This window comes from Sodiomyces alkalinus, assembly GCF_003711515.1.
Source record: "Sodiomyces alkalinus F11 unplaced genomic scaffold SODALscaffold_9, whole genome shotgun sequence".
NCBI lineage: Eukaryota > Fungi > Ascomycota > Sordariomycetes > Glomerellales > Plectosphaerellaceae > Sodiomyces > Sodiomyces alkalinus.
This window is the reverse complement of record NW_021167087.1, coordinates 242,154-313,393: the sequence shown is the minus strand read 5'-3', so window position 1 is coordinate 313,393 and position 71,240 is coordinate 242,154. Positions and strand designations below refer to the sequence as shown.

Sequence of the window (71,240 nt, the reverse complement as noted above, 5' to 3'; positions counted from 1 at the left end):
CTTAGCGTAAATAGTAGGAGGCTTTAGTTTATTAATCGTCGGAGCGGGCGTAATAGATAGGGCACCGTTAGGCGTAGGGGTAACGGTCGCGGTATTTATAAACTATATAGGATATTTAGGTCCTAGGGGTAAGGAGTCTATAAAAAAGGCCTTTTTAGGGGTTAAGCGGATGACTTTATAAGGCTTTACCTGGCTACCGATCGACCTTAGCGTCTCCTTATAGTCCGTGAGGATAGCTTTATTAGTAGAGAGGAGGTAAACTATAAGAACCTTAACCTCTATCTTTAAAAGATGCTTTAGGCTCTTCTCGCGGACCTTTTATATAATAGCCTCCTAGTGTCGTATGGGCAGGACCACAATATGGTCTATAGGGGATCCAGGGGGGATCTACTCTATAACTAAGGGCTCCGGATATCGGGGACTTTGGGTATTAGGATATAATAAGGGTGGATACCGGAAAAGACTGGATAGGATCTAAATAATATGGTACCCATAATAGAGTCTTCACCACCTGAATTAAGGGTATAAGAGACTCTCCTAGATGTAACTTGATATAATATATATACACGAGATATCTGCTCTACTAAGTTAATTATTGAAGTGCCTTTTGACGTGCGATAGTTATGAGCCCGGTTTATAATGCCTAAACGATAGATATTAATAAGGCTACCCCTATTCCACTGCAAAGAAGTAATCACGTCTATATAAGCACTTTTAAATAACTACTATCGACCTAATCAGAGTAATTAAGAGATTAATTAACCTACCTATTAATTAACTAACCGATAAACGATAATCTAGTAAAGATATCTTCTAACGTATCTAACGCCGAAGAGAAGGCGGCCGCTATAACCCTCGTTAACTGGAGGGATTAGGTAGTTTAGGAGCGCGCCGTACGCGGTAAATCGGCCTCCTACTAGGATAACTACCTTAATCTAAAGCTAAGCGATAAGGAGGCTAACGCCTATTTCCTCCCTATACCTATACCCCCTAACGTTCGTAAATACGAAGCCCTCGCCGTGGACCCTAACGCGGAGGAGGCCACGGCCACTACCGTTATAGCTACTCCGTCTTCCACTATCACGCTAGAGGGCGATAAGGCCACGGATGCTATAGAATCCACGGCTACCACGGCCGCTACCACGGCTACCGGTAAGAGGAAGACGGCCGCTCGCCGGAAGGTTACGGCCGTAATAAAAGAACCACCGACTAGGACGCCTATATCTATCGATAACCTCTCTAAAAAGGAGCGTACGCGCTACCTATAAGATCGCCGTATATACCGCGAGGAAAAGGCAGACTACGACGCGTAGTAGAAGGAGTTTAACGAGGTACGCTCCTATATCGAAGGGACCGTGTATACCACGTTACGTAACCTCCTCGCCTAGTTATAGGACGATACCGTAAATAACCCGCGGGCCTGGATTACTCTCCTACACGCGCACGCAGGACTAATACCTATAGACCTCTGTAAGGAAGCCCTAGTCCTATACCGACGATACACCACGCCTATAAAGGCTATACCTAAGGATATAGACGCCTAGGTGGTAAGCTAGAAAATAGCGATAATATACTATAAATATATACGCGTTTTAGAACTATGAAGCGCGGACTATTAGGTAGAAGATACGTTAAAAGCTGTTAGACCTATTACCTAGGAATAGAGTAATAACTACCTAGTCAATAACTACAATAAGATTACGAAAAACGAGCTAACGATTAACGACTTTATAAAGGCTCTAAGGGCTGTTCTTAGTAATATAAAGAGCCTATAATCCTCTGCTATAAAGCCTAGAGTTAGGAGAGGCACCTTTAATACCCTTAGGAACCTCCCCGATACTAAGGATACTACTACTACTAATAATAAAGATAATAAAAAGCGTCCTTATAGCGACACGTTCTTAAAGGCTATCCTTCCCGTAATAAGGAGGCCCTACGAGATATACGAAAACACCTATACTACCGCCGCCTATTAGTACGTGAGGCTGGATATACGCCCTTATACCTAGCGTGGCCGTGAAGATATTATAAAGGTCGCGGAAAAGAAGATACGTATTTATAGTTTTAAAAGCCGCGTGGACACCGCGATACAGAAGAGGTTGGAAGTAGTAGCTACCACTGCTAATAAGATAGAGGAAGTCTAGGAAGATTAACTCTATAATACTACGCCTACTATAGTTTATAAAGACCTGTCCGTTACCGCGACGGGGAGACTAGGAGCCCCCTTAACCTAGGAGGTGGCGCGTCGTTATACGACGATACTATTAAGATTATAATAAGAATAGGGGATATCCCTTTCTATTAACTAAGCCAGAGCGCTATCATACTATGCGATCCTAGACTCAGGATCGTTAATCTATATCTTTAATAATTAAGGCCGTTTTACGGCCGTTAGACTATCCACGGTTAATTTATTAAAGCTTTAGGTGGGTACTTATAAGGCTTCTATCCTCGGATACGGAGACGTTAAGCTACGTGTGTAATCCTTATCGGGCACGAAGAGGCTATTATACCTCCGTGACGTCGTATACTATAAGGAATTCGTTACTAATATCGTCTTAGAACGCTAGCTACGCCTATAAGGTTACCGCTAGGATACCGTAAACGATATTATCGTTAGCTCCGCCGATAACCGGCCTATCTATAAGCTGCTAGATATCCACGGCTCGTATATAATCGAGCGCGCGGAAGCCACGGCCGCTACCACGTTCGCGGTCTTAGTAAGGCACCCCCGCGATAACCCGTATAGAAGATCACGATAACCGCGGTAACCGTAGAAGACTACGGTATAACGGTAGCACGAACGCCTCGGCTACTACGGCACCGATACTCTTATAAAGATCGTTAACGTCATTGAGAGGGTAAAGATAAAGGGACCTCGTATAACGGACTATAACGCATATAGGTAATCGTAAGTGCCTACGTAGATCTAGCAGATACTATCCCTTTACTCGTTAAAGCCCGGAGAGGCCCTGGCTATTAATTTTCACGATCTGGAAGAGGCGGAGTAATTAGCAGGCGGACTATATAAGTCTATTATATTCGTTATAGACGTGTATATAGGTTATACGTGGGATTACTACCTACAGAAGAGAGACTAAGGCTTTATCCTGCACACTCTAAAGGACGTTTTTACCCTGCTTAAGACCTAATTCGACGTTAGGCCACGCGTTCTACGGGCTGATTCTAAGATATTTTAGCACTCAGAAGTCGTTGCTTTCCTCGCTGCTAAGGGGGTAGAAGGCTAGCCGTCGGTATTATATTTATAGGATTAGAACAGTGTGGCAGAACGGATTAGAGGTATTAGTAAGAGAAGGGCGAGGGCTATAAGGATTGGAGCTAATCTGCCTATATCTATCTAGCGTAAGATCTTTAAGACTGCTGTGTATCTGTATAATAGAACGCCACGATATATTAATAACTGGAAGACACTATACGAAGGCCTGCGCGGCCGTTAACCTAACCTCACGCACCTACGAGCTTACGGCTATAAAGCCTTTGCAAAAACGCGCGATACCTAAGCTAAAAGAAACCGCCTGTAAAGGCTAGAACCGAAGATATAGATCGACTATTATATCGGATACTAATCCTCGGATAGCTTCCGTATTTAGCTGCTATACCTAACGGATATTATCACTATAAGAGACGTGGTCTTTAACGAAGACGAGATATTTAACGGCAGGATTAAAACGCTATAAGCTATAGCTTCCGCCGAGGAAATCGGGGAACGCCTGTAATCTATCCGTATCACCTATACCACGACCGCGAATAGGCTGCTATTAAGGGGTATAGCTATAGACGTATTAGATCTTAAGTCGGAAGACTCTTACGCTACCGCTATTACTGCGGACGAAGGCGAGGCCGTTATTATTACTACGAGAGAGGCCACTACTATTACTATAGACTATACTGCTATTACTACGGGCACCGCTATTACTACGGATACTACTATTACTATACCACCGTTATTACTACGGGTAAAGGCGACACTACCGCTATTACTGCGGACACTTCACGGTTTACCACTACGAGATTTAAACCGTTTCCCACGCCTCTAATATCCCCTAAAGATCCCGCGTGCGCGTTCCTTATAGCGTTAGCGGTAGTTAGGGGCGCTAAGGTGGAAGAACGCGATAACCACTAACGGATAGCTATAGGTGCCCCTAGGGGGCGCCCGTTAGCTATACTCTTGTCGGCCGCGCGCCTATTACCCGCGCGCCTATCTATCACGAGAACTATCGTAAGTCTATACACGACCGAGAAGGTTTAGAACGATAACGCCTAGAAGGCGTTCTTTAACGCTAGCAGGACTTATAACCCTATACGCACGAGGAAGTAAACTATTAACGACGACGATATCAGTGCTATAGATTCCCTTTATGCCTCCTAGCCGCTATCGCTATCGTACGTGACCCGTGAGGATCTCCCGCCTTTACTAAACCACCACCGCGATATACGCCTTTATCCGTTACGGGAGCGGTGGTTATAGGCCGAGGGGGAACACATTAAAGGGCACCGATAAATAGGCTGCTAGTAGGAGGTAGGTGGTGATTAAGCTAATAAGCAATAAGTCCTCGCCTGTAGATAGGTATACACCTATAAATTTAATAAGGAGGACACCCTTCTTAAGTATAGGCACGCTTTATAGTCCGAGGAGATTAATAAAAACGGTTAGAGACTAAAGATAAATACGCCGTAACGCTAGCCTCGCGGTCCTTCCGTATACTAATAGCGATCGCCGCCCGATTTAACCTAGAGATAAGGCAGTTCGATACCGTTAACGCATTCGTTAACGCTAGCCTTAAAGAAGAGGTGTTTATAAAGATACCGTAAGGCTACGAAGTACTAGGTAAGGTCCTACTACTACGGAAAGCCCTTTTCGGTTTAAGGGTATCGTTACTGCTATAGTAAGAGGAATTTAGCGGCACGCTATAAAGGATATGCTTTATAGCCGTCCCTAACGACCCCTATATTATAATCTGCGACGGTTTAATCCTATTCTTCTATATTAACGATATCGGACTTATATACTATAGAGACCGTAAGACGGACGCCGATAACCTCGAGGCTGCCCTTAAGCGAAGCTATAGGTTATTAGGAGGCGAAGAAATCCGTTGGTTCCTAGGAATTAAGGTCCTGAGGGATAGAGCCACCCGTAGGTTATAGCTGTTATAGTCCTCCTACGTGGAGAAGATCACGGTTAAATACTGCGTAGATATACTCTGCCGAAAACCACTAAAGGTCCTATTATCTACGGAGCCGGTGATACCCCGAGACGGTACCCGCGCGTTAATTCCTACGGTCCGTTAGTATTAGGGAATAATTAGTTCTATCCTATACGCCGCTATCGTGACGAGACCCGATATCGTGTTCGCCTGCTTAAAGCTTTTCTAATATAACGTTAACCCCTCCTCTAACCACCTTAAGAGGGCTTAATAAGTGCTGCTATTCCTATACCACACGAGACACTACTGCCTAGAATTCGGCGGGGATAGGCTCTTTCTAATAGTAAGCGACGCGTCCTTTAGGGATAATCTAGACCGTAAGAGTTCGTAAGGATATACGATAAAGCTCTTCGGCGGCACCGTTAACTAGAAAGCGGGTAAATAACCGACGGTCACGACGTCGTTAATAGAATCGGAACTGCTCGCTCTTATAGAGGCCGCTAAAGAGACGTTGTTTGTTAGCCGGATATTAAAGGATTTAGCGCTTCGGCTGGACTAATAATAGCTATAGCTATACTGCGATGATTAATAGACTATTGACCTCGTTAATAAGAAGGCATAATGCCTGCGGATAAGGCTACGGCACGTCGATATATATAACTAGTGGGCGTGCTAGTTAGTATAATAAGGTCTCTTTAAGGTTACGTACGTTAACACGAAGGAGATAATCGCGGACAGATTGACGAAGGCACTGCCGGAGGCGGGGATTAAAAGACTATAGTAGTAGCTTAATTTGACTGATTAAAAGGATCGTATCGAGTGGTCTAAACGACTACACGAAGAGATTGAACGCGCTAAAGCGGCTATAACGAAGGCCCCTGAGGGCGTGGTAGATCCGATGGATGTGGATCTAATTAATTAGATCCGGCTAATCAGGATCGAGGAACTAATTGAGATGGAATTGAATTGAACGGTTAAATAGGGCGGATTTGGATCCCTTTTGCGAGGGCGCTTTCCCTTAACTGTTGATTTTACGATGGAAAAGTTAAGAGCGTTTGGTTTAAACCGAAGCCTCTAATTAGTTAGTTAACCTGGGAAGACCCACCTTAACTAAGGGGGTGCGTCGTATAGGCAGGACCACAATATAGTCTATAGGGGATCCAGGGGGGATCCACTCTATGACTAAGGGCTCCGGATATCGGGGACTTTGGGTATTAGAATATAATAAGAGTAGATACCGGAAAAGACCGGATAGGATCTAAATGATATAGTATCTATAATAGAGTCTTCACCACCTAAATTAAGGGCATAAGAGACTCTCCTAGATGTAACTTGATATAATACACACACACGAGATTTCTGCTCTAATAAGTTGATTATTGAAGTGCCTTTTGACGTGCGACACCTAGTTAAATAAATTAAGGGTATCTTTCTAAGTTAAGGCTCGCGAGGTAGGCCGGGTAATAGTTAAGGTAATAGCGGGTCTAGATATAGGGGCTATTAAATTAGGGGTTAGACTATTATCTATATCGATATTATTAACTATCTGTATAACCCTTTAGGAGCTTTCCGGAGTCGATAGGGTCTATTAAACGGCCTGATTAGGGGAACTAGCTACTTTTAGCGTGGGTTTACTAACTCTACCGCTCCTAATAATACGAAGAGGGTCCTAGGGTTCGGTCAAGGTAGGTCGCGGTATAGATATAGTATATACTCTAGTAGTAATAAAATTAATAGATCCCGTGACCTTAGTAACTCTTAAGGCTTAAGTGGCCTGGTTAGCCTAATCACTTTAACCGGCCTACTACTTCTATACCTGCTTAACTATATACTTAATTAGAAGCCTATTAGTCTTATTAATCTTATAAGGGAGAGTAGCGGGCTAAAAGGTCTTAATATAGAGGTCTATAAGTTCGGTAAATCGGCTATTAAGCTTAGTGGCTAGCCAGTATAGTATAAGGTGTCTATATAGCTAGTACTCGTTAACCCGTAGCTTATTCTTTAGGCAGGTCGCCTAGGTACCGTTCTAATCTATAACTAAATACTCGGGGAACTACTACTTAATTAGGTTATAGGCGCTATTATAGATTAGGATAGGGTAGTTATCTCTCCGATACCCTTCTTAGCCGTAATAGTAGTAGTAAGCTAAAGGGGGCTATCTATTATTCTAAGCTCCTCGCTACTATCCCGGGCCGTTATTATATTACTAGGTTAGGCGGTTATCGTTATATCGGTTATTATTATATTTAGGGCGGGCTCCTCCGTAGTAGATCTCCTTAGTATACTAGGCGTTATTAGGCTAGGAAGCGGCACCGTTAGCCTGATTAGGGGCGGTAAAGTGTATTAAAGCAGTTATCGTAGACTAAGGGGCGTGCTTAAGGACGGTATAAAAAGCGGTTTCTAGGTTAGACTTTATAGTAAGGAGGGCTTAGACCTTTTCCGTGCCTATCTTCTTAGATGGCGAGTATTTAGGTAGCGGTGTCCCTAACGCCTTTAGCTTTATTATAAATAAGGGAAATAGTATACTTCTTAAGGAGGTCGGCGAGCTTATCTATACCCGATTAAGAGGCTATAGACTCCTGGACTATAGTAGGCCGCCTTAAGATCGTGGGCTAGAAAGCGGTACTATTAGGCTAATTAGCTTTAGCTATACTTAGTATAGCATCCTTATCCACGGGCTTACCCTCTACTTCCTAAATATCCGTAGACTACTCGCGTAGTATCTCTAAAAGTAGCCTATAGCTCTTAACTATCTTCCTTAGGTTAATACCTTAAATCTTAAGCTTATTAGCGATAAATATATAGATATCCTTATATACAATAGTAAGGACGATACTATAGAGCTCGGAGTCCTCGATAAAAGTATCTTAAACCCGCTTGGCCTTAGCCTTCTAGATAATAATTTACTATAGTAAGTCCCGGACCTAATAAACGCTATTAATCTTATACGTCTTATATTTTACCCGAAGCTAATAAACCTTATAAGAGAAGTTAAGTTAGTAGTTAGGATCAAGATAAGAGAACTCTTTAACGAGCTTCTTAATTAGATTAGACTACCTACCTTTAGCGGCTTAAACCTCTTTAACTAGGCGTTCGATAGCGGCATAAATAGCCGTATCCGTATATAGGTTAATATAGGTGATCTTATCGGCTTTACTAAGGCGGTTAAGCTTAGTATAGTTATTATACTACTAAAGGAACGTAGAGAGGGACTTACTATTAAAGCGGGGAGCTTTAGTAGCTAGGGGATTTAGGGGTACTCTCGATATAGTAATAGTAGGGGGTAAGGCTTTAACGACCTCGGCGATAGTGCTTTCTCGGTCACGGCTTATTAGGGCTTATAGTAGCTTAATTAGGTCTTTAGCGGTAGTAGGGGGAGCGTTTAAAGCGGGTTAGGCAGTAAAGGCAGGCTAGGTAGGGGTAATAGTCGATCTATAGGCAGGGGTAGATCTAGGGGTAATTATTAAAATAGTAGTCGGAGCCGTGGTAGACGTAGTAGTTGGCCTAAGAGCGGGCGGAGGTAAGGCTATAGCCCTGATATCGTGGTTCCCCTGATTAGGGGTAGTAGAAGTAGCGGGCGTGTAAATAGGAGGGATAACCGGCGAGAGAGCCTTATTATCGGAGTCGCTAATAACGATAACGGGGTTAGGCTCGTGATACTAAGTCTAAGTATCTATAGTGTTTAGGGTATAAGTGCGAGGGGGTAGGCGAATAATAATAATAGGGTTAGAGCGTTTAGGGAAAGGTTCTTCGAACTAATTATCTAGCGAGAAGATCCTATAAGTGTTCTAGATACTAGCTAGGTTATTATATATATTATCTCGTTTTAATAAGAGTAATAAAGTCTTTAATAAGAGGGTAGGGGCGGTCTTAGGTTTTACTCCGTGATACTTATCTTCGGGGTCTAGCTTTTTTAACTCTCTTTAAAGGAAGAGGCCCCCCACGATTAGGAGATTACCTATTAGTAAAGGGACTATACTCACGGATATTAATATTAGTAATATTATACGCTAAGTTTTACGAAGAAGTATTATAACCTACTTACGGGGTCCGTAAAGGTTTTATCTATTAGACTATCGGGTCCTTATATAAGGTATCGTTAATTCGCTTCCACGCTCGGGATTAGTATTTCCTTTAGGTTATTAGGGGTTTATTACCCTAATCCGGGTAAGCTGCTCTCGGCGGTCTTATCTTTTCCTCGTTATTATATAAGAGTCTATCTTAATTAGTGGTGGGGATTATAAGCCCCTTATCGAGTCTATTTTATATCCGGAATCTAACTCTATCGCGATCTAATCGGTTTCTTCCGTTCCTATACTTACTACCTCCGCGACGGCGGGTCTTATAATTAAAAGTGCTAAAGGTACTTTTTATCTTACTTATATAGTCGTTTCTTTTTCTAAATCTATTAGGGTAAATCTCTCCTTAGCCTTAAAGCGTTAAATCCTTCCTCGGTTATTATCTTTATATCCTTTAGGGCGTTATTAACTGATAGTCCGTTTAGAAGGGCCGGAACCTCCCTTAAGCGCCTTTATTACTCTAATTAGTATTAGAGTATTTTAGGGACGCCGAATAAATCCGCCTCCCAGCACTATATTATAACTGGATAAAGACGTAGTGGCATTAGATTCTTAAGATAAAGATCAGATAAAGAGGTTAGTCTAGTAAAACCACGATATATAACTAAAATATAACTAACACCACTATAACCTTTAGCGAAGAAGTAGATCGGTAGTCACTATTCTGATTAGGGTAACGTAAGTTAAACTGGAAAGTTACCTTAAACGTAGAATAAGTAATTATAAAAGACGATAATAATTTAATCGTGGTCCCCCGATAGGGATATCCGGCGCCTGTCCTTAATATATATATGGGAGGTAGACCCCATAGCCTCGAAAAAGGGGGTCACGTGACCACCTACTAAACCACTCTAAAGCCGTATCTGCGTGGTTATATTAGTATACTAATAGTCGCTATCTATATAAGGATATAAGTCGTATCGGTGTCGTAGTAGTGCTATATATACGTTAAGGTGGATATAGCCAATAGTTTAATCAGTCCTTTCCGCTACTAAGAAGTAGTAGTAACGCCTTATAGATATCTATTAGGCGTACGTGGCGGTAAAGGCCGCTAATAGCGCGGGTATCGCTATTATAGGTATTCCCTTTCGGTGCCGTGGTGGTTCTACGCTAATAAGTGATAGGCTAAGGAGCGTTTAGGGACGGTGTCCCGGTCTTTTAGCCGGGCCCTAAACCGGGCGTTACCTTCCGGTCACGGTCGCGGTAGCACCGTGTCGGTAAAGGTGTAGGAGTTATTTTATTACATAAGACGTTTAGAGGGTAAGATAGATCTAATCCTAGAAGAGCTTATAAGTGGCTCCCCCTTAGTCCCGCTACGGCTCTTTAGCGGTATTAGCTAGCTAACTAGCATAGTAGGGTCTTAAGTGTATTAAGAGCGGTATTAATACCTCCGAGGGAGGTAATAATAATAAGAGCTAATCGGTGCTATACTAATACTATATTAATACCGCCGGGGTCCCGGTTTATAAGGCCTCCCTCCTAATAATTAATTAGTTATTATACCGCTTTATCCCCGATATAGTCCCGCTTCGGTATCGCGGGTATCTTCGTAAGCCTCTATAACTTTAAGGGCGAGGCGGAAGTCCTTAAGCCTTTTCCGTTATAGGAACCACCTTATAACTACCCCGGCCTTAGTATTATAGTCTAGTATATTATATAAGTCTCCTCTGGTTATAAGTGGCCTCCTTACGGCACCGAAGAGGTCCCTACGGTCTTCCTCGGTTACCTCCTAGTATTAGAGTACTACGTGCTCCGCCGTTTCCGCCCCTTTATCCCTATAAGGGTACTATAGTAATAGGAAGCCTGGCACCCTCGCTTTAGCTAGGAATACCCGTAGGCCTAGTTTTTTTAATCTAATCTGGGTAAGTGCGGAGCTTTATAGCTTAAGGAGCCCTTTATATTTCCGGAGGGAGCGTTATATCGGGGGGCGGCTTAGTACCGCTATAGCGTAGGTATAAGGCCGCCGTGCTTCCGCCTAAGCTTAACCCTATTCCCTTATAAGGGCCTTCCGCGGGGGCGAGGTTCTAGCCTAGGTTATTAGGGCGGTAAGCTATACTATCCACGCGAGGGCGGTATAGGTCCTATAATACTAATTCGGTGCTATTAGGGCTTTTACCGCGGCGTATAATACGCCCTAGATTCTACCGGGAATACTAGGGCGTACGGTAGGCGTACTATAGCTTATACTATAGCACCCACGGGATATATTATAGGTACCTTTAGGGTATACTATAGCTTCCCTAGGGTATAATTAGTGAATACCGGGGAATCCTCCGGGTTCCTATACGTAGAAGCCGAGGATTCCACGGGGTTTCCCCGTGGATACTTAAGTCCCGGGGCGCGCGTCCCCTTAGCTTAGAGAAGATATTTTTATTCTACTCTTATATACTGGAGTAAAGGTCGCCCTTTTAAACCCTAGAAGCCTTAGATCTAATAGTACTGGCTGGCCAGGGGATATACCGGACAGGCGTATTAAATGGTAGTAACTGAGCTTTTGGGTAAGGTTCGCGTACCGCCGCCCGGTGCGGACTACGTGTGCTAAGACTAAATAGACACGTGGTTTACTAGCGAATACTAGCGTGCTAGGCGTAGCCGCCCTTGAAGGCGCGAACTTCGTGTGCTAAGACTAAATAGATATGAGGCGTGCTAGGCGAAGACGCCTCCCCTTTAATAGGTTTAGGCGTGGAGTAGTAAAGGGAACCACCGTTAAGCGTAGGAATAGCGACTATACTAACCTATACTAGCCGTGGAACCCGAACTTTAACACCGCGATAACCTTCCTAACGATTATTAGTCGGCGTAGGCGATCTTACTAATCTATACCGACGCTAACCATTCCTAATAATCACTAATCGGCGTAGGCAATCTTACTAACCTATACGGACGCTAACCGTTCTTAACGATCGCTAAAGGGCGCAGGATAGCGTTTATACTATCCTGTATACTAGTGTCCTCCGTGGAATTAGAGTCCCGATAGAAACACGGAGTATTAACCTAATCGCCTCCCCTTTACTGGTTTTAGGCGTGGAGTATACTAAGAAATCCACGGTCGCTAGTTAAGCGTAGGAATAGCGCCTATACTACCTATACTAGCACCTACCAGAGATCCCTAGCTCTAATATAATACTAATCTTCCTAATAATCGCTAGTCGACGTAGGCTATTATACTAACCTATACCGACGCTAACTATTCTAAATCGCCTAAAGGCGTAGGATAGCGATTACTATCCTATATACTAGTATCCTCCGGGGAACTCGAGCTCCAGTAAAGAACTATAGGGCGTACTAATCCCCCCCCCCCCTTTTACCGTAGTACCGAGCCACTCGATAATTTCCCCTTTCCCCCCCCTCCTTTACCGTGGCACCGAGCCACTTAATAATCCCCCCCCCCTTTTTTTTCCCCTTTTCCCACGGAGTATAAGGGGAGCTAGTCTCCCCCTACCGTAATCTTCCCTTTACCCGTACTTCGCGGAGAACGTTTTCCTCCTAGCGCGGCTCGCCTTTATCCGACTAGCTTAATATACTAAGAATATCTAAGGCTAGCGGCGTAGTAACCCTAAGAGGAAAAGCGTGGAACTAGTATCCGTGCCTAAGGCAATATATCCTAAGGCTTAGGGGGTATACCCTAGCCTCCGCCGTATCGCCCGAGAAATAACTAATTACGAGCTATAGATTTATCGTGGAACTACTTAGCTTATCCTCCCTATTAGAGGGAGGGCTTTCCCTTATTTACCCGCCTTTATCGGATTTACCCGAGGTCCCTCGGCTTATCCTCCCTAAAGAGAGGGCTTCCCTACAGCAGACTCGCCTTTAACCGCGACCGATAAGTTCACTAAGACTACCCTTATCTACGGGCTATAGCACGTATACCGCCGTGTCTATTATTTCCGACTAGGACCCTATCTCGGACTTCGGAACGACGCTATAGGATACCGTGGCACCCGGGATAGCTAAACGGCCGGTCGAAGCGGAAGAACTAAACGGCAGAGATCTCTATTAGTATATTCCTTACCGAGAACCTAGAGGTTTTATAGATAAGGACTATAGTTTAGCCGTAGTTTATATTACCGGCGACTTATAGTATAACCTATACGAGTATCGCGGTTTATTATTAGTTCCTTATATCTGCCCGTGGTATACCGCCACGTAATCGTTCTATATTATAGTCTACTATCTCCCCCGAATATATCTCCGTCGTTTTATAATGTATACCCCTTTTCTTTCCCTTTTTTCCTTTCCCTTCTTTCCTTTCTCTTCTTTCCTTTCCCTTCTTTCCTTTCCCTTCTTTCCTTCCTATCGTGAATACTATCGCCGCCCACGGTTACTAAGTAGTTACCGTGCGGCGCTATAGGTTATTATCCCCTATTAGAGGACGCCCGCGGGACGTAGGGCTTATATCGCCCGGGGTAGATACTTAGGGATATTAGTTTATAACTAAGCGGATACCGGAAGAAGCTATAAAGGCGTAGGAGCTAATTAACGGATTAACGTCTTTAAGGTTTAGATAAAGACCTTAGTTAATCTAAGGATAGCCTTAAAGAAGATAGAGGTTCTAAGAGTACTATAGCCGGGTAATATTAAAGAACTACGAGTAATAAAGAACCGCGAGACGTTAAAAAGCTATAAGGCACGCGGCGGAACTAGAAGACTAAAGTGTTATAAGGCACGCCGGCGACACGATATAAGACGAACGTTACTGCCGCCCTAGGTAATAACCCTGAATACTAGGGAACGGTAAGAATAAAAGGACTATAGCCTATATATACCTTTTATTAGCCGCTATAACGACCACGGTTATTATAGCGCTCTATATAGCACTAGAAAAAATAATATCGCTCTTATAGCGTTCTGCTTTTATTTCCCTTCCTTTCCTATTCACTACCACCGCGATTAATTTATATCGCTAATATAGTTTAGTATTAGCTCCTAAATCAGTTATAATCGTCGTACTATTTCCTCTTATATAATTATCGTTTTATAACGTATATACTTTTTCTACTCCCTTTTCCTTTTCTCCGGAGCCGTAGGACTATATAGCGGGCACCGTACTTCCCTATAACGCCGTAACTATCTTTAAGCACGGCCGATATATCCTATTTCGTAGTTAAGTTCCCTAGCCACTAGTAGCTATCTAAGGATAACGACTATAAAGAGCTATTCGAGAAGTTCTTTAAGAGTAGTATGAAGATCGGCCTAGGTTTTTAGAAGGAAGGCTACTTTTATACTATTACGTTATACGGAGGTAAAGAACGCCTAAAAACCGAACTATCCACCCTTAGCACCCGTTTCGAGCTATAGAAGTAGGGTTATAAGGCGAAGATTAAAGCGTTTCGCTAGTATACCGAGGAACACGGCTATACCGACCTAAAGACGCGGGATCTTAATTACACGGTCTTTATCCCCCCCGAGTATCCTAAGGTTTACTAGGTCGTCTCCCTCTCCGAGGCACGCGCTATCGTCCGCCGATTCCCCTAGCCGGATTACCTGCTAGAAGCTAATAAAGACCTTATAAGCTAGGAATAGCCGGAAGAGCCGTTGAAGATATTTATTATAACCTGCGAGCGTAATTACGCCGGAAGGTTTACTAAGACGCCGTAAAGGCCTTAGATATCGAGCGCGGACTTCTTAGATATTACCTTAGGACCTCGGTTAACGGTATATATTAACCTAATAACGGACGCTAAGGATAGTCTCTCCTAGGGAACTACTATAGCCCTAATTAGTAATAGCGCCCGTAGAATAATAACTATTCCCCGATATATAGTGAATTACTGGCTTAAGTAGATATTTCTCTCCTACGCTATATATAATCTTATTACTATTCGAGGTAAGACTATCTCCGAAGACGAGTTTAAACGTAAGTCTAAGGAATACGCTAAGGAAGCCGCGAGGCGTAATAAGCTAGCCCGCGACTTTCTCGAAGGCATAACCTCGAATACCTATTAGGTAGAAGGGTAAGCGGTTAATATCCTATCGGTCACCGAGTTCCTAGACTAGGCTCGCTTAGGCGAAGCGCTAAGCCTTATTACTCCGGCTAAGATAACTAAGAGACCCGTTATTAAGCTTACCGGCATTAACCCTATACCCGCGAAGCGTATAGTAATTAAGAGCTCGCGGGAGAAGATACTTATAGATATAGTTAAGACGTATAGCGCTAAGCTTTATAATAAGAAGGAGAAAGCTATATATTATATAACGAGCGCGAGCGGATAGACCCTAACTATCGTGTAATAGCATAACTATAGTACCGTGCTCCCCGTTCCGGTAGCTAGATAGCTATACGGTTTTATTAACGATATTATCGCCTTAAACGCTACGTAGAACGCTATAGACTTTACCTAGGTCATGCGGTACCTATGTTTAGGTAAGATAGTATACCTAGCTCCCCTAAGAGTTAACTTAGAGCTATCGCCTATATACAGAGATTAGCTTATCTAACGCGTCACTGCTAACTAAACGCTCTTTATCCGTATAGTTTCTACGTGAGCCGCTATCTAATATTAGTCCGACGACCGTAGTATAAAGGGACCGCTAGCGTTCGCTAAGCTTAATACCGGCTATATTAAGGAACTAATAAACGATATAACTATAAAGGACGGGGCTATTATCCTTAAGGCCGACCTTAACTACTAGGGCTTCCCGGACTAAGTTACGCCCGCTACTAAGGATAACGACGACTATAAGGTTACCGTCCTAGAGTGACTATATACATAGGTAATATAGGTATAGGTAAAACGTAGGTTTTACCGTGGCACGGGGTAAATCTAGGGGGAAGGTTTCGTATATTTATTTCTTTAGTTTTTGAATTCCTAGCTAGGATATTCCCGGTGTATCCTATTCCTTTCCCGTAGCGTCCGTCTCTTATAATTAGGGGCCTATAGTGTTTTATACGGTAATAATACCGGCGGCCGCTATTAGGGCGCTACCGGTAACTATTTTTCACTTTCCTTTTTATTATCTCCTAACTACACCGCGGTTTACTAGTATAACCGCTACGCGCCTTAAGTAAGGCTATCGTAGTTACCGGGGAAAGCCCGCGAGATACAGGGCTTTATCGCCCGGGATATTTAATACGCCCTAGATTCCACCGGAAACGCTAGGGCGTACCACGGGCGTACTATAGCTTACGCTATAGCACCCACGGGGTATACTATAGGTACCTTTAGAGTATACTATAGCTTCCCTAGGGTATAATTAGTGAATACCAGGGAATCCTCCGGGTTCCTATACGTAGAAGCCGAGGATTCTACGGGGTTTCCCCGTGGATACTTAAGTCCCGGGGCGCGCGCCCCCTTAGCGTAGAGAAGATATCTTTATTCTACCCTTATATACTAGAGTAAAGGTCGCCCTTTTAAACCCTAGAAGCCCTAGATCTAATAGTACTAGCTGGCTAGGGGATATATCGGACAGGCGTATTAGCGTATACTCCGGCTAATATCTTATCTTCGGTCCCTTCTTCTTATATCCGGAGGAGCTTTCGGGTACTTAGGCTTAAGAGGTATAGGTTAAGGGGGGGGATAAAAGTCTTTTTTTCGAGGACTCTAACCGGTATAGCTTTATAGGCTCCGGCTACTAGTCGGAGGTATCGGTTCTATACCGCTATAAGTGCCGCTACGGGGCTATACCGGGGGCCGGCCCCTATCTTATAGACGGTTAAGGCGTAATAAGCGATTACTAGTCGTATAACTATCAGGTATAGTCTCCTTATATTTACGAAGCTATACCCCTACGCTACCGCGCTAAGCCTTAAAAGGGCGTATATTTAGGTGGCTAGACGGCTTTTTACCTTTGTAGTGTTTCGTCGGAAGTTAAGCTTCTTATCGAGCTAAACGCCTAAAAGCCTTATCGCCTCCGCCGCCGGCACCGAAATAGCATTAAGGGGGAGTAGGGTAGGTAAGGGTTAGCGTGACTTCGGGAAGGGGATATAGATATACTTAGCTAGTTTAAAATATAATTCGCTCGCTATCTCCTAATTTAGGTATATCCGCTACACGGCGGTAAGGCGTTACCGCGTTTATACCTCCGTTCTGCTAAAGGCGATAATATTCGTGTTATCGGTGAAACCTACTACTATTATTTTAGGTATCTTTTCTAGTTCTTCGTATAGGGTGGAGATATAAAGAATAAAGAGAATAAAGGAGATCGGGGAGCCTTACGGTATACCCCTATAAAGGTATCGCGGGGGGGCCATTTCGCTATTAAGTAATAGCTAGGCTATATAGTCTTAAAGGATGCTACTAATTAGGGTAATAAGCTACCGGGGGAAGCCTTTCCTTTTAAGTACCTTAAGGAGGCGGGAGTAGAGGATTATATCGAAGGCGCCTTTACTATTTAGTTAGAGTATCGAAATAGTGCCGCTATAGGCCTAGCTCGCCCTTATAGTCTTTATAACTCTTTATACTACTATCTTTATACTTCGCCTTATCCGGTTACCTATCTATCCCTCCGGGAGGAGCCGATACTCTTTTATAGTGGTAGCGATCCGGTCGGCTAATATCCCCTTAAGGACCTTACCTATTATACTAAGGAGTAATATTAGTTGTTAGCCCTTTATTATCCCGTAATCGGCCGGCGGCCGGCCTTCCTTCTTAAGGATTACCACGGTAGCATAGCGGCACCTTTTCGGGTAATAGCTTACTTCGAGGCACGCTATAAAGATAGTACTAAGTCTTTAGTATATAGGGGGTCTATACGCTTTTAAGAGCCCTATTAAGAGTCCGTTTAGTCCTAGTGCCGTTTAGAGTTTAGTCTTCTTAAGGCGCCCTTATACGTCTGCTACGATACTATCTCGGCGGACGTCCTAACCCGGGGGGAATTCCGTGTTTAGGGGCCTAGGGACGGTAGGGAAGGGGGGGGGAAGAACTTCCGGTTAAGGACTTTGGCTTTTTCTGCGTGTATAGTTACCGGGTTATCGCTATCGTCTTAGTATAGTAGTGGCACCGATACGGGATCCGGCGGTACTCCCCCTTTAGTTTATACCTATTTCTATAACCGCTAAAGAAGGCTATTATCCTTCCCGGTTAAGTAGAGTAGGTGCTACTAATATAGCCGCTTCGCTACCGCCACGGCCTTATCTCGGCGCCTCTCCGCTTCCTAGAACTTATCCTATCGGTTCCGGGACTTCCTAGATATATATCTACGGTAATGGTGCCTTCTTTCCTGGGTAAGGGCGGTTAGCTCCGTTTTCTATTAAGGGGTGGATAGGCGTTTAGGGGTGCCCCTGCGGCGGCGCGGCGCGGCCTTATCGGCTAGGGTTATAAGGTCTTCTATTAGGTTATTTAGTACTAAGTCGATATCTCCTAGTAATATAAGGGGGCCGGTCTACTATAGCTATATAGCGGCGAGCCGAGGGACCTATAAGGGATCGAAGTCTTTCTAAACCTAATAAGGCCCGGCTAATTCCCGCGGTAGTGTTATCATGGTAGTCGGCGTAATATCCGTCTCTATAAGGATTCGGGCTATCTATAAGTGGTAGTCTAACCCGATAATAGTCTTATCCGGGCCGCTAAAATTATAGCGGAGCCCTTATATTACCTATATAAGGTTAATAGTGCTAGCACGCCGGCCTAGGCGGTACTATATAATTATTCCGGGGGGGTTACTAGGTCTAGGCTCTACCGGGTCGTAAGGGTAAGCAGGGTATCGGCTCGGGGGTAATACCGTGGTGGCTATAGCTATAGGGGGTAATATAGGTTAAAGTCCCCTATAAGGACGTATCGGCCCCGTGGCGGTACCGTATCGAATATATCTCGTAGGGGCGTATTCTAGGGGATCCTGGCTAACTAGTAGTTCTCTAAGTAGATCGACTAGATTATAAGGGTATCGTCTCCGGTCCCGAATATAACCGCGCAGGTATCGCGGTGGGCCCGCCACGTCCACGTGTATAGCGGGTGTCTCTTATGGATATATAAGAGGGCACGGCCTCCTCTCTAGATCAGCCGGTATACCCCTTATGAGGGGGGTTCTGGCCTTTATAAGCGGTTCCTTTTAGCTTAGGCATCGTGCGTTTTTATAAAGGCTTTATAGCCGTAAGCTTATAGGTGTATAAGGTTAGGTTAACGGCCGCGCAGGCCTTTATATAGTATTCGCCAGTTATTAATATATTATAGCGTCCTATTATATAGATATATAGTAGTCTTAAAGATCTTAGGCTAGATAGATATAGGCAGATTAGCTCTAATCCATATAGCCCTCGCCCTTCTCTTAACTATACCTTTAATCTATTCTATAACGCCGTTTTAATCCTATAAATATAGTACCGACAGCTAGCCTTCCACCCCCTTAATACCGAGGAAAGTAATAACTTCTAGGTACTAAAATATCTCGGAATTAGCTTATAGGATATATAGCCGGACGTCGAATTAGGTCTTAAGCAGGGCAAAAACATCTTTTAACGCGTATAGAATAAAGCCTTAGTCTCTTTTCTATAGGTAGTAATCCCACGTATAACCTATATATACGTCTATAACGAATATAATAGACTTATATAGGCCGCCTAGCGATTCCGACTCTTCTAGATCGTGAAAATCAATAGCTAAGGCCTTTCCGGGCTTTAACGGGTAAAGGGACGGTATCCGCCGGATTTACGTAGGCATTTATAATTACCTATACGTGTTATAGTCTATTATACGAGGTCCCTTTATCTTTACCCCCTAAGTAGCGTTAACGATCCTTATAAGTATATCGGTGCCGTAGTGGCTAAGGCGTTTATACCACCGCTACGCTATAGTCTTCTATAGTTACCGCGGTTATTATAATCTTCTATACGGGTTATCGCGGGGGTGCCTATTACGATAGCCTCCGGTCCTCTATAGTATAGCGGACGATAGGAGACTAGCGTCGAGGTTTTAGTTTAAAATAAGAAGAGGATATTAACTAAAGAGTAGTAACTGTCGTTCGTAGTGGTCTAGTCGTAGTTATGTCGTAAAGACTAGGCGTCTTCTTTATAAGGTAGGTTTAAGCGCAGAATAGTAGTCTAGGTAAAGACTTAAATTAATCGATATCTTATTCTCTAGTAGAAGTAAGACCTAGGATACTCTGGTATATATAGCTTATTGTTTACTAGGTCCCTGGTGAATAACCCTATAACATTTACTAGGTATTTACTTATTATTCACTTCTCTGTTAGTAAATATTCGTGAAGTAGGTTACCCACCTAGGTGGCCCCTATAGCGCCCTGGCCTATACTTATTAGTGGTGCTAATATATCCTTTCTAGCGGGGTTATATACCGGAGCACGTAATCCCTCTTCCTAAGTTATCTTCTAGTTACGTCCTAGTACGCTAACCGTCCTAGTACGTTATATACTAGTGCATCCTTCGTGTTAGTGTATATTAGGCCCGTTAGCCGTAATATTACCTCCCCTCTTCTAAGCGCTATCCTAGCGGTCGTATAAATAGGCCGTTTCCCTAGGTTTAGTGCTTCCCTGTTTTTCTTCTTTTCTTTATAGCTAACTATTATACCCGACCGTGTGCAGAAACGTTCTGCTAAAACCGCCACTTCCCGTTCCTCTCGCGACCGAGTTCGAACTTCCGCTCTTATTACCGATTAGGGTTTCGAGGTTTCGCCTTACTCGCGTTATTTCGACCGGTCGATTCCTTATTTTATTCTAGACGGTTTTAGGCGCTACTCGTCTTATTACTCTATCGGTCGTTCCTATAACTCTTCGCGGGCTCTTATATCTTCTAGTGGGTTATCTTCTTCGTTCTCCTTTACTCCTTTCCTAACCGTGTGTGTTTTAGTTAGCCGTATTCACGATAAACTCCGTCGTCTCGAGCATAAGGAGGAGCAGGCGGAGGAGGTTTTAATAGCTCGCCGTTAAGAGCTCGAGGCCGCCGAGGCCCGCGCTCGATAGGAAATAACTAAGGCCTTAGCCCGCTTACTTCGCCTTCGAAAGATACGCCGATTACTTCGCGAGAAAGGGGTCGAGATAGTGCGTAAGGACCTTACGAGCGTGGAAGAGCTTAAGGAGTTAGAATAGAAGGAAGCCGAGGTCTATCGTGCGGAGTCGGAGGCTATATTAGCTGCGTAGGCGGCTAATACGGTTAATATAATTAATTAGAATTAAATTATAGCGTAGGGTATAAGTGATTTTTCGGATATTAATTTTACGCAGACCGCGATATCTGGTTCTGGGTCCTAATAGTGTTTTATCGGTATTACTTTAGGAGTTACTTATAATAGATTAGATTTTCTTTAGGTTTCTATATATTATCGCCGTGGTCGTAGTTATTCCACTTAATAAAATATTCGGTGCTATCTAGTGTTTCTCGGTAGTCGAGGATTCATTCTGCTTTATACACGTCGCTAGTATCAACCACGATCGTGTCTTATATTATTTTTACGTTCTTTAGTGCTAGTTTAAGTAGTGAAATATAGAAATTATTATATATCCTTATTATCGGAGGTAGTGATAGGATATAGTTCGTATCTAATTTTTTCTCTAAGATTTCGAATAGTCCTAGTTTTTAAAAATCTAATTTATCGCTTAGTTGTTATGTTTTTATATTTTTACGAATAAGGTAGACACGGTCCCCCCTAAAAAGGGTTAGTGTCTTAATCCTTAATTCATTCGCGTACTTACTTATTCATATTCTAACTATCTTTAGGTCGGTTTATAGTCCTTCGTATAGTTTTTTTATGCTTTTAACTGTTTTTATTACTTTTAGCATATCTAGTCCTTCTAAAGGTTTCCTAAATACTATCGGATTATATCCGTAGTTTACTTCGAATAGTGTTTTCTTTATTAACTTATTTAACGAGCTATTATATACGAATTATATAAGCGGTAGGTACTATACCTAATTATCTTACTCGTATCCTACGTAGTATTATAGGTATTATTCTAGAATTTAGTTTCTAATTTCGGTTTATCCGTCGGTTATAGGGTGATATACTATTAAGTACTTATATTTCGCCCCTAGCTAGCTTATAACTGCTTTCCAGAAGTTACTAGTAAATAATTTATCTTTATCTATAATAATCTTATATAGTATACCGTGATCCTGGATTAGGCGGTTAAGGAAGATACTAGCTAGTTCCTTTATTATAGTGTTTTTAATATATAGAATATAAAGAGTGTATTTCGTGAATCGGTTAACGATTACGAATACGCTATCGTAGGCGATTCTTATTACTAGATCTTTAGATATCGGAAACCCTATTACGAAGTCTATCGTGATTAATTCCTAAGGTCTATTTACTACTAGTAATGGCTTTAATAGTCTATAAGGTTTATATTAGCTGCTTTTTGCTTTCTAGTAAATATCATAGTTACGAATAAAGTCCCTAACTTATTCTTTAGTTCCTATATAGCCGTATTATTATCGTAATCGGCGGTAAGTCTTATAAACTCCTTAATATCTATGTATTAGCGAGGCGTATACTTCTTTAAACGTGGTGTCGATTATCCTGTTAATACTGTTTATTTCTCTGTTTTTAAGGGTAAGAGCTTCTCCTTCCTATTAGAGTATAGCTTATAGTTTAGGTGATTTATTAGGCGTTCCTAGTCGGCTAAGTGCGTTTACACGACTATTTTCGTTTCCTTTTATATATTAAATATAGAAGTTGAATTCGGATAGGAATTCTGCCTATCGGATCTATCGTTTATTAAGAACCTTAGTAGTAGTGAATTATATAAGGTTCTTATAATCCGTATAGACCTATACCGGGTGTCTTATTCCTGATAGACATAGTCTCTATTCCTTAAAGGCTTTGATAATAGCTATTAGCTCTTTATCGTGGATCTAATAGTTAAGTTCTAGTCTACTAAGTTTTTTAGATATAAAGGCTATAGAATAGTCTTCCTTCTACGTCGTGTTATCCGAGTTATACCCCTAGAGCCTAGTCGGATACGTTTATTTCGAGTTCGTATTCTTTATCGGGGTCTGGTATTACTAAGATAGGTTCGCTAATAACCCTTTCTTTAAGGGCTTAGAATACTTCCTCTATTCTTTTATTCTAGTTAAAGTCGAGTCCTTTTTTAGTTAGTTCGGTTAAGGGGATAATAATCTTACTATAATCCTTAATAAATCGTTAATAGTAGTTAACGAGTCCGAGGAAAGACTAAATATCGCGAATATTCTACGGCTATAGCTACTTAGAGACGTATTAGACTTTCGCCTTATTTATATAGATTTCGTTAGGTCGTATCGTATATCCTAAAAAGTTAACTTCTTACGTGTAGAATTATACTTTTTCTGGTTTAACTAGTAGGTCGGCGTTTTATAGGAGTTATAGGATCTTGTAAATATATTATTAGTATTCTTCGAGTATTTTAGAAAAGATAAGGATATCGTCTAGGTATACTATAATAAAGTGGTCTAGATACTTCCTTAGAATATCGTTAATAAGCGTTTAGAATAATACCGGTTTATTAGTTAATCTAAAGGGTATAACGAGGTATTTAAACTACCCTTATTTTATTCGGAATACTATTTTCCACTCTTCTCCTTCCTTAATCCTAATTAAGTTATAGGCTCCTTTTATGTCGAGTACTATAAACTATTATACTCTAACTAACTAATCTCGTATCTCCGAGATAAAAGATAGTAGGTAACGGTTCTTAACGGTTATATTATTAAGTTATCGATAGTCGATATATAGTCGTAATTTACTGTTTTTCTTTAGTATAAATAGAATAGGGTATCCTACCGGTAATTATAATACTCTAATATAGCCTTTTACTAGTATTTCTTTAAGATATTCTTCTAAGGTATCTAATTCCTTTTAATTTAGTCCGTAGATTAAAACGAATCTCGGGTATATACCCTCCTTAAGGGGTATCTTATAATTATAGTATCGATATTTCGGTAATCTAGTCTCTAGATTTTCGGTAAATAGCTTTCTATATTTACGGTATTCTAGTAATACCTTAGCGAGTCTATTATAATCGCCTTCTCTAAGTCCTTTCTTTATTTAGATAATCTAATAGATTCCTTTAATAATATTTATTACGCGTTGGTTATCGTGCCGTCGCTATTATCTTAAAGTCTTCCGTACTTCCTTCGCCTTAGTCTCTGGTTTTTAGCGGCTATCTAAGTCTCCCTAAAACTCCTTCGTTAGTAAGTCTTTCTGCTATATTCGACGGATATCAGGATCGGGTAAGGTTTCCTTTATAGTCTTCTACTTACTCTCTAATCTCTACTAGAGCTAGCTAAGCTTCTAGTCTATATCGGGATTCTACTCGTTAAACTATAGCTTACTAAGGATAACGTCCTTATAGCCTATATCGTATATATCGAACTTTATTACTTTAGTCTTATTCTGAATTTTAACCTAAAAGTGTATAGTCTCCTAGCTAATAATAACTTCTTTTTAGGACTAGTTCTTTCCCGTATACGGAGTAATTTTATACTCGTCTTCTAGGTGTTTTCTAACCTAGGGTATAAAGAACTTTCTCACGGCTACTAGTAAGATAAAGTTTCCTACTATACCTATATCTAATAGTGCATTTATCTTATATTTATCGAGTCGTATTCTAATATAGTAATGCCCTATATTACTACGTGTTATAAAGTATATCTATTAAGTGCCTCTCACGTGCTCCTTAGAATAGTATACTGCTAGTTTATTATCTATTTAGCTTAGTATTTAAAGGATATCTCTTTATCTAAGAACCTATACTAGATTAAGAGCTATCTATCTATCGTAGGCGCTTATCGAGGGCCTAGAAGTATAACTCCTAAGCTTCTTAGTCTTACTCTAGTTATCGGACTTTTCCGATAGCGTGTACTATATAGCTATTAGTTTTATATTCGCTTAACCGATACTCGTAGTAGTTATTTTTAGGTGGTTAAAGGCGAATCTCGTGTCTTTTATCCCTAGTTTCCGTGATAACCTAGTTATTACGTTATCTCTTTAAATAGACTCTATCTTTTAGGATCCGTTTTTTATTCCGAGGCTAAAAATTATTAGCTTATTTATATTCCTTATATATAGGGTATATATCCTCGATATAATTAGCCTAAAGGATTAGGCTATAGCCTAGATAGTTAGCGTGTATTATCTATTCTTTCTTATACGTTTAGTACTTAGGTAGTTAATTATTTAATTCTTATAGGCTTATTATTAGGCCGGTAAAGGTATCTCGGTCTTCCTAAGTATAGTAAGGTCGCTAATATATAGTTCGTTACTATTCTTCGCTAGTATTTATAGGTATTTTACGGTAGGCGTTATTAAAGCTAAACTTAGTAAAACGGACTTAGTAGGTTTACCTAAGTGGTTTTTCCGCGAGCTAATCGAGTATCCGTAGCTAGATAGTTTCCTCTTTAATTAGGTCGGCTATTTCTATAAGTTAATACTAGAAGTTCGTGTTATTATCCGGAATTCTGTCGGACTCCGTTTCCTAATCTTACTCTTCGAGTTTAGCGATTTCCTCCTATATATAACGTGCATAATCCTCTTTCTTAAGCTAGTGTTTTTCTTCGGGAGTAAGTCCTACTTCCTAGAGGGCACTAAAGCCTCCACTACTAATATTCGTGTAGACTTCCTATTTCTTCTAAATCTCTAAGATCTACTCCTATCTTTTAGCTTCTTCTTTCGTCTACCCGTATTCTTAGAGGATTTCCGTGGTAGTTTATAAAGCTAGTCTATCGTTATCCTAGTCGGGGATCTCGAGGCTATAGTCGTTATCGTACTCGTTACTAGATACTATAGCGAGTATCTTCTAGGGTCTCTTAGGGTAATATCTAGCTTTATCCTTCTCTAATTAGTATACTAGATAATAGTTATCGTAGTAGGTTATCTAATAAAGGTTAGCGTGTAGTGTTTCGTCCCTATAAATCTCCAGATATCTAATAGCGTTAATCTCCTTCTAGGGCTTCTCTCTTCCGATCGTATTAGCCTATCGCTACGATTATTCTCTCTTAGGCTATTAATAATTACGCGCGAAGTAGCCTATCTTATCGTAATCATAGTATTTAACTTTAATTATATCTTTCCTACCCTGTCTATTACTTTATAGGTTAATATTATCGAGCTTTATAGAACTACTATAGTATTTATATAAGGTGCTCCCGAATTAGCGTAGGTATAGCTGCTTTCTACTAGTATTAGCTTAGTTCCTCCTATAGTAAGTAGCGTGTATTATAGTATTCGAGTTCTAGCGTTTCTCTATTTATCGTTTAAATTATCGGTTATCGATCCGAATAGCTATAGCTATAAACGTGCTAAAATCTTCCGGGCGGTTAAGCTTATATAGCTTATCCTTAACTTTATCTTTAAGTCCACGATAGTATTAGTCTATAAGGGGTTTATTATTATAGTTAAGCTTCGAGGCGATTTATTAGAACTTAATAGTATAGTCGGCTACCGACTTAGTCTATTAAAGCTTTTTAAGTCGTTAGGCAGCGACCTTTTTCTTATTAGGTTACCCGAAGATACCGCCGAGTCGCTAAGCGAAGATCTCTAAGTCGCCGAAAATAGCCGTAGTATCGTCCTCCCTCTCGGTAGGATCGTTAAGGTGCTTTAAATAGTCCCTGTGGATAGGCTTAAACCACCTATAGACGTCTCCCGTAAGGAGTACTATAGCATAAAGAACTTTCGCCTCCTCCGTGTTAGGGTATCCCTATAGAATAAGAAATACCCCCGGAGATAGGTTAGGAAGCCTTATAGCTATCCCCGAGTTCTATCGTACTTAGGTGGCTCTGGGTATTTATACCTTAGGTTACTAGGATATAGTGCCTCGATCTAAGCTCGGAGTTACTAGTTCTCTCGATAGAGTTATATAATTTAATTACGTATAGCTTATATTAGGTCGGCGGCCGCGGTAGCCGTTATTCTAGCGTTACTAGTAGCGTTACCCGTAGTACTAGCGTTATTCGATATATTACTTTTTTATCGAGAGAGTACTACTTATTAGGTGTTAAGGTCTACTTACCGAACAGGATCGATCAAAATATTACGACGGCTTCCGGTCCTCTATAGTATAGCGGACGATAGAGGACTAGCATCGAGGTTTTAGTTTAAATAAGAAGAGGATATTAACTAAAGAGTAGTAACTATTATTCGTAGTAGTCTGGTCGTAGTTATATCGTAAAGACTAGGCGTCTTCTTTATAAGGTAGGTTTAAGCGTAGAATAGTAGTCTAGGTAAAGACTTAGATTAATCGATATCTTATTCTTTAGTAGAAGTAAGACCTAGGATACTCTGGTATATATAGCTTATTATTCACCAGGTCCCTGGTGAATAACCCTATAACGTTCACTAGGTGTTTACTTATTATTTACTTCTCCGTTAGTGAATATTCGTGAAGTAGGTTGCCCACCCAGGTAGCCCCCATAGCGCCCTGGCCTATACTTGTCAGTGGTGCTAATATATCCTTCCCAGCGGGGTCACGTGCCGGAGCACGTAATTCCTCTTCCTAAGTCATCTTCTGGTTACGTCCTGGTACGCTAACCGTCCTAGTACGTTATATACCAGTGCATCCTTCGTGTTAGTGCATATAAGGCCCGTTGGCCGTAACAGTGCCTTACTAAGACCGCGAACGTGGTAGCGGCCGTGGCTTCCGCGCGCTCGATTATATACTAGCCGTAGATATCTAGTAGCTTATAGATAGGCCGGTTATCGGCGGAGCTAACGATAGTATTATTTACGGTATTTTAGCAGTAGCTTTATAGGCGTAGCTAGTATTCCGAGACGATATTAGTAATAAATTCCTTATAGTATACGATATCACGAAGGCGTAATAGCCTCTTTATACCCGATAAGGATTACACACGCAGCTTAACGTCTCCGTATCCGAGGATAAAAGCCTTATAAGTACCCATCTAAAAGGTTCAAGATAAAGTATCTATAGGTAGTCTAATAGCCGTAAAATAGCCTCGATTATTAAAGATATAGATTAACGATCCTGAATCTAGGATCGTGTAGTATAATAATGCTCTGGCTTAGTTAACAGAAAAGGTTACCCCTTATTCTTATTATAATCTTAATAGTATCGTCGTATGATAACGCGCCACCCCCTAGGTTAGGTAGGCTCCTAGTCCTGTCGCGGTAACGGATAGGTCTTTATAAACTATTATAGTAGTAGGCGTAGTATTATAGAGTTAATCTTCCTAGACTTCCTCTATCTTATTAGCGGTAATAGCCCCTAAGGCTTCCCGCCTTTTCTGTATCGCGGTGTCTACGCGGCTTTTAAAATTATAGTTACGTATCTTCTTTTTTATAACCTTCGTAATATCTTCGCGGCCACGCTAGGTATAAGGGCATATATCCGGCCTTACGTATTAATAGGCGGCGGTAGTATAGGGGTTCTTATATATCTTATAAGGCCTCCTTATTACGGGAGGGATAGCCTTTACGGACGTGTTACTACGAGGGCGCTTTTTATTATTATCGTTATTAGTAGTATCCTTAGTATCGGGGAGGTTCCTAAGGGTATTAAAGGTGCCTCTCCTAACTCTAGGCTTTATAGCGGTGGATTATAGGCTCTTTATATTACTAAGAACCGCCCGTAAAGTCTTTACGAAGTCGTTAATCGTTAGCTTATTTTCCGTAATCTTATTATAGTTATTTACTAGGTAGTTATTACTCTATTCTTAGGCGATAAGTCTAATAGCTTTTAACGCGTCTTCCGCCTAATAGGCCGCGCTTAATAGCTCTAAAGCGCTTATATATTTATAGTATATTATCGCTATTTTCTAGCTTACTACCTAGGCGTCTATATCCATAGGTATAGCCTTTATAGGCGTGGTATATTATCGGTATGGGACTAGGGCTTCCTTACGGAGGTCTACAGGTATTAGTCCTGCGTGCGCGTGTAGGAGGGTAATCTAAGCTTATAGGTTATTTATGTTATTATCCTATAACTATACGAGGAGGTTATATAATATAGTATAAACGGTCCTTTCGATATATAAGCGTACCTTATTAAACTCCTTCTACTACGCGTCGTAGTCTACCTTTTCCTCGCGGTATACGCGGCGATCTTATAGGTAGCGCGTACGCCCCTTTTCCGAGAGGTCGTTAATAGACGTAGGCGTCCTTATCGGTGGTTCTTTCGTTACGGCCGTCACCTTCCGGTAAGCGGCCGTCTTCCTCTTACCAGCGGCCGTGGCCGCCGTGGCACCGGCTATAATAGCTATAGCTATAGCGTCCGTGGCGTCTATAGCCTTATCGCCCTTTAGCGTAATAGTAGAAAACGGAGTAGCCGTGGCCTTCTCCGTATCGGGTTCCACGGCGAGGGCTTTATATTTACGGATATTAGGTAGCGTAGGCTTAAGAAGCAGGTAGGTATCGGCCTCCTTATCGCTTAGCTTTAGATTAAGATAATTTTCCTAGTAGGAGGCAGATTTACCGTGCACGGCGTGCTCCTATATTACCTAATCCCTTTAGTTAATAAGGGTAGTGGCGGCTGCCTTCTATTCGGCGTTACATATATTAGAAGATATCTTTACTAGTTTATCGTTTATCGGTTAGTTAATTAATAGGTAGGTTAATTAATCTCTTAATTACTCTAATTAGGTCAATAATAGTTATTTAAGAGTAATTATATAGACGTGATTACTTTTATAGTAGAATAGGGGTAGCCTTATTAATATTTATCGTTTAGACGTTATAAACCGGGCTTATAACTATCGTATATTAAATAGCACTTAGATAATTACCTTAGTAAAGCAGAAATCTCGTGTATATATAATATATTAAGTTATATCCGTGTAAATCTCTTATACCTTAATTTAGGTAGTGAAGACTCTGTTATAGGTACTATATTATTTGGATCCTATCCGGTCTTTTCCGGTATCCGCCCCTATTATATCCTGATACCCGAGGTCCGAAGCCCTTAGTCAGGGAGTGGATCCCCCCTGGATCCCCTATAGACCACGTCGTGGTCCTGCCCATACGATATTAGTCTTGCCGAGTGCTCGGCGATCCGAGCGTATTTCCGATCCTACACAGTGCTAATCTATAGTACCACTTGGTTCCTTACACGCTATATATTAAAGGAATTTAAGAATAGCTTTACTCCGAGTAGTACTTATATAAAGGAAGAGATAAAATAAGTATATAAAAAGTATTTATAAAACGCTTATTAAGCTAATACTAAAGTAGCTATATAGTATATAGAGTAGAATACCCTTATTAGACACGTATATTAGTAAAAGGTAGCTAAGATTAAAGGACCTACTACTATTTGGAACTTCCTTATAGTAGTTAGATAGAAGTTTACGCTTATTTAGGTGCCCTATTATCCTCGCTTAGAAGGTAGTAGATATATTTAGAATATATATACCCGCCCTCTATTTCTTTTTCTTTTATACTTAATATAATTATACATTTCCTGAATCAACCCTCTATATAAGCATACTCCCGTTAATTCAACAAAAAGGCATGCCGGCTGGAAATATCACCGGACACTTTTTACACCATGCAAACGTGCCAGACCTTAACAAGTCTCAACACACCAACTACATGATAGAAGCAGACGGTGAAAGAAGGGTTCGTAATTGCTAGCAAATCCCGATCTAAAGTCAACGAAGAGCCCTTAATTATATGATACATATCCGGGGTTTAACCTCCAGCATAACTCCGTCCAAGACAAAATCCCTCAATACTCCTTTTCCACATCAAGCGTGACCTCTCCGGAACCCGATCCACGAAATCCTCAACCTCAAGGCCAACGAACTCAAGACGACGCTGATGCTGCTCAGCGCCATGGCCAGCGCCGCCCACACCGGGTCCAATCTGATGTGCTTCCCGGACGACGTTGTTAGCGGGTAAAGGCAGCCGGCGGCCACGGGCAGCGCCAGCATGTTATAGACGACGGCCCAACCAAAGTTGAGCCGGATGCGGCGGAACACGGCGCGGCTGAGCTCAAGCAGCGTCACCACGGCGCCGAGATCGCTCGACACGAGGACAAAATCCGCGCTCGAGATGGCCACGTCGCTCCCGCTCCCGATGGCCACGCCCACATCGGCCCGCGTCAGCGCCGGCGCGTCGTTGATCCCGTCCCCGACCATGGCCACCATCGCACGTCGTGCAGCCGTGTCGTCATCACCACCACCTCCTCCCTCGGCCACCCTGCCTGCCCCGCGGCCCGCGGCGGCCTTGAGCGTCGACTGCAGGTAGGTGATCTTCTCGGCTTTTTGGTAGGGGAGCACCTCGGCTAGCACGTTGGACGGTCCGATGCCCACCTGCGAGGCTACCGCCCGCGCTGTCACCGCGTTGTCGCCCGAGAGCATCCAGACGCGCGTACCTCGGTTCTGTAACGTGCGCACGATGGCTTGGGCTTCCGGGCGGATGGGGTCGGAGATGGAAAGCGCCGCTGCTAGCTGCCACTGTCGGTGATACCCGTCGGTTTCGGATCCCTTCGCTTCTGCTGTCGCGTTATGAATTGTCGTGTTGCGAATTGCCGCGAGGGCTACCGACTTGGCTTCCAGCTTCCACCCCTCCAGCTGGGCCGCGATGTGCTGGGGAATAGGCACCGAGTAGTCACGCATGAGCGACTCATTGCCCACAATTAAGTCCAAGGTGCATTCTGGTGCATTCCTCTTCCACGTGGCTTTCATGCCCTTGCCTGGCAGTTCCTCCACGTCGACGACTTGGACTAGGACCTGTTTCCCCGCCCCCGAGATTTCGGAGGTGCAGTAAGAGACGATGGCCTTTGCGATGGGGTGACTGCTGTTCCCTTCTATTTCCTTGAGGATCGCAAGCAGCGTGCTCCTCCGGCCCTGTGTAACCAGTGCTTCTTCCAATGCTTCGGGACATATGATGGCATCGGTGATCTTCGGCTCACCGCCCACGGTCAGAGTGCCTGTCTTGTCGAACACGACGACCTCAATCTTGCTAGCCTTTTCGAACGCTTCACCGCCTCCCTTGGCCAAGATGCCATACTTGGCGGCGAGACCACCTCCAACGAAGATGGCCGTCGGCGCGGCCAAGCCCAGACCACAGGGACAGGCGACGACAAAAACGGCAATGGCGAACTGGAGGGCGAAGGCGACCCGGCCGCTCTCGGTGTCGATGTAGTGGTCCGGGAGCACACCGGTGTGAGCCAGGACTGTCCAGATCACCCAAGTCAGAATCGCGAAGAGCGTGATAATGGGCACGAAGTATGCCGTCAGCATGTCCGCCACGCGCTCGATGGGAGCACGCTTGGTCTGGCCTTCGCGCACGACTTGTACGATTTGGTCGAGCATAGATCGCCCCGCCGCGCCAGTTACGCGCATAAGGACTGCGGGCCCCTTGTTGACTGTCCCGGCGAACAGGTCGTCGCCGGGACGTTTCTTGACGGGGCGGGACTCGCCCGTCAAGCTCGATTCGTCGAAACTGGTCTCGCCTTGGAGGACGACACCGTCGGCGACGGGGGACGCGCCGTGAGGGATCCGGATCGTATCGCCAAACTCCACCAAATCGACACCGACGACCGAGTCCGACACCCGACCGCGATCGTCCCTCTCGACGAGGATGGCCGTACTCGGCCGCAGCTTGCCAAGCATCTCCACCGCGTCGCTGGTTTTCGCTTTGCTGTATGCCTCGATGAGACGGCCCAGCAACAGAAACAGCGTCAGGAACACGACCGAGTCGAAGTAGAAGTGTTCATCCTCGGCCTTTTCCGGCTTCTGGACGGCTGCCGCGATCATTTGGCTGACGGATGATATGTAGGCGATGGTGGTCCCGAGCGATATAAGCAAGTTCATGCTCCCGAAATTGTAGAACCGACGTAAAATGGGCGTCCTGCTTCCAGGTCTCCATAGGTTCACCAATTCCTTTATTGCACAGATGTGAAAGACATCGGCGGCGAAGAGGTAGACAGGTGTCGCGAGGATGAAGAGAGCAATCTGGATTCGGCTGATGCCAGACATCCAGGGACTCATCAGGTAGTGTTTGCCGGGGTTGCTGTCCGGAAGGAGGCTCATGTAAACGATGCCGATGATGAAGGTCGGCACGGCGACGATGAGGCTCAGTATTACCCTCAGCAGCAGCTGGTGTTGGTAACGCGCTGACACGGCTTTGGATCGCTCCTCCAGGGTCGGCGGATGGTATATCGAGGCGTGAAAGGCCGGATCGGTGGCCTCGATGGCGGAAAGGATTCGGCGAATGGTGAAGGTGGGCGTATCGGGGACGTACTTGATCTTGAGCTTGGGGTTCTCGATGGTGGGCTCCGATAGGATTTCGAGGTTAGGCTTGAAGGCTGTCAAGGAGTGCACGAGACGGCCGGGGCAGTGTTTGCAGAACAACCCATCGACGGAGATCTGGACGACCCTTTCCCTTTGCTGGGCGGTCTCGAAATGGGATTCCAGTTGCTCCACGGAGGCTATGGTGGCATCGTAGCCGATGTCCTCAATGGCCTTGGCAATGTCTTTTTCCTTCCCTTTGATGGCGAAGTCGACGACGACGCTGTTGGCGATCAGATTCACGGTAACATTCGATATCCAGTCTCTCTTGTTCAACTCGGCGTTGATGGTATTGGCACAGGAGGCACATGTCATGCCACCGACGGCAAGGACGCATCGCCATTGCGTGGCCCCCTTCTCCTCTTTGCGAGATTTGGTCTCCTCGCCCAGCTCGACGCAACCTTCGAACACAGCTTCATAGCCCAAGTCCTCAACCGCTCGGACAAGGGAGTCGGCTTCCATTTCGTCTGTAATGTCCACGGTGGCTCTGTTGTTCACCAAGTTGACGGTAACGTGGGCGACGCCTGGTCTCCGGCCGAGTTCCTCTTCGATGGTGCGGGAACAGGACGTGCAAGTCATACCCCTGATGGATAGTGTTGCTCTCCAAGCGCGCGGGGAACGTGGTCCAGAGGGCGGAGAGCTGGGGCCGGTGTCCGTTACTACGCTCTTGAGGGGAGCAAGTCCGTCAACGTCGAGCACACTAGGCTCGGTGGAACAGGAGATGGCGATATCCCCCACATTGGAAACATGGGGTGATTTTCGGGGTGATTTCCCAGAATGCGGCGAGGTCTGGCTTGAAAGTCGGCACTGCTCATAGTTGGCAAGGTGTGCTTCTCGTCGGTTGCGAGACTCGGCGGCAGCTGAAGAGAAGGCGAGGCCTGAGAGATCGAGCAGCCGGTCGAGAGGTCCATCATCGCTGCTGTATAGGACGTCAGAATGAGGCCCCATTCGACGAGCGGCCTGGCCTCGGGCCGAACCCGCCGTTGTCAAATCTGTCAAGTTAGCCAAACTCTTGCTGCCTGCGGCGATGGCGGTCGTGGATATGGTGGATATTTCGAAGCCGGTATCCCCGAGGCACCGAGCCATGCGGGAGATGGCGTCGGCAGCACCGGAACCGACGTACTTATGCTGCACTGCGACAACGGATGTGACGATATTGGGCGATACCCAGAGGATATCGTGACCACAGGCATCGTGGAGAGCTTCCTTTATGGCGGAAACGCATGATGGGCAGTGCAAGTTGGCGATGAGGAAAGACGTTGTGACGATGGCAGATGAAGGAAGTCGCCGTTTCGACGGTGTGGTGCCGGATCGACCAGGATTGTCCATTTTTGCGCGGTGATCTCTTGACGTCTCTCGAAATGGAGTTGAATGAAGTCTCTAGAAGTCAGGATTTTACTCTGTTGGAGGGGATTTGCGGATGAAGGAGAGGCACGAGCTGAAGAAAGAAGGTTGACGATTAATATAATAATGGTGACACAACTTGGTTAGTGAGAAGGCTCGACCTGTGAATCTGTGGGGTGTAGCACGATAGTGGAAGCTGGAGGTTGGACAGTAAAAGTCAGGAGCAGGTTCAACTGATGATTCTCTTTTTGTGACTTCAAGTTAGAGCTGAGAATCGTTGAGCATCAGTACCTAGGTCGTTCTCTTATATAGCCACCCATCTGTATTGCGGTACTTGTGCCGCCATGTCGGCGATTTATCTTCCCTATTCCTTCTGATTCTTCGTGTACTGCCATTTTCCGGCAGAAATGGCTCGACAATCAAGAATGCATCAACGGCACAAAAGGCGCAAAAAGCTAAGATGAGATCTACGGAGTAGGTCCCGAGTTTATATGGATCCAGGGGATCTTGGACGCCGTTCGCAACGGTTTGGTTCCTGAAATTGCCACTTACTTGGCTGAGTCATGTGAACGTTGCATTGGCCATTCCATTTGAAACGATATTATGACTAATATGATGTCATGACAATGAGTTCATAAAGAAATTCGCGTCACATAGTTACGAAGCAGAAAGTCGTCGGAATATTGTCTTTGTGGCTAAGGAGGTGTTGAGGCTGAGTTATAGGTACGTACCTACAGTCGCGCGCACTCTGAAATTAGGTAATTCTGGTAATCAATACTCTAAACCGTGATCTGGAGTGAAAAGTCCCGTTCCCGGTGCTCCCCCACAAAAACAAAAAAGAGAGACCGGCAAATGGTCCATGCTCCTAAGACCATGTAGACACTAACCCTTTATAAGACTAGCGCGGATTGCGTGATCTTGGGCCATTTTGACGTCCACGCCTCTGGAGCTTCTCACGACCATCGCCTTCACCATTCTGCCCAATTTTTTACCCACCAGACAGAAGAAAGATGCAACCACCATGACAATGGACGGGACCAGAATGGAGCCTTTACCCCTGTGTCGGCAAGATGGCCGAACTATGAAATTGCCCAGGATAATTTTCTGGGCATACGATTGGTAACAGCAACGGGAGGAAGTGGATTTCTTTACCACTCCGTACAGTAGACCCGGAAAAAGAACCCTTCGCCCTCTTCCCCCCAACCCTCGCCGCAGTGTCCTTCTTCTTCTAATCACCCGGCGCGTCTCTCCTCCGGTCCTCGGTGCAATCTCTTTTTCCTCCCGTTCTGAGATTGATATCTTCCTCTCCTCTTCACTTTTCCTCCTCCGCCTCCTCCGCCCCCTCTCCCTCCTCATCCTCTCTTCCTTCAACCCTCATCTTCGATAGGTGGTGGCTAGAGTTGGCCTCCATCTTACCTCGATTTCCGAGGCCGTCACTCTCTCATACCAACCTGGGTTTTGTCTAGGCACATGTATGCAAGTGACCTGGCAATTCATCCTTGAATCCCTTCTCCTCCAGCTACCCAGGTTCGACTTCGACAAGGAATACGCTCCGTACCTTGCTCTCTGCCTCCTCGTCGCATTGCTTGGTTTACTGTTTACTTCAAGGCTGCCTCGCTTCTCCTCCAATCCTACACTTGGGAACCACCTCACCTCCATCATGCAGTTCAAGCCGCAAGAGAGCGCCGGTGCTGGTGCCGCCGTCCTCGATTCTAAGCCTCAGCCTGCTTCGGACAACAACAACAACAAGTCCTCTTCTGCCCTGCCCTTCGGTCAACACGTTGCTCTGTCCTCCATCTCTGGTCCGACTTATGTGACGGCCCAGCTGCTCGTCCAACAGGTCGCCTATCTCCTCTCCGACAAGATCTTCAGCTACTCGGCTCCCACATTCGATCTTGATGTCGCCGCTCGTGCCTGGGCCGAGGCCAAAGAGCGCAACATCCGCGGTCAGCATACCGATGTCATACAGCTGCAGACCAGGACCGGTGCCGGCGCCCTCGCCCTCGGTTACATCTTCAGCCCGGACTTTGACATGTCCAAGCGCCACGTCCCCCAGTCTCTGCTCGCGCCCAGCCTGAGCTTGAAGAATCTTCGTGGTGCCCTCGACCAGCTGAGCCTCCTCTACGGAGTCGCTTCCCCCTTCGTCGCCCACGTCGCCGCCCTCGACTACGATGCCCAGAACGGCCTGCTCTCCGAGTACGATACCGCCCTGCGCACTGCCGAGGAGCTCGGCCTGGGTCTCGTCTCCAGCTCCACCGCCGCCGAGGCCCAGCACATGGCCCTCTTCGCCACCCTCATGGCTGCCGTCCTCCCCACCCTGCACGTCTACGACGGCGTGCGCCTCGCCCGCGAGACCTCGCGCATCGTCGACGCCCTGAGTAAGAGCGGCATCGCCGACCTCTACAACACCCTCACCCAGGGTTCGCCCGCCGCCGAGGAGAGGCAGGCCATCTCCTCCAAAGTCGTGAACTTGCTGAACCTCGTCAGCAAGGAGCTGGGATCCGACGAGGACGCCGAGTCGAACCACACCGCCCTGCTCGCCACCCTCATGACTGCCCTGACTCCTACTCTCGGCGTCGAGGAAGGCGTTAGGCTGGCGAGGGAAACCATGAAGGCCTCCAGCGCCCTCAACAAGAAGGGTGTCACCGAGACCTACAAGAAGATCTCGAAAGAGGTCACCTACCTCAACAAGAGGCTCGACGATGCGGGCAAGGTCATGGAACTGCTCAAGCTTTTCAACTCGGAGCTTGGCACCGCCTACGACCTCTTCGAGTACCACGGTCACAGGGACGCCGAGACTGTCCTGGTCGCCTTCGGCAGCGTCGAGGCCCAGATCGCCAAGCAGGTCGTGGCTCGTCTCGCCGCTGACGGCGCCAAGGTCGGCGCCATCAACGTCCGTGTGTACCGCCCCTTCGTCGAAGAGGCCTTCCTCGACGCCATCCCCGCCGCCGCCCGCCGCATTGCCGTTCTGGGCCAGGTCAGGGATGAGGCTGCCATTGAGGATGTATCTCTTCAATCCGCTCTCTATGCCGATGTTCTGGCCGCAGTCTCCTTCTCCGGCAAGTGGGCCCAGTCGCCCGTCGTCGCCGACGTCAAGTATGCTGCCTCAGTAGCCCTGACTCCCCAGGCCGTCGCCGACATCTTCACCAAGCTTGAAGACAAGGATGCCGCGATCAAGCCTTTCCCCCTCCTGGTCGAGGCCCAGCAGTACACCTTCTGGGACGTTGACAGCTCCGTCTTAGCCCAATCCCCTGCCGTCGTTGGGAAGCTTCTTGCCTGCGAGTCCGCCAAGAGCGTCTACGTCGACGAAACCTTCGACAACCTGATCCAGGGCGGTGCCTTGCGGACAGACATTCGCAGCTCCCGGAAGGCCATTGATGCGCCCTACGCTGTTGAGGAAGGCGACGTCGTTGCTGTCGGCGACGAGAAGCTTCTCAAGGAGGTTGACATCATTCGGAGCGTCAAGCAGGGCGGCAAGGTTCTCCTGAAGCTTCCGAACTTCAAGGAGGAAGATCTCGAGAAGCGCATTCCCGCCTTTGTCTGCAAGAGCATCGTGGACAAGGGCGTGGAGCTTTTCGTATTCGACACTTCCCAATCGGCTGCATTCGAGGAGGACCCTGCCGCTACCAAGGCGCTCTTCGAATTTGCCTTCCTCAAACTCGCTCGCCCGGACATCTCGGTGCAAGACGTTGCCCAGGCCACCTTGAAGGACGGCGCTACGCCCTCGCTCCAGGAGACTCTGGACGCTCTTGAGGTCGCGGTCCGCAAGCTCGACATCCCTGCCGCCGCCACCGAGCTTCCTGTTGACTTTGTCTGGCCCGCGCTCCCGGTCAACCTCACCGCCAACAGCTTCGTTCCCTTCGACCAGTCCGAGTCGGAGGCGGAGGTAGGCGGCAAGCTGCTCGACTGGCAAGCCGCCGCCAAGGGCCTCGCTTTCAAGGAGGCCTACGGCACCCAGTCCAACCTGCGTCCCGAGCTGTCGGTCAAGACGCACACCGTCACCGTCAAGGAGAACCGCCGACTCACCCCCGGGACGTACGACCGCAACATCTTCCACATCGAGTTCGACCTCGGCGACTCGGGCGTCACCTACAAGATCGGCGAGGCCCTCGGCATCCACGCCGAGAACGACGACGAGCAGGTCCAGGCCTTCATCGCCTGGTACGGTCTCAACCCGGACGAGGTCGTCCAGGTGCCTTCGCGCGAGGACCCGACCGTGCTCGACACCCGCACCGTCTACCAGGGGCTCAAGCAGAACATCGACGTCCTGGGCAAGCCTCCCAAGCGCTTCTACGAGGCGCTCGCCGAGTTCGCCACCAACGAGGCCGAGAAGAAGAAGCTCGCCGCCCTCGGCGGCCCGGACGGCGCCGCCGAGTTCAAGAAGCGCAGCGAAGGGGACACCGTCACCTACGTCGACATCCTGCAGGAGTTCCCGTCGGCCCGCCCCAGCTTCCACGACCTGGTCCGCATCGTCGCCCCGCTCAAGCGCAGAGAGTACTCCATAGCCTCCGCCCAGGCCGTCACCCCCAACGCCGTCGCCCTCATGATCGTCGTCGTCGACTGGGTCGACACCCGCGGTCGCACCCGCTGGGGCCACGCCTCGCGCTACCTCTCCCGCCTCCCCGTCGGCGCCAAGGTCACCGTCTCGGTCAAGCCGTCGGTCATGAAGCTGCCCGCCTCCCCCAAGGCGCCCCTCATCATGGCCGGCCTCGGCACCGGCCTGGCGCCGTTCCGCGCCTTCGTCCAGTACCGCGCCCTGCAGAAGGCCCGCGGCGAGGACATCGGCCCCATCCTCCTCTACCTCGGCTCCCGCCACCAGCGCGAGGAGTACCTCTACGGCGAGGAGTGGGAGGCCTACCTCGACGCCGGCGTCATCACCCTCCTCGGCGCCGCCTTCTCCCGCGACCAGCCCCAGAAGATCTACATCCAGGACCGCATGCGCCAGACCATGAAGGACATCGTCCAGGCGTACGTCCGCGACAGCGGAAGCTTCTACCTCTGCGGTCCTACCTGGCCCGTGCCCGACGTCACCGATGTGCTCAAGGAGGCCATCGAGTACGAGGCCCGTCTCACGGGCAAGAAGGTCAATGCGCGCAATGAGATTGAGAAGCTCAAGGAGGAAGGTCGCTACGTGCTCGAAGTCTATTAAGTTCCAAAAAGTCTTTTCTTTTTCTTTTTCTTTTTTGTCGCAGGGTGGTTTTATCACCGAGAAAGAGAGGGATGAGAGAAGAGAAAAAAGGAACAAATGGTAAAAACTCTATAGACATTTTTGGGCGTCAGACACTACATAATACCATCTTGCTTCGTTCAGGCACTATTTTCTGCGTTGTACCTTGACATTTAAGTTACCTACCTTATTACTCTGATCATATAATCTATTTTTTTGAACATTCCCATCAGTGGTTCAAATTTCGTGCGTTGTATTGGGACGTGTATGTGCGACGAGGGTAAAGCGAGAAAATACATGAAATGACGGCTATGCAAGAAAACACCTAAGCTAGCCTATATCACCAATCTCGCGTGGCAGACGGCCGGAACTATCCAAGATACTCATGTCATGTACGTGCACAATATCGACATGCTTCTCTCATATCCCTTGCTAGCCTTTAATGATGTGTCATGGCATTCTCAAAAAGAGCCCTCAGCTGCTCCCTTTCCCGTTGCACATCGTCCTCTAGGGCGGGGGCCAGCATCAGGACTCGACGCTGGGGAAGCGTGCCCTCGACAAGAGCATCAACGTCGGCACTGGTGAAGCCAAGCGCCTTGATGCCGTTGGGCTGGTCGCCAAGGTCGGCGAGGAACTTGGCGATGGCATCGGCGAGGACGGCGCCAACGTCTTCCTTGCGGACACGGCTGACGTCGACGCCGAAGACCTCGGCAGCGGCGAGATGGCGCTCGGGGTTCGAGGCGGCGGTGAAGCGGAAGACGGCGGGTGCGGTGACGGCAACGCTGACGCCGTGGGGGATGAGGGGGTGGGGAACGTCGTAGCCTGGATGGCGATATTGGGTCGGGTTCTGGCCGGAGATGGGGTAGGACATGCCGTGGCAGAGGTGGACGCCGGCGTTGCCGAAACCCACGCCAGCGAGGGTGGCGGCCAGGAGCATCTCGGACTGGGCCTCGTGGTCGTCGGGGTTGCGGATGGCGCGGGGAAGGTACTTGATGGTGCTGCGGAGGGCATGGAAGGAGAAGACGTCGCTGATGGGGTTCGCGCCCTGGTAAGCGGGGCGGTTGATGGGGTTATTGGGTCGAGGGACGCGCTGGTTGTAGGGAATAGCGGTCCACGACTCGAGGGCGTGGCAGAGAACGTCGAGGCCAGAGGCGGCCTTGACGGCGGCGGGCATGGTGGCGGTGTTGAGGGGATCACAGATGCCCAGCGTGGGCTTAAGGTTGCGGTGGGCGACGCCAGTCTTGGCGCGGCGTTCGACGAGATCGAAGATGGCAGTTCCAGTGGTCTCGGAGCCGGTGCCGGCAGTGGTAGGGACGGCAATCAGGGGCTTGAGAGGCTTGTCGACGGGGAGGCCGCGGCCAATGGGGGCATTGACGAAGTCGAGGAAGTCGGCATCCGGATAGCAGGAGTACAGGTTCATAAGCTTGGCGGTGTCTATGACGGAGCCGCCGCCGACAGCGAGGAAGACGTCAGGGGCATAAGGGCGAGCCCAGTCGATGGCATGGCGAACGGACGAGTCCTTGGGCTCAACACGCGTAGAGTTGTAGACACGGTAGGAGATTCCCTCGCGGTCGAGGGACTGGCGGACCTGATCCATGGCAACCAGGCGGTCGACAGTAGGGTCGGTGACGACGGCGACGCGGTTTGCACCCATGTTCTTCAGGTCTAGCCCGACTTCCTGGGTTGAACCGGGCCCGAAGCGAATAGAAGAGGCGGCCATTTCGAAGGCGTACTCCTTCAGAGGCTCCGCCGGGGTAGCATAACGGCGAGCGGAGGAGGCACCGGAGGTACGGAGAGGCCGAGGGGTGAAAGTCGGGGCAGGGGGGATATGGTGATGGTGGTGATTCGGATTGGAGTGACAGGGACAGGAGGGGGGATGAGTATACTGAATAGTCCTGAGAAGGCTCACTGCCCTGGTAGCGGCCTAGAGCAGACGGTGTGACGTGTTAGTGGGACAGGACCGCCTCGCAAAAACAGAGCAGACAATAAGGACTCACGTTTGGGATAACTCGGACCGAGGGTGTCATCGTTGCAACTACGTAGGAAGAGAGGAAGAGAGGAAGAGAGGAAGAGAGGAAGAGAGGAAGAGAGGAAGTATGAGAGATGTAACGTCAAGCCAAAGGATAGAGCTCAATGCCTAGATCATGCAAGATCGGGCTATCGACTCTATGAATTTGATGAACGGGCAGTCGAAATGACGAAAGTAACAGAACGAGAAGAATGAGGACGAAAAGGACGGCGAGGACATCAACAGGAAGCGGTGTCGAGGTGCGGCAACAGGGAGCTCGGATGGATCACTAATCACCTTCGGGATGATGGTGGAAGCACAAAACCAAAGCTAGGGCTAGTGTAAGAAGTGAGATGGTAGGAGATAGAAGAAGACGAGGAATTGTTAAGATACCAATAATGATAAAAAGAATATGAAGGGATGTCGAGTGTGGTTGTATGTTGAAAAAAGAAAAGAAGAAAAGGCAGAGACGATGAAAGCTATGAGTTGAGTAACGATCTCGGCCCTCGGTCAAGACGAAGTAAAGTGAGGAGGTACCGAGGACGTGGAGAAGTGAGGAGTAATAGTGGAGGAATACTCCGTAAGGAGTATGTATAAGGTAGACACAGCAGTACCTACCTCTGCACCAGATATTAGGTAGGGGAAGGTCCAAGTCGGGGAGGTGGACGGCAGAGTAAGGTACCTTCCGTGTACATCCATTCTCGTCTTCTCCAATTATAATCGCCGCGTTCCAAGTGCTCATCAATCAGTCTGGTCAAGTGCAGGTGCCCCCAAGGGACAAGTACCGAATGGCCGGCTATCCCAACACGGCAATAGCGAGTTGATCGTTGCGCGGGGAAAGAGAAGTGGAAACGGTGGGGAGAACGATCAATACGTTGTATGGACAGCTGGGTTGAACCTTCCCCCGCATCCCCAGGATTATGTACATCACCTTAAGCTTTTATGGTACATTACGTAAGGAACATGGAGTGGCTGCCGTACGGAGTTAGCTATTGTTGCGAAGAAATTACAGGGGAAGGGAAGCACAAACAGAAATACTGCAAGAAGGATAGAGGGAATGGCCGGTGGGGGGCAAGGGAGGTATTGAGGGACTCAATACCTAGGGAGACCTCACGTTTCAATATCGAGACCTCACTCGTGACATGTTAGTGGGGCCAAGACGCCACCGCCAAGATATATATATACCGCACCTATTTTATATGTACACATTATGTATAAAATCGTAGGTTATATCGTAACTAACTTAAATCTTAATATTTAATCTTAATACTTAAATCTTAACACTTAGCTCGGACCTATAGGGTTAATAATCGGGTATTTTTTATAGGATATTATATAAGATATTATATATAATATCGTGGCTTATTATTATAGTATTTTAGGCGGTTAGATTTAGAGATACGGTATAGTAAGTAATATATTCAGGTTTACGATATTGTCTGCGATTTTCTATATAAAGTATATATCTATATAAAATAGGTACGGTATATATACGTCTTGGCGGCGGGTTCATGGCCCCACTAAAATATCACGTGTGAGGTCTGGATATTAAAACGTGAGGTCTGGATATTAAAACGTGAGGTCTCCCTATTGAGTCCCGGTATTAATTAGTAATTAATTGGGGAGACCGAGTAATGATTATCTCAGCCACTGACATTACGCACGGAGCACACTGAACCATCCAGTCAATCACGTGGCCTTCACCCCCCCTAGCTTCCCTCCGGCGCTCAGTTTTACCCAATTCGTGTCCCTACCTACTCGGCCCACCTTAAACGCCAACGCGCTCAGCTCGCAAAACCGCTTTTCAGCGACGCGTCTCGTTGACCGGTGTAAGTGAAGCAAAGATTGAGAGGGCTGAAGAGTTGAGGAGCCCGATTACGGATCTTTGGGATCTTATGATGCCCTTCGTATGCGGGCTCTACAATGACTGCCCCCTGCCCAGATCCTTACCCGCCCCTCAAGAGCCATGACCGTCATGACCTCCTCGATTCCGTCAAGCGGCATTATGGTCGCTTCGGCTACAATGTCACCATCCTGAAGACTCGTCAACGACCTAATGGCGAATACTACCGTGTCGACTTGGCCTGCGACCGTGGGGGCCGCTATAAGCCCGCCAGTCGCGGGATCCGCGTCGCCCGCACCACCAAGACGGGCTGCGCCTGGTCGGGTTCACTCCTACTGACCGGCACCGAGTGGCTTCACATCCCCGGCCATGATACTCATAACCATCCCCCTCCCATCCCGGTCGAGGATCCCACCAAGAAGAAAGTCGACGCCGTGAAAAAGAAAGTCGAAGAGCGCACCCGCGTCCGCGACCTACTTCCCACCCTCTACCTCGGCTCCTGGGCCCCGGGTCCCAAAAACTCCCTGACCGACGTACCCGGCGTTCTCGTCGCCGCCGAGTCGGTTCAGCCTAACCGCTCCGTCAACACAGGCGTCACCGTCATCCTGCCCCGGGAAACCTGGTTTACCGAGGCCTGTTATGCCGGATTCCACCGCTTCAACGGTGCCGGCGAGCTGACCGGTTCCCAGTGGCTCGACGAAACGGGCCTTCTCAACTCTCCCATCGTCCTCACCAACTCCCTCGCCGTCGGTGACGCCCACCGCGGCATCTACGAGTATGCCATCCGCAACTACTGCGTCGAGAGCGGAGAGCTCGACGTCTTCATGGTCCCCGTTGTTGCCGAGATTTTTGACGGCTACCTCAGCGACATCACCAAGATGTCTGTCCAGGCCCAGGATGTCACCCGCAGTATCGACCTTGCCACCGATGAACCCGTCAAGGAAGGCAACACGGGTGGCGGCACCGGCGCCATCTGCCACCACTGGAAAGGAGGTACCGGTTCTGCCTCGCGTGTTATACCGGCCCCGCAGCGAACCAGGCGAGAAGACGACGGCGAAGAAGAAGACGAGGAAGAAAATGAGGAACGGTCCTACACCGTCGGCGTTCTGGTCCAGGCAAACTACGGCAAGGGTTCTCACCTTCGCATCGCCGGCGTCCCCATAGGTCGCATCTTCGACCAGCAGCACCAACAGCGGGAGCACTGGCTGCGAGAGCAGCAACGGATGCAGCAGCAGCAAGAGGAACAACTACGGAAGCAGCAGGAAGCGGAACAGCAGCGACAACAGCAGTTGCAACGAGAACAGGAAGGAAGGGAACGACGGCAAGCGGTACCAATAAACAGCGACGAGAGCGTAGAGGACGAAGAGGAGGAAGAAGAGGAGGAAGAAGAGGAGGAGCGGGAAGAAGAAGATGATGATCAACATACATCCTCTCAAAACCAACAGCAACAATCGGGACGGCGAGGACAACATCAACAGCAACAGCAACCACAGCCGCAGCCTCAGCAAGCGAGACGGCAACTTCCACAGCATGGACAGCAATCGGCTGCTCAACAGGCCTTGCAGTTGTCGCAGCAGCAGCAGCAGAACCAGCGCCAGCACCAGAACCCGTACCAAAACCAGAGCCCGTACCAGCAACAGAGCATGTACCAACAACAGAGCCCATACGAACAGCAATACCCGCAGCATCAACAGCAACAGCAGCAACAGACATTTCAGCCGCAGCCGCAGCCGCAGCCGCCGTACCCTCAACCACCACCAATGGCACCGCAACAACCCATTGGCGGAGGCAGCGCTGGATCCCAAACACAAGCGGCTCCAGCCGGAGCCGCTCCGGCTCGGGGGGGCCACACCTATCACCACAATTTCCGACTCGTACCCGTGACGTTCGGCGATGCAAATGCGCAGGTAGAGGCTTATGCCAAGGCGCAAGAGCGAGCACACAATAAGTCTAAGGCAGCCAGGGCTCAGGCCGAAGCGCAGGCTTTGGCGCAGGCGCAAGCCGAAGCCGAGGCCAAGCTAGAGGCCCGGCTGTACGACCACCTCCGCTGGCAAGCCGAGATGGGGACGCGAAAGGAATACAGGGACGGCAGCGTCATCGTCGTCATCGCCACCGACGCGCCACTCTCGCCGGCCCAGTGCCAGCGCCTGGCCAAGCGCGCATCCGTCGGGATTGCCCGGACCGGCGGATACGGCCACGACCCGGCGGGGGACATCTTCCTGGCCTTCTCTACGGGCAACAGCGTGCCGGTACAGAAGTTGACCTCAAGCGGGGCTCCCGCCGTCGACCCGTACAAGCCTCGGGCGCGCGAGATCCAGGTGGTGGAGGATGGCACCATGAACGGTTTATTCGAGGCCGCGGCCGACGCCACGGAGGAGGCCGTCTACAACGCGCTCTGCATGGCCGAGCCGATTGAGGGGTTCAGAGGGAGGAGAGTGGAAGCGATGCCTTTGAAGCGGTTAAAGGACATGATGCAGAGGTACTTGTAAAAGGCCGATGAGGCTTGGAGACTGGAGACCTGGAGACAGGCTTGCTGATGTTGACTTGTTGAATTTTTGCTTTTGAGTTTTTCTTTTTGGGTGCGTTGATGTGACTAAGTGGGCAAATGTTCATATAGTGAGGCTCCAAACGTTTCCCAATCTTTAACGCCGGGTGGGGGGGGGCGCGTTTCTCTCTCCTTCCAAGGTATCTATGGCATTTATTTGTACGGAGTAAGGTTCAAAGTGGACGTCTTGGGGACAAGAACGTGTCAGGCTCCTCTCTATGGTTCAGGATTCACGATCCTCTACCCTATCTATGTCCTACCCTATCCTATCCTATCCTATCCTGTCCTACTCCGTCTCCATCTCCCGATCACCACGGGCCATGCGTGCCAGAGCCTCCATCGTCCCATCCCAAATCACGCCAGGCGCCCTGGCCTTGATTTCCGCCGTCACGAGCGCATGCTCCGTCGCCACCCTTTCATGCGCCCTGCCCAACCTCGCTAGCTTGTCCTGTAGCGCATCCACCACCACCGGCGCCGTACCCTGTCGCGCCCCGTTCCCCACTGCTCCTTGGAACTCCTGCTTCTGATGATTGGGCTGCTGCTGCGGTTGTCGCTGGCCTTTAACCCTCTCGGCGGTACCACCCCCTGGCCGTCTCAAGACAGCCTGGACGCAGTCCTGCAGGCAGCACACAGCGTCTTGAAGCTGCTGTTCCAAGTCCCGGAGGCGCTCTTTGGCGTGGACGAGCTGGTGGGTTCCGCATTCCGCGTAGGGGGCAACCCCGTCTTCTTCGCTCTCGTTTCCCTTTTCCATTTCTTGACCTCGCTCCTCGCGGCGGCCCCTGTCTCTGTCTCCGTCGGCGGCTATGTATGTCACGGGAGCTAGCAGTGTGGATGCTCTGCTACTTGAGGTACTGGACGTGCTGGTGGTGCTGACGACGGTAGACGTCGACGGACGACGAGACGAACAGGTGGATGGGGAGAAGGGAACGCGGAGGGGGCTAAAGGGTGGCAAGGGGAGGTCAAAGTCGACGATGTGGAAGCTTTTACGGCGGGTATGCATTCTCGCCTCTTCCTCCTTGCGGATGGCCTGGAGGGCGGCGAGGAGATCTTTTTCGCTCAGGTCGTTCAGGTGTAGGCGTGAGGACGGCGGGGGCGGAGTGGGATACTGTGTGGTAAGGGAGAGGGACGTCGGTTGGGCGATTCGGTAGGGCTGACCAGTTCGGCGGCGGAAGCGTGGAAGGTTGTGATTCTGGAAGGCGTGAGAGGGAGAGAAGCCATCATGGGAACTCTCTTGCGATGTAAGCGAGGGCGGCAGGCTTTGTTTGTAGGCTTCGCTAGGGTGTTAGTTTTGCTGCACTTTGGTGCCTTTTGTTTCTCCTCTCTTCTTGGGATTGCTAGCTAACCTTGCACAGCTTGAGAGATGGATTTGATGCCCTTTTGTAAGACCAACACATCTGAAGCTCTTCTATCTGTGGAATCGTGACCATGTCCCGGGTTGGCGTTGCAAAGCCCGAAGTCGTTCTCATCTTCTTCGATGACTGGCTCGAGCATCGTGTACCGTTTCTCTTATAGAATCGCTTGACTCACTGTGCTTTGTAGGTGGGATTCCGTCGAAGACATTGAGGAGACAGAGACCTACTCAGGACTTAAATAAAAGAAAGGCGAGCTCAACATCCTGTCGGCATTACGACTACGGAGCGAGACCATTATGTATACACGGGTCTCGCTGCTCTTCCCATGCAAAGGACGAACCGGCAACCTACATATCTAGGCGTCATGCAGCTCGTGCTTACTTGTCCGTTTACTTGATGGGGGCCATCGGCAGTCCAAATGCCAACCTTCTCGTGAGCATTCCAGGAGGAGGATATTGGCCTAGGCTTTTACACGGGGAAGGCAGTCAAATGACGATATCAACGTGTATAATGTCTCGTTTTTGGTTATTGGTAGACCGACAAAGGAGAATTTCCATGACCCATATGTTCTGAGACGTGGAGATGTGATAGAAGATAGACGACTGGTGAGGCACCTATAAGACCTGGCTGAGGGAGTCTCCGGCGTTTGCAGGAGACGTTCATGTTTCCATGGCTCTGCGGGACCCTGCTTGGGGGCTATGGGCGGCAACTGCGACTTGCCTGGGCCATTGAGATGGATGATGATGGATGATGGATGACGGATGATAGAGGACGAGCAATCATCCTTCATCCTCGGCCTCTTGTTGGGGCCGACCATGCTACATTTGTGGCATATCCGTTCTCGTTCTTCCGTAGCTGGTCAACGAGGAATTAACAGATTACTTAGAAGGGGAGTTGGCTGGGAAAATTGAAAATAGTAAACGTCGTGCTTGTACAATCATGTGAAGATCCAAAAGTGACCGCTACACCAAAAGAGAATTCCGTTGTAGTATAGGTACTTTTGGTAGTTATATAGTGGTCTGCACCTAATCGCGACACACCCCCTAGCCTGTAAGGACTTACCGTAGTGCTTATGGGCTGTATCGCGCGGATATCGAGAAGACAGCGTATAAGTACTATCTCTGCTTAGTAATATAGCTGCTCGATTAGGCTTAGGCTCTGCGTATAACTACTGCCTTAAAACAGGTGGTATAGATGCGTTTCGAATGGGTGACTTTTGAGTGGAAGTTATAGGATAAATCCTCCCGGGCTTATAACTGTGACACTTAAAAACGTACCGCTACACTAAAAGGGAATTTTCTTTTAGTATAGCTATCGCACGTTGAATAGCACTTATATAATTAACTTAGTAGAGTAGAAATCTCGTGTGTGTGTATTATATTAAGTTATATCTATAAGAGTCTCTTATACCCTTAATTTAGGTGGTGAAGACTCTGTTATAGGTATTATATTATTTAGATCCTATCCGGTCTTTTCCGGTACCCGCCCCTATTATATCCTAATACCCGAGGTCCCCGATATCCGAAGCCCTTAGTTATAGTGTAGATCCCCCCTAGATCCCTTATAGACTATATCGTAGTCCGTATACCTATACGATACACCCCTTAGTTAAGGTGGGTCTTCCTAGGTTAACTAACTGATTAGAGGCTTCGGTTTAAACTAAACGCTCTTAACTTTTCTATCGTAAAGTTAATAGTTAAGGGAAAACGCCCTCGTAAAAGGGATCTAAATCCGCCCTATTTAACCGTTTAACTCAATTCTATCTTAATTGGTTCCTCGATCCTGATTAGCCGGATCTGATTAATTAGATCTATATCTATCGGATCTGCTACGCCCTCGGGGGCCTTTATTACGGCCGCTTTAGCGCGTTTAATATTTTCGTGTAGTCGTTTAGACTACTCGATACGATCCTTTTAATTAATTAAATTAAAGCTATTACTATAGTCTTTTAATCCCCGCCTCCGGTAATGCCTTTATTGAACTATCCGCGATTATATCCTTCGTGTTAATATATATAACCTTAAAGAGTCCTTACTATACTAACTAGCGCGCCTACTAGTTATAAATATCGACGTGCTATAGCCTTATTCGCAGGCGTTATACCTTCTTATCAACGAGGTTAATAGTCTACTAATTATTATAGTATAGCTATAGTTATTATTAATCTAACTAAAGCTTTAGATCCCTTAATATCCGACTAATGAATAACGTCTCCTTAGCGGCCTCTATAAGAGCGAGTAGTTCCGACTCTGTTAACGATATCGTAACTATCGGTTACTTACCCGCCTTCTAGTTAATAGTACCGCCGAAGAGCTTTATCGCGTATTCTTAGGAGCTCTTACGATCTGGATTATCCCCGAAGGACGCGTCGTTTACGGTTAGGAAGAGTGTATCCCCACCGAATTCTAGGTAATAGTGCCTCATGTAATATAAGAATAGTAGCACTTATTAGGCCCTTTTAAGGTGGTTAAAGGAGGGGTTAACGTTATATTAGGAAAGCTTCGAATAAGCGAACACGATATCGGGTCTTATTATAATAGCGGTATATAGGATTAAACCTATTATACCCTAATATTAGCGGACCTCGGGAATCGACGCGTATATACTATCACGTGGTATTAGCGACTTTATAGGTTTATTGTTTTTATTTATTTATTTATTACGCGCATATAGCCCTAAAGCTACAGCGCGGCGCCTATCGCCCTAAGGGCTAAAGGCTATCAGAAGCTAGGTACAGTAAAATAAAGCGTTCTAATAAACAAAGGAAATCCTCCGTTATAATCTGCCTAATAAACCTAATAGGTAAAAAACCAAAGCAAAATAACTAGACCGCAGGAATCGTGGTTTACGCCCTGTACTACTCTGCCGAGGCTATTTTAGTAGCTAAAAGATAAGCCTATAAGGCCTGTATTCCTCTTTTAGTACTAAATAATAGCGGCAGAGATAGCGGTAGGCCTGCTAGGGCTTCCCGTAGGGCTTTTCGTTCATTTTTATAAAAAGGGCAGGAAAGAATAAGGTGTACTGTATCCTGTATAGGGGAGCCGGGACAGGAATAGTGGTCGTTAGCGCAGTTTTAGGCCCTTTTTTAGTGGGTTTTTAGGTATCCAAAGCCGGGTTTTAACTACCTAAAAGCCGATTTTACCTACCTAGGGCCTTATATTAGTAGTGGTTTTCGGGAGAACCGGAGGTTATCGCGGACTAGGCGCCTATAAAGGCGGCCTAAACGCACCGATTTACCTCTTTTTTCCGCCTCTTGTTTGTCGTTCTAAAGAGCTTTCCAGTCTTAAATTAAGGCTTCGTTAACCCGGCGTTTTAGGTGGCTAAGGGTAACTAAACTAATAGAACTAGTAGCGTTTTCGGGGTCTAATGCCCCTTTAGCTACTTTATCTGCTAGTTCGTTCCCTTTTATCCCTACGTGCGAGGGGCACCACCACACAGAGACCGAAATGCCTAGTTATTTAAGGCGTAAGATAAGGGCTTTAGCTTCTATAGCCCACTATAATATACGCTAAAGCTTCTGAATAGCCGCCTGTGAATCGCTGAAAATATAGCACTCTAGGGGCCTAGGTATCTGCTTTAGGGCAGTGTGGAGGGCCTGAAGAATAGCGTATAACTCGGCGTCCGCAACTTCGGCAGCGGCCCCTAGGTTAAAGCCTAGAGCTTTACAGGGCCTTCCAGTACTAGTCCACTATATCATAGCAGCTGCAGCCTAAGAAGGCCCTGTAGGGGGCCTAATAGGGTGGCCTAGAGAGCCGTCAGTATAGAAAACAGCAGCCTATTCCCCTAGGCTTTATTATATTTCAGCGAGGGCTTCGAGGTGGGCTGTTTTCTGATCGAGGGTATCGGGGCTAGAGCCAGGGCCAGGGTCGGTATCTGCTTTAGGCAGGTCTTTAAGGGGGGAAAAGGGTCTTAGGTCCGCTATAGGTTCCGAGGCCCAGGGGGCCTCCCACCTAGCCGATAGACCCTCAATATCCCAAGACTAGCCTACTAAAGCCACTATTTCTAGGCCTAGCCTATATAGCTGTATAGTAGGCTATAGGTTCCAAAGGAGGGCGAGGTGGGTTTTCCCTCCTAGGAGCTAGCGTTTAATAGAGTGGTTCGGTAGGAATTTTAAGGTCCTAAAGGCATAAAGCCTATTAGACCTAGTTAACCGAACCGCCGCTAGGGGAACTACTGCTTCGAGTTCTAAAGGCCGTAAGGGGGCCCCCCTAAAGGCTCCTAGGGCCCTGACCAAAGCGCCGTACTATAGGCGTTCTAGGCGGTCCACTAGGTATTTTTTCGGTGATTTAGGGTGCTACCAGAGTTATAAGCCGAAATCAGCTAAGGAAGCTATACAGGCTATATATAGCTGCTATAGGGCCTTAAAGGAAAGGCCCCTCTACGAGCTAGCTAGCCTGTATAGTCTATTTAGGGCCCCTAAAGCTGAGTTTAGGCGTTTTTCGACGTGGGGTTTAAAGGATAGCTTAGGGTCAAACCAGACCCCTAACCACCTAATAGCACCTAGTACGGGTTTTACTAGGTGCCCCCCTATAGTAACCGGAGTATCTTCTTTAGAGCGTCTTCGATGGAAGTGAATAAGCTCTATTTTTTCAGGGTCGAAAAGGACTTAGTTATCTTTTACTGCATCGAAAAGGGAGGCTATGGCTTTTTTCAGGGTTTTGCAGTTTTTCCTAGTCGACGTAGACGCTATAGATAGCTGAAAATCGTCGATATAGGATAGCTAAAGACTCCGAAAATCCGGTCTGGCTGTAACCTTCCTAATATAAATCAGGAAAAGGATAGGGGAAACCGGGGAGCCTTATAGAACCCCTATATTTAGGGGGGTAGGCTGTTGAACCTGGCCCTCGAAGGCTAGTTAGATTCGCCTGCTTTACATAAAGGAGACTACCTATTTAACTAGGTTTAAGAGGAGCTGGAGTTCTTAAAGGGTCCTGAGTAGGGGCGGGCGATGTGATCGAAAGCTCCTTTAATAACTAGAAATAGCGTAGAAATCATAGGATTTTAACGTGATTTACGCTGTTTTTCGATATAGTGGAGGAGAAGGAGGGCCGTGTCGATAGCGGAACGTTATTTCCTACCCCTTATTTAACTAGGGTATAGGAGGTCGTTGCGGGTATTAGCTATAAAGCTAAGTTTAGCAGCTATAACCCTTTCAAGGACTATACCTAAGCAGTTTAGAAGTGCTATAATCCTATACGACTTAGGATTAGAATAGTCCTTCTTTCACGGCTTTGGTAAAACGACCCCTAGGGCTTCTTTCCAGCAGGAAGGGTAGTATTCTGCAGAAAAGAGGGCTGAGTAGGCTTATAAAAAGGTCCCGAGAATAGCTTTATAGGCCTATTAGATTGGTTTTAAATCTATCCTGTCAGGTCTAGGGGCTTTCCCTTTAGCGGCTTTAAATATAGCTCGTTATAGTTCTATAGCCTAGAGGCTAAGCCACTCCCACAGTCCTCTAAGGCCCTTACTACGTGATCTAATTAGGCTTTAGGGGCCGTTAGAGGGGTTAGAGGGGCCTATGCCCCCCGAAAGGCCTATAAAAACAGGGGCGTCGGGGGCGTTAGTGGCGGAGGGTACTGGAAAAAGGGTCTAAAGTAGGGCGTTACATATATCTTCGAAGGCTATAAACGACTAGTCACAGGTCGTGGCACTAAGTAAGGTCGTAATAATAGACTATCTAGAACTAAGGAAGGAAGAAGGAAAAAGGAGAAAAGTCTATAGTGCTAGGCTGGCTATAAGGTAGCGAGAGTTTAGCGATATAGGTCCGTTAACTAAGCGCGTAGTTAGGAAGATCCGGAGTATAGCCGGATCCTCTATATCGGGGTTAACCCGTAATACTATCCCCCCCTCTCCTTTTAGGGGTTATATAACCGCGCGTTACCATTATAGCTTAGCTCCCCTTTATGTCGCGGTAATAAAGGAATAGTCGTGTCTTTTCATCTTACCTCACCTTTACCTTAATATTAAAGAAATTTTAGGTCGCCTACTAACCTTTATTTATAGTAATATAGGCCCCCCTCGCGTAGATACTATCCGTAGATATATCGGCCTCGTTTTCTTTATAGGCTCTCTTTTCCTCTATTCCCCTCCTTACCTTTAGTAATAATAATAATAGTAATAGCGATTCTATACGTGTTTATTCTCCCTTATAGCGACGACTCCTCTAACTTCTCCCGTCCTCGGGTAATATTAGTAATACTTAGTTAGTTTAAGAGTTCCCTGTTTAAGGTAGCCGTCTCTTACTCGCGATCTTTTATAAGGAACCCTCCGCTAACTTATATCGTTTTTATAGACGGTATTAGCCCTTAGCGATAATAGAGGTAATAATATTAGTAAGCGAGCCGCCGATAACGATATAGGTATAATACTCTCGCGCCTTAAGGCGATACTAACCGTATAATAGTTCGCGTTATCGCCCTCGCCGCCGCCTAAGAAGAAGAAATCGGCGGGTAGTGGGCCTCCTAAGCACCCTTTTATTAGCGTTTATACTAAGCTATACCTCCTTTATACGCGCGATATCGCTAATAGGAAGTATAAGCGCCTTTATCGTAGTTAGACTAATCGGGGGAAGAAATACTATATATACTCTACGAAGATATACTAGTATACTCCTCTCCTAGTATACCTTAAAGGCCACGCGTAGAGGTTATTTAAGACGGCTACCCTTATTAGCGATAATAATAAGAACGCCCCTATAAGACCTCCTCCCCCTTTAAGGTCGTGACCGTGTTATTAACCTTCTCCTAGGAGTAAGAACCGTATCTTGACGCCTACGCGGTATTCTAGGATACCTTTATAGCTACGGAAACGATAATAGCGATATTATCTATAGCTATATATCCTATAAAGGCTCCCGGTATAGTAGTCGTGCTAGCCTCTTCTCCTCCTTAGGAGGTCTAAGAAAAGGTAGCACCGTAGTTAGCCTTATTACCTTTTCCTAAGGTTATTAATAAGGTAACTAAACTAGCTTTATTTCCTTTAGTAACGGAGGTTATTAGCGAGGTAGTTATACTAGTCTTTTCTCCTCCCTTAGAGGTTATAGGAGAGATAGCGTTAGGACTAAACGTATTACCTCCGGAGGAGGTTATTACTAGGGCGGAATAGCTAGCTTTATCTCCTTTTTACGAGGTTATAAGTAAGGTAGTAGTTTTAGGCCTAGTCCCTCCTAATATCGTAACGAAAAAAAACGCTTATTCTATTACTCTTACTCTTTTATCGGGGTTAATATTATCGGATAAAGACTTTAGGCGCCTGAGTCTTATAGAGCTAAGACAGTATACTCGGCTATTTAAAGAGATACTTATACTTAGTCGTGTTAATATCGTGATTTCCGAATTCTAATAATACGCGGAGTATAGGCGGGCTTTTACGTTTACGGGTATAACCATTACTAGCGCGGTTATAATCCCCGATAATAATAATATCGAAGATAATAATAAGGTTAAGGAGATAGACTCTAACCTATAGCGGGGCGATACAGGTAAGACTTTTACGGAAGTCGATAATCCCGAGGATAGTAATTTTATGGCCGAGGATATTAATCTAGGCTCGTGTTAAGCGTGGTTACGGTATAGGTCCTATCCGGCCCAAACTAAATCTAACTTTTACTCCTTTTTAATTATAATAATATAATTATTTATATATCGGTTCCTGTATTATAATAGCACGAAGGTATTTAACGGGCTATTATTTGTTATTATTAAGCCGAATTTCCTTTTAAACTCGTTAAGTGCCCGCGTTTACGCTAATAGTTTTAGCGGTTCCTATATAGGCTTATAGTATTCTACTTATCGTATTAGTACTTTATATCTTAATCCCCTGCCTCGCCTCTTTATCCTCGCGTAGAGGATCTCCTTAATTTCCTATTCTTTATTATCGGTTACCTCTTAAATAGGCGGTGGTTCAGGGTTATCTACTACCTATCCTACAAGGGGGTTATCGCCCGCGCGATATAATAAGTCTATATAGAATTAGGGGTAGATTTATAATAGTATAGCGAGCTTAACTATATATAGGCTAATTATCTTTATAACTCGGTTATTACGATAAAGCTAATTAAGCTTACGGGATAGTCGCGGAGTCGAGTAATTAGCTAATACTAGCTAGACTAAGTCGTTAACCTTAAAACGCTTAGCTAGTATACGATAATAGTTAGTAGACTCTTTATTCCGGAGCTATATTAACACGATTACGGCCTAAGCGAACTTAGTTATTTCTTATAGGCGTCGTAGTAGGTTATAGACCGTTAATACTTTAGGTTTTATAGGGGGCTTTTCGGTTATCTGGATCGGGTTAATATAGTAGCTATATTCTAAGAAAAATGGACTAAACTCTATTATAGAGCTCTCGCGGTTATTTAAGGCTAGTTATACCGTGGGTAATAGGCGATCCTAGTTATTTTAGGCGTAATAGATAAAAGCTCGTAAATAGCCTTATATTTCTTAGTTTATACGCTCTGTTACTTTATCGGTCTAGGGGTAGTATACTATACTAAGCTTACACGATATTCATGCAAGCTTATCAAAGTACTTTTTAAACCTATTTATTTAGTTTAAACCTTAGTTATTTATAATCGACTTAGGTATTCTATAGAACTGGAAATAGTAGTATCGGAACTATTCCGCGTAAGCTTCGGCTTCTATTATCTTTATCGCTTTTAACGTTATAGCTTTAGTTAGGCGATCTATAATAACCTAAAGGTAATGCGCCTTTTTTTTACTAGCTAGTAGTAGTTTTATTATAAAGTTTATCGATAAGTCGCTCCGTATTCGTTTTAGTACCGGGAGGGGGCGTAAAAGGCTTTATTTCGTATTTCTTTATATATACCCTTTTCCGTAGATATCGTAGTTCCGGATAAATTACCGGACATCCTTATTTATCCTTAGCTAGAAAAAGCGACGCGTTACTAAGGTAATAGTATTTTTATATCCGGGGTAACTGTTAATTACTAAGTCGTGAATTAAATAGATAATCCTCCCTTATAACGTTAACCCTTTAATAGACCCGGGCACCTAAATTCGGTCGCGGAATAGTAATAACCCGGTTATAAAGACTAAGTACTTAGCTATTTATAGCTTTAATTCTAATAATAGTAGGAATTACCGTTTTTTTTAGTAATTATAGATAGGGCTTTTTAATACTATTCCTCGGTCGTAAGCGTCTTATCCTATAATCGCTATAGCTTTTAATCCGCCTTAAAGATTATTTAACTATTATTAATATAGCGAATATTAGGTAGAATCGTGATATCGGGGATTAATTAAATATAATAAGATTACTCCCGTTTATCTATTATATCTTAGGGCTTATCTTATTATTAATATAAGAGGGCGTCCGTTATCGCGTTATCTTTTCCTTTCCGATACTTAAGTATAAAGTCGAACTATATAAGCTTACCGGCCTATCGGCTTTATCGCTTAGTAAGCGTTTACTTTAGTATAAAGTATTTAAGGGCCTTATAGTCGGAGAGGACTATAAATTACCTATAATTAATAAGCTCGGCCCGCTATATCGCTAGATAACTTATAATTATCAATATTTCCTTATTATAGATCGGGTAGTTATATTCTGCTTTATTAAGTTTACGAGAGTAGCATACGATTATATAGCGATTTCCGTCCGCGTCTTCTTATATTAGGCTACCCCTAAAAATAAACCCCGAGTAATCTATCTTAATAAATATCTCATTTACTAGGTTTTATTATCGTAGTATCGGTCCTTTTTAAAACCTCGCTTTTAGCTCGCGAAAGGCTATTTTTTCCTTAGGACCCTATTAAAAGGTATAGTCTTTCTTAGTAAGTGCTATTACCGGGGTAAAGATATCCGAAAAGTCCTTAATAAAGATCCGGTAATAATTCGTGAACCCTAAAAAGCTTCGCACGCCCTTAACCGTTATAGGCGTTTCCTACTCGCGGATAGCTCGTAACTTCTTTAGGTTATAAGATACGCCCTTCCCCACGGTAACTATAAATCCTAAGTACTTTATTATCTTTACGCTAAACTCGTACTTTAACGGATTTAGGTTTAGGCCGGCATCCGTAAACACGCGGAGTACCTATTTTACCTTTACCTTATAGTCGGCCTAACTCCTACTAGAGTAGACTAAGACGTTATCGATATAAGCGGTAATACAGTTATTTAGGTAGCGTTATAGCCTTTTATTAATATATCGCTAGAAAGTCGCGGGGGCTTTACTTAAGCCGAACGGGTAAATAAGTTATTCGAAAAGCCTAAACCGAGTTCGGAACGCGGTCCTATATTTATACCCTAGGGCTATCCTAATCTTATAGAAGGTAGCGATTACGTTAAGCTTTATAAACTATTTTGTTTAGCTTAGGTTTTATAGTATCTTAGCGATTAAAGGGAGTAGGTAATAGTGTTACTTAGTAATCGCGTTTAACGTTTAATAGTTATAATAAAATCGAAGTCCTCCGCCTAGCTTCCTTATAAAAAGGATAGGAGCCGCGGCTTCTAAACTACTAGCACGGATAAATCCCTTATCTATTAGGTCAGTAAGTATTTTCCGTAATACTAAGAGTTCTTTTCTCGATATATTATAAAGCGGCCCCTAAAAAAAGCGATAGTTCCTTATTATTATTTCCGGGTATAAGGTTTACCTTATAATCGACTCCTAATCGGTATAGCGGTACTTAATTAGCCTTATCGGGCGTGAATAGGTCGCCGAATTCTCGTAGTAGCTTTTTAGGTATAAAGTCTTTCGGGTCCGTTAGTTATTTCTTATATAACGCTTTTTCGATATCCCTTAAGCTTACTCCCTAGATTAAGACCTCCTTACCTTTCCGTTATAGTCGTTAAATAATACCCGCGAACACGGATCCTATAACTAAATAGGTATCGCGAATAGTTTATACTCTAATAGGTTCCTTTTCGTGATAAAGTCATATATTTAATCCGGCTACTCCGTGATAAAGCTATTTATTTTTAGTATAGTATATTACGTTATTTTATTCTATCTAAGGCTTCCCGAGGAATACGTTTTAATTAAGCCCGGGTATTATATATATGGATATCCTTTATAGGTAGCCGCTAATCTTAAGCTTATAGACGGCGATCCCCGCGCTACTAATAGTCTTAGTAGCTTCTAAGAAGCTATTTAGTAGTCGATTCGTTTTATTAATTAACGGTAATTAGAGTCTTTAGGTAAACTATTCATTTATAGCGGTATAGTAGTCATAACTAGTATTAATAAGGGCGAGAATACGCCGTTTATTTATTATAGTTATTATAAATACTGGGTTACTATTAGCACGCACTTTAAATACCTTTTACTCCCGCCGTATCGCGGCTATCGTCTCTAACATCTATTTTCGTGTTAGAGCTATTCTTTTTCCGAGTTATCTTTACTAGTCGATTTATCCCCGCTTTTATCGTGATCCTTTACGCGAGTCTTTTTAACCTTTGGGACTATATCTTAGTTTTCTTTTAGCTTTTTATAGTTCCGCGCGATATACCCCTTTTTATTATAGTTATAGTATATCCGAGTCTTTTACTTCGCCTTCCTATTATTAATACGGTTTACTCCGCCTATCTTTATATCGCTATCGGTATCCCTTTTCGCGGTTACGTAGTCCTGAGTTTATTTATCGTAGTTTTATACGAACTACTAACCTTTAAGTTTCCCGGCGATCTTTTATAAGCCGTTAACCTATATAGTATAGTAGTTAGTAGGGATTCGGGCGGAGATAAGTTTATCCTTAAGTCACGAGGTGATCGCTCCTTCGAGGAATAAGATCTATACAGTGGTTTTTTATTTAGTACTACCCGTAAAGGCGATTTATCTTTTAAAGCGGGGTAGGAAGGCGGTAAACGATTAATCCGTTTATTAACGAATCGTGCATAAGGCTTAGGTAGCCCGTGATTATTCTATAGGATTAAGGTAAGTATAATCGAGATACGCTATAAAGTTATTAGGGTTTATAAGTTTACCCGGCCTATTAATTTTATAGAAGGCTATTATAACTCATTATACCTTAGACCTTAGGTAATTATAGATTATATACTAAGCTCGTATATTATTTTAGAATAAGTCGCGATCGATTATAAGCTTCTATTATATCGTGTAGGCCTACGCGTTATAGTATACTCGTTTCCCTAAGAATTTCGCCGGGCTATTAATAGTTTTACGGGGTACCGCTATTAAGGTTACAATAACTACTATTATTATCGGCTATCGCGCTAGGGATAGAACCGGTAATAGGATAGAATTTACTAGTATAAGGATTATCGGGGTCTATAAGGGAGCCGGAATATTTAAGTTAGGTGGCGTTAGGTTTTACGGGGTAAGCGATCCTAGGAGCCGGGCTATAAGCTATTCGACTAACTAGCGTTATCGTTTATTAGCTTCTTCTCTCGCGCGTTATCGGTCTATAAACTAGCGTATTTCCGAGTAATCTTCTTACATTAGAGTAAGCCTTAAGTTAATATCGGTATATTATTTATAGAGAGGGCTTAGCTTTACGTTTAGGGCTCGGTTACTTTTATTAAACCGTTAGTTTATCCACTCCACGATCTATTTAAGTTTAATAGGTTACTAGGCGGTAGTGTTAGGATCCTAATCTATCGCTAGCGTAGCACCTAGATATTACTAAGTTCTAGATATATAAACGACTAGTTATAGGTCGTGGCACTAAGTAAGGTCGTAATAATAGAATATCTGGAATTAAGGAAGGAAGAAGGAAAAAGATGAAAAGTTAATAGCGCTGGGCTAGTTATAAGGTAGCGATAGTTTAGCGATATAGGTCCATCAACTAAGCGCGTAGTTAGGAAGATCCAGAGTATAGCTGGATGCTCTATATCGGGGTTAACCCGTAATAAAGGCGTAGGCCTTCTGCTTCGTAGGCGTTTAAATCGGTGGGATTTTCGGGTTAAGGCCGCTCTTCGTATAGTTATAGACCTTAGAAATCTCGGGGCCTTCGGCGTGGGCTAGGAAGGCCTCCTAGTAGTCGTTTTTTACTGTTTTAACTGCCCGATAGTAGGCGTTTCGAGCTTCTTTCCAGGAGGCTTCTAAGGACGCTTAGGTAGCCGAGGCTCCCTTTACCTTTCGAAAAACCCTAAAGGCCCTACTAGCGGCTTTATAGTTAATAATGGGACCTTTAGTGGTTTTCGGTAAAGGATATCTACGTAGTATTGAACCGCGATCTTCTCTATGTAGGAGGATTATAATAGTTATAACCTATATATAGTTTTATCTCTTAGAACCTTAATTCCCAGGAACTAACGGATTTCGTCGCCTCCCGATAACCTATAGCTTTATTTAAGGGTAGCCTTAAGGTTATCGGTATTAGTCTTACGATCTCTATAGTAAATAAGTCCGATATCGTTAACGTAGAAGAATAGGATTAAACCGTTACGGATTATAATATAGGGGTTATTAAGTATAGCCGTAAATCCTATCTTTTATAGCGTGCCGCTAAATTCCTTTTACTATAGTAGTAGCGATACCCTTAAGCCGAATAGGGCTTTCCGTAGTAGCAGGACCTTACCTAGCACTTCGTAGCCTTATAGTATCTTTATAAATACTTCCTCTTTAAGGCTAGTATGAACGAACGCGTTAATAGCATTAAACTGCCTTATCTTTAGGTTAAATTATACGGCGATCGCTATTAGTATACGGAAGAATTGTAAGGCTAATATAGCGGCGTAGTTATCTTTAGTCTCTAACCGTTTTTATTAATCCCCTTATACTATAAGGCGTCCCTTGTACTTAAGGAGGGTGCCCTCCTTATGAAATCTATAGGTATATACCTATCTATAAGCGAGGATTTAATACTTATTAGCCTAATTACCGCTTACCTCCTATTAGTAGCCTATTTATCGGTAGTCCTTAAGGTACTCCCCCTTAGCCTATAACCACCGCTCCCGTAATGGGTAAAGGCGTATATCGCGGTGGTAGTTTAATAGAGGCGGGAGATCCTCGCGGGTTAAACGCGATAAGGGCTAGGAGGTATTAGAGGGAGAGGGATCTATAATACTAGCGCCGATAATATTACTATTATCTATAGTTTACTTTCTCCTTCGTATAGGGTTATAGGTCCTTCTAGCGTTAAAGAACGCCTTTTAGGTATTATCGTTCTATACCTTCTCGGTTATATATAGACTCGTGATAGTTCTTATAATCGATAGGCGCGCGGGTAATAGGCGAGCGGCCGACAGGTACCCCTTAGGGGTATCTATAGCTATCCGTTAGTGGTTACCGTGTTCTTCCACCTTAACGCCCCTAACCACCGCTAACGCTATAAGGAACGCGCGCGTAGGATCTTCCAGGGATATTAAAGGCGTAGGAAATAGTTTAAACCTTATAGTAGTAAACCGCGGAGTATCCGTAATAGTATCGGTGTCCGTAGTAATAGCGGTAGCCTTTCCCGTAGTAATAGCGGTAGCCTCTCTCTCGCCCGTAGTAATAGTGGTATTATCGCCTTTACCCGTAGTAATAACAGTAGCGTAGTCTTCTTCTATAGTAATAGCAGTATCCGTAGTAATAGCGGTAACGTTAGAGTCTTCCGACTTAGGATCTAATATGTTTATGGCTATACCCCTTAATAGTAGCCTATTCGCTATATCGTTAGATTAGATAATACGGATAGATTATAGGCGTTCCCTAATTTCCTTGGCGGAAGCTATAGCTTATAGCGTTTTAATTTTGCCGTTAAAGGTCTTATCTTTATTAAAGAGTATACCTCTTATAGTAATAATATCTATTAGGTATAGTAGCTAGACGCGGAAGCTATTTAAGGATTAGTATCTAATATAATATCCGACTTATACCTTCGGTTCTAGCCTTTATAGGCGGTTTCTTTTAGCTTAAGTATCGCGCGTTTTAATAAAAACTTCATAGCCGTATACTTATAGATACGTAAGATTAGGTTAACGGCCGCGCAGGCCTTCGTATAGCGTCTTCTAATCGTTAATATATTATAGCGTTCTATTATATGGATATATAGTAGTCTTAAAGATCTTAGACTAAATAGATATAGGCAGATTAGCCAAAATCCTTATAGCCCTCGCCCTCCTTTTAACGATATCTTTAATACGTTCTATAACGCTGTTTTAATCCTATAAATACAGTGCCAATAGCTAACCTTCTATCCCCTTAGTAGCGAGGAAAGTAACGACTTCTAGGTACTAAAATATCTTAGAATCGGCCCGTAGGGCCCGTAGCCTAATATCAAAATAGGTCTTAAGCAGGGTAAAAACGTCTTTTAAAGCATAAGATAAAGCCTTAGTCTTTTTTCTATACGTAGTAATCCTACGTATAACCTATATATACGTCTATAACAAATATAATAGACTTATATAAACCGCCTAACGATTCCAACTCTTCTAGATCATAAAGATTAATAGCTAGGGCCTCTCCGGGCTTTAACGGGTAAAGGGATAGTATCCGTCGGATCTACGTAGGCATTAATGATTACCTATACGCGTTATAGTCGGTAATACGCGGTCCTTTTATTTTTACCCCCTAAGTAGCGTTAATAATCCTCGCGAGAGCGTCGGTGCTATAGTAGCTAAGGTGTTTGTGCCACTGTTACGCTATAGTCTTCTACGGTTACCGCGGTTATCGTGATCTTCTATACAGGTTATTATAGGGATATCGAGTAAAGACCGTAAACGCGGTGGCCGCTATAGGTTCCGCATATTTAATTATATACTAGCCGTGGATATCTAGTAGCTTATAGATAGGCCGGTTATTAGCAGAGCTAATAATAGTATTATTTACGGTATCCTAGCGGTAGCTTTATAGGCGTAGCTAGTATTCCGAGACGATATTAATAGTAAACTCCTTATAGTATACGATATTATAAAGGTGTAGCAGCCTCCTTATACCTAATAGGGATTATACCCGTAGCTTAACGTCTCCGTATCTAAGAATAGAAGCCTTATAAGTACCCACCTAAAGAGATAAAGTATTAGTGGGTAGTCTAATAGCCGTAAAACGGCCTTGATTATTAAAGACGTGGATTAACGATCCTAAGTCTAGGATCACGTAGTATAATAGTACTTTAGCTTAGTTAATAGATAAGGATACTTCTTATTCGTATTCTTATAATCTTAATAGTATCGTCGTATAAGGGCGCGCTACCCCCCCTTCTTAGGTCGGGTAAACGCCTAGCCGTATACTCGCGGTTACGGAAAGGTCTTTTAGAACTATACTTACGGGTATAATAGTTATGATAGGCGTAGTATTATAGAGTTAATCTTCCTAGACTTCCTCTATCTTATTAGCGGTGATAGCCCCTAAGGCTTCCCGCCTCTTCTATATCGCGGTATCTATACGGCTTTTAAAACTATAGTTACGTATCTTCTTTTCTATAACCTTTATAATATCTTCACGGCCACGCTAGGTATAAGGGCGTATATCCGGCCTTATATACTAATAGACCGCGGTAGTATACGTATTCTTATATGTCTCGTAAGGCCTCCTTATTATAGAAGGGATAGCCTTTACGGATATATTACTATAAGGACGCTTCTTATTATCTTTATTATTAGTAGTATCCTTAGTATCGGGGAGGTTCTTAAGGGTGTTACAGGTGCCTCTCCCGACTCTAGGCTTTATAGCGGAGGATTATAGGCTCTTTATATTACTAAGAACTTGTCAAGTTCCTGTAGCAGTGGTTATAATAGGTCCCTAGTGTGAACCCATAGGGGTCCAGACATGCCCAGTCTAAGACCCCTCGAGACATAAACAAAGCAGTCATCATATAAGCAAAGAGAATAGTCTCTCGAAGCAAATAAAGCAGCCCTCGTGGAAGTAAATATATAGTCCTCGAGGAGTAATAGAAAGCAGCGGAGCGTAGACTTAAGGAGCGGAGGAGCCTCCTATTAGAAGAGAGAGGCTAGCGATTAATCTGATTCTTAGGCTATACCTATATTCTAACCCTATTATAATCCTATTATAATTATACCTAGTTCCTTACTTTAACCCTATCTTTTTACTCTTTACGACTACCTACTTAATATTTTAATCACTTTACCCTTTAGGGTGCGAAGACCGTTAAGGAGATTCACTAAGATATCTAACTATTACGAAATAAACGATCCCACCTTTGATTTTAACGAGGCTACTAGTTAGTTTAAGCGGTAGCTCCGCGATAGCGAGACCGCCTTTATAGAAGACGCCCACGACTCCACTAATAAGGAAGATAATAGGGGCACGCCGGGAACTAATACTACTCCTACTACTCCCACCTCTACCACCGCACCGGCACCTATTCCTGTCCCTGCAGCTACTCCTATCGCTAGTACTACCTCTACCACTATTTCTGCCTCTACCCCTATCACTATCCCCGTTCCTCAGACCACGGTCACGACAGGACCAGCGTATAATCCTAACCTGCTCCTGTATATAAACGTTAACCTAGCCACGCTAACAGAGGAATAACTAGACGAACGCGTTAAGTAGATAGAGGCGGAGAACCACTATAAGCGTAAGCTCGCTTACCTTACTAAGCTTAAGGCGGATACTACCGCCGCTATTACCGCCGCCACCGCCGCTATTAATCCTAACCCGGCTAATATTACCCACTATCGTATAGCTAAACCCCGATATCGTATTATTATAACCCTATTAGGATCCTAGTATACCTATAACATATCCACGATATCCTCTATACACGGGTCCGCTATATAGACTAAGTTTAATTTCCCCCTTCTAAAATAGGATAGTGTCTCCTAGGCTAAGTACCGCACGTTTATCTAGGAAATTAATTAACGGTTTAATCTAGACTCTTAGTCTTTCCCTATAGACGCTACGAAGAACTACTTCGTTATATCGTGCCTCCCCTACTACCTTAAAGAACGCTAGCAGGATAAACTACGATATAAGTACGATAACGACTTAAATAGGGTTAACTAGGCCGCCCGATAAGCCTGGTTATCCTATTAGGTTAACGATAACGATACCCGCCTATAAGAGATAATAGTATAGATCTAGAGTGAGTCTATCTCCTCCTAGAGAGAGGGGGAGTCTTACGCTAAATTTATATAATAGTAGGAAGCCCTAGAGTCGGAATTACTAGGCGAACTCCTAGACTAGTAGAGGATTTAGATAGTACTACTAAGGGTTCTCCTACCTATTCGGGACTATATAGTATCTATAGGGGTTCCTAGGGACTATCAGGACCTAGCCCTAGCCTATTATAAGACTAAGGCCTTAACTATTACTAACGGGTTAGCTATGGCCGGATAGACTTCTAGTCCGCTACCTAATAACATTATTTCCGCTCGCGTGCCTATAGTTATAATCCCTATACCCCGGCCACCTACGGTTCTACTTGTATCTCTACGCTTACCCCTATATCTACCCCTACACCTATACTATCCTTTACTCCTAGTTACTCTATACGCCCTAGACCGTTATCGTATTTCGATTCTATCACTTACTATAATTATAACTAAAAGGGGCACTACGCCACTATATACCCTAGCCCCCGTGCCGAGCGACGCTCGAGTAATAGTAATCCGAATACTTAGCTAGTATCTATATCTTATCCCACGGTTAGCCGTGTCACGGGCGAGGTGCCCTAGGAACTATACCCGCCTCGGACTACCCCTACTACTATACTAGTAAAGGCACGCGTATCCCTTTGCCGAGGTGGGGAATAGGTGTAGACGTCGACTCTCCTTAACGGAGGCGCCGATATTAACGTTTTAGACCGGTCCCTCCTAGGACCTAGTTAGGTTCCTAAGGGGTCCCCGGTCCCGGTATCGTAGGTCACGGAAGGATATACGAAGGTCACCACCCTTAGGTCTACCTATAGGATTATTATCGCGATAGACTATTAGGGTCGAAAAAGGGTATAACATGCTAAGTTCCACGTTATAAACCTCACGGGCGTAAAGATTATCTTAGAGAGGCTATAGCTTATAGCCGTTAATCCTAATATTAATTAGCAGTATAGCACGTAGACCTATCCCTTATCCTACGCGGAGCTTAGTGTAGTTATATTATTAAAAGAGCTATATAGGGTAGTTAGATAAGCTAAGTCTATCCTTACTCTAACCTATATAGGTTCTACGCGGGGCCTACGTATCGGCTATATCGGCCTAGCAGAAAACCCTTTAGTAGGATATAAAGATAAATTCTTAGAGGCCGGGAAACCCCCTACGCTACCGGAATAGTATTAAGATTTCGCTCATGTTTTTAATATCGCAAACGCCGTACGGCTGCTGATATACTGGTAATAGGATCACGCGATTAAGGTAGAGGAAGGGAAAAAGCCTCCCTATAGTTCTATTTATCCCCTCGCCGCTTAGGAATTAGAAGTGCTGCATTAATACCTACAGGACGCCATTATAAAGGGATAGATTAGATAGTCCACTAGCCCGGCTAGTGCTCCTATTCTATTTATCCCTAAGAAGGATGGTAAGCTACGCCTCTATATTAACTACAAAGGGTTAAATAAGGTGACCGTTAAGGACTATACCCCCCTGCCCCTAATCCACGAAATCGTAGATCAGTTATTATTAGCGTAGTACTACACTAAGCTAGAACTTAAAGACATATACTATCGGTTACGGATTCGGGAGGGCGATAAGTGGAAAACGGCGTTCCGGATAAAATACGGCTACTATAAGTACCTTATTATACTATTCGGGTTAACTAACGCCCCCGCGAGGTTCTAATAGTATATTAACCAGGCATTAATAGGCCTTATCGATACTATTTACGTTATATACCTTAACGATATCCTTGTCTATAGTAAGGACTTAGTTACTTACTACGTACACGTCCGCGAGGTCCTTACTAGGCTTAGGCAGTAGTTCTTATACACTAACCCTGATAAGTATAAGTTTAAGACCCGTGATATTAAATTCCTGGGGTTTATCTATAGCCTAGACGGGGTATATATAGATCCGTCTCGCGTTAAGGCTATCCGCGACTAGGAACTCCCTAATAATATTAAGAAGATACAGGTCTTCCTAGGTTTTACGAGTTTTTACAGACATTTCATTCAGAACTACTCTAAGGTCGCTACCCCCCTTATAGACTATCTTAAAGGGGGCCCTACTAAGGGTTATACCGGGATCCTAGTACTTTCCCTGTAGGTCTAGACCGCGTTCGAGGAAATAAAACTACTATTCTAGAAAGCGCCAGTTTTATAGTATTTTAACCCTACTCTGCCGATACGAAGCCCGATGCTTCTGCTTTTATAATTAGGGCCGTTATTAGTTAGCTCGAAGATAGGCTATAAAGACCCGTTACGTTTATATCCCGTAAGCTACATAGGACTAAGCTTAACTATAGTACGCCTGACTGCGAGCTTATAGCTATTATCGAGTCTTTTCGCACGTGGCGACACTATATAGCTTATAGTTGAAGCCCTATTATTATTCTAACAGACCACCTAAACCATCGTTATCTACTAAATAAGCTAAAGCTTAAGGGCTAGCACGCACGGTAGCTTAAGACGCTCGCCCTATTTAATTTTAAGATTCGGCACCGCCTAGGAATATTAAACCCCGCGGATAGGTTATTAAGAAAGCCCTAATATACGCCCTATAAGCGTGCCCTGGTTATTAACCGGGCTAAGGCGGTAGAGTCTTTTTCGAAGCGTTTTATTATAGGGTATATCGGGACCTAGGGTAGTTCCCGTGCTACCCTAGTTACTATTCCTGCCCCTCCTACCTTACCGAAGGTAGTTAAGATATAAGCGGATAACCTAATACGACCACGATTGGCAGGCACTATACGCGCGTAAGGATCCCGCGGCACGGACCCTATACGAACGAATGGCCCTGATGTCGTATAGGCAGGACCACGATATAGTCTATAGGGGATCCAGGGGGGATCCACTCTATAACTAAGGGCTCCGGATATTGGGGACTTCGGGTATCGGGATATAATAGGGGTGGATACTGGAAAAGACCGGATAGGATCTAAATAATATAGTACCTATAATAGAGTCTTCACCACCTAAACTAAAGGTATAAAAGACTCTCCTAGATATAACTTAATATAATATATATACACGAGATTTCTGCTCTACTAAGTTAATTATTTAAGTGAGTATTTAACGTGCGATAGTTATAAGCCCGGTTTATAACGCCTAAATGATAGATATTAATAAGGCTACCCCTATTCTACTATAAAAAGCAATCATATTTATATAAGCACTCTTAAACAACTACTATCAACCTAATCAGAGCAATCAAACGATTAATTAACCTACCGACCTACGTATTAATTAATTAATTAACCGATAAGTAAGTAAAGATATCTTCTAACGTATCTAACGCCGAATAAAAGGCGGCCGCTACTACCCTTATTAACTAGAGAGATTAGGTAGTATAGGAGCATGCTATACGCGGTAAATCCGCCTCCTACTAGGATAACTATCTTAATCTAAAGCTAAGCGTTAGGAGGCTAACGCCTACGTCCTCCCAATACCTACGCTACCTAATATTCGTAAATACGAAGCCCTCGCTATAGACCCTAACGCGGAGGAGGCTATAGCTACTACTATCACGGCTACTCCGTCTTCCACTATCACGCGAAAGGGCGATAAGGCTATAGATACTACGGACGCCGCCACGGCTACCACGGCCGGTACTACGGCGGCCACGGCTATTAGTAAATGGAAGACGGCCGCTCGCCAGAAAGCTACGGCCGTAATAAAAGAACTATACCGCGAAGAAAAGGCAGACTACGACGCGTAGTAGAAGGAGTTTAACGAGGTACGCTCCTATATCGAAAGGACTATCTACACTATATTACGTAGCCTTCTCGCCTAGCTATAGGATAATACCGTAAATAACCCACGGGCTTAGATTACTCTCCTGCACGCGCACGTAGGACCGACCCCTATAGACCTCCGTAAGAAAGCCTTAGTCCTGTATTAACGATACACCACGCCTATAAAGGCTATACCTAAGGATATAGACGCTTAGGTTATAAGCTAGAAAATAGCGATAATACACTATAAACACGTAGGCGTTTTAGAGCTATTAAGCGCGGACTATTAGACAGAAGACGCGTTAAAAGCTATTAGACCTATTACCTAGGAATAGAGTAATAATTACCTAGTAAATAACTACGATAAAATTACGGAAAACGAGCTAACGATTGACGACTTCGTAAAGGCTTTAAGGGCGGTTCTTAGTAATATAAAGAGCCTGTAATTCTCCGCTATAAAGCCTAGAGTCGGGAGAGGCACCTTTAACACCCTCGGGAACCTCCCCGATACTAAGGATACTACTAATAATAAAGATAATAAGAAGCGTCCTTATAGTAACACGTCTGTAAAGGCTATCCCTCCCGTAATAAGGAGGCCTTATAAGATATATAAGAACCCCTACACTACCGCCGCCTATTAATACGTAAGGCCGGATATACGCCCTTATACCTAGCGTGGCCGTGAAGATATTATAAAGGTAGCAGAAAAGAAGATACGAATTTATAGTTGTAAAAGCCGCGTAGATACCGCGATACAGAAAAGGCGGGAAGCCTTAGGGGCTATTACCGCTAATAAGATAAAGAAAGTCTAGGAAACTTAACTCTATAATACAACGCCTACTACTATAACAGCTTATAAAGACCTGTCCGTTACCGCGATAGGGAGACTAGGCGCTTACCTAACCTAGGGGGTAGCGCGCTATCGTCGTATAACGACACTATTAAGATTATAATAAGAATAAGGGGTATCCCTCTCTATTAACTAAGCCAGAGCGCTATTATACTACGCGATCCTAGACTTAGGATCGTTAATCTATATCTTTAATAATCGAGGCCGTTTTACGGCCGTTAGACTACCCACGGATACTTTATCTTTATCCCTTTAGGTAGGTACTCACGAGGCTTTTATCCTCGGATACGGAGACGTTAAGCTATATATATAATCCTTATCAGGCACGAAGAGGCTGCTACACCTCCGTAACGTTGTATACTATAAGGAATTCGTTACTAATATCGTCTTGGAACGCTAGCTACGCCTATAAGGTTACCACTAGGATACCGTAAACGATACTATCGTTAGCTCCGCCGATAACCGGCCTATTTATAAGTTACTAGATATCCACGGCTAGTATATAATCGAGCGCGCGGAAGCTATGGCCGCTACCGCGTTCGTGGTCTCGGTAAGGCACCCCCGCGATACCCCGTATAGAAGATCACGATAACCGCGGTAACCGTAGGAGACCACGGTATAACAGCAGCACGAACGCCTTAGCCACTACGGCACCGATACTCTCGTAAAGACCGTTGACGCTACTTAGGGGGTAAAGATAAAGGGACCTTATATAATAGACTATAACGCGTATAGATAATCGTAAGTGCCTACCTAGATCCGGCGGATACTATCCCTTTACCTGTTAAAGCCCGGAGAGGCCCTAGCCGTTAATTTTCACGATCTAGAAGAGGCGGAGTTATTAACGGGCGGACTATATAAGTCTATTATATTTATTATAGATATATACATAGGTTATACGTAGGATTACTACCTATAGAAGAGAGACTAAGGCTTTATGCTGCACACGCTAAAAGACGTTTTTGCCCTGCTTAAGACCTAATTCGATATTAGGCTACGCGTTCTACGGGCCGATTCTAAGATATTTTAGGACCTAGAAGTCGTTGCTTTCCTCGCTACTAAGTGGGTAAATGGTTAGCC

At 45.2% G+C, this 71,240-nt stretch overlaps 8 protein-coding genes across 8 annotated transcripts; 3 read left to right on the top strand and 5 right to left on the bottom strand.

Annotated features, from left to right (window-relative positions):
* Positions 1–30,682: 30,682 nt before the first annotated feature.
* SODALDRAFT_335282 (heavy metal translocatin) lies at positions 30,683–34,294 on the bottom strand. The gene has a single exon (XM_028612417.1). It carries the CDS (start codon positions 33,820–33,822, stop codon positions 30,811–30,813), a length of 3,012 nt encoding a protein of 1,003 aa, XP_028464020.1. The 5' UTR covers positions 33,823–34,294; the 3' UTR covers positions 30,683–30,810.
* SODALDRAFT_345659 (hypothetical protein) lies at positions 34,099–35,021 on the bottom strand (the record flags this gene model as incomplete). The annotated part of the gene is made up of 2 exons (XM_028613212.1): positions 34,996–35,021; positions 34,099–34,900 (listed from the first exon to the last, which is right to left on the bottom strand). A coding segment is annotated over exon 2 (591 nt), but the record flags the coding sequence as incomplete, so codon positions are not given.
* A 665-nt stretch (positions 35,022–35,686) lies between these two features.
* SODALDRAFT_335281 (FAD binding domain-containing protein) lies at positions 35,687–40,236 on the top strand. The gene has a single exon (XM_028612416.1). It carries the CDS (start codon positions 36,179–36,181, stop codon positions 39,851–39,853), a length of 3,675 nt encoding a protein of 1,224 aa, XP_028464017.1. The 5' UTR covers positions 35,687–36,178; the 3' UTR covers positions 39,854–40,236.
* SODALDRAFT_361979 (hypothetical protein) lies at positions 35,726–36,091 on the top strand (the record flags this gene model as incomplete). Its single annotated transcript, XM_028614419.1, has 2 exons — positions 35,726–35,823; positions 35,920–36,091. The coding sequence occupies 2 exons, from the start codon at positions 35,726–35,728 to the stop codon at positions 36,089–36,091; spliced, it is 270 nt and encodes an 89-aa protein (XP_028464018.1).
* Positions 40,237–40,310: 74 nt separating the features above from the next.
* On the bottom strand, positions 40,311–41,898 carry SODALDRAFT_341170 (ethanolamine utilization protein eutG; the record flags this gene model as incomplete). The annotated part of the gene is made up of 2 exons (XM_028613019.1): positions 40,311–41,795; positions 41,869–41,898. 2 exons carry the CDS (start codon positions 41,896–41,898, stop codon positions 40,311–40,313), a joined length of 1,515 nt encoding a protein of 504 aa, XP_028464016.1.
* Positions 41,849–42,667, bottom strand: SODALDRAFT_214540 (hypothetical protein). Its single transcript, XM_028607297.1, has one exon. It carries the CDS (start codon positions 42,619–42,621, stop codon positions 42,169–42,171), a length of 453 nt encoding a protein of 150 aa, XP_028464015.1. The 5' UTR covers positions 42,622–42,667; the 3' UTR covers positions 41,849–42,168.
* A 979-nt stretch (positions 42,668–43,646) lies between these two features.
* On the top strand, positions 43,647–46,553 carry SODALDRAFT_335279 (DmpA/ArgJ-like protein). The gene has a single exon (XM_028612415.1). It carries the CDS (start codon positions 43,803–43,805, stop codon positions 46,209–46,211), a length of 2,409 nt encoding a protein of 802 aa, XP_028464014.1. The 5' UTR covers positions 43,647–43,802; the 3' UTR covers positions 46,212–46,553.
* Positions 46,528–47,851, bottom strand: SODALDRAFT_335277 (hypothetical protein). The gene is made up of 2 exons (XM_028612414.1): positions 47,611–47,851; positions 46,528–47,536 (listed from the first exon to the last, which is right to left on the bottom strand). The coding sequence occupies exons 1-2, from the start codon at positions 47,756–47,758 to the stop codon at positions 46,554–46,556; spliced, it is 1,131 nt and encodes a 376-aa protein (XP_028464013.1). The 5' UTR covers positions 47,759–47,851; the 3' UTR covers positions 46,528–46,553.
* Positions 47,852–71,240: the final 23,389 nt, after the last annotated feature.

Coding starts and splice junctions, on each gene's coding strand:
- SODALDRAFT_335282 (XM_028612417.1), bottom strand. CDS start 33,822: ATGGAAGCCGACTCCCTTGTCCGAGCGGTTGAGGACTTGGGCTATGAA.
- SODALDRAFT_335281 (XM_028612416.1), top strand. CDS start 36,179: ATGCAAGTGACCTGGCAATTCATCCTTGAATCCCTTCTCCTCCAGCTA.
- SODALDRAFT_214540 (XM_028607297.1), bottom strand. CDS start 42,621: ATGAGCACTTGGAACGCGGCGATTATAATTGGAGAAGACGAGAATGGA.
- SODALDRAFT_335279 (XM_028612415.1), top strand. CDS start 43,803: ATGACTGCCCCCTGCCCAGATCCTTACCCGCCCCTCAAGAGCCATGAC.
- SODALDRAFT_335277 (XM_028612414.1), bottom strand. CDS start 47,758: ATGCTCGAGCCAGTCATCGAAGAAGATGAGAACGACTTCGGGCTTTGC. Junction 47,537..47,610: donor CATCTCTCAAGCTGTGCAAG/GTTAGCTAGCAA, acceptor ACCCTAGCGAAG/CCTACAAACAAAGCCTGCCG.